This window comes from Crocodylus siamensis, chromosome 2 (assembly GCF_052110815.1).
Source record: "Crocodylus siamensis isolate JL-2025a chromosome 2, ASM5211081v1, whole genome shotgun sequence".
Taxonomy (NCBI): Eukaryota; Metazoa; Chordata; order Crocodylia; family Crocodylidae; genus Crocodylus; species Crocodylus siamensis.
In genome coordinates, this window is record NC_143396.1 from 271,222,290 (window position 1) to 271,294,378 (window position 72,089).

The window sequence follows — 72,089 nt, forward strand, 5'->3', positions numbered from 1 at the left end:
CTGGCTTGCCTTGCTGTCCAGCCTGCCCAGCGGCAGGACGCACATGGTGCCACACTGCTTTCAAAGCGGTGGCAGCCAGGGACAGAGGCAGGGAGCAGAGACCAGCCTGCAGCTGCAGCCTGCCCTTGCCCCATGTACAGCTAAAAGGAAGTAAATCAAAAGAAACATACCTGCCTGCTAGGCCAGCTGCAATCCTGGCTACACAGGTTATAACTCTCACATAACCAGAATTTTTAGGTAACTAGCACACACACACACCCCTTATGCCACTCATGCCAGATAACTAAGCTTTTACTATACTTCCTTATACAAGTACTAAATAAATGTATTAATGTATTAACAGTAATAACTGTTCAGTTGCATCTAATGTAGACACACCAACTGAGAAATAAAAAATAGATTTGGCTTGTTCTCTTCTGAAGACCCAATTAAAAGTTGAATTAAACATACTGTAATCAAAGAAAGAACATATTAGTTCTCTTATAGGACTAAGTGGAACTTTTTGTTTGGCTTTTCTTAGTTTTTGAAACAGCAAATGAGACTTTTTTTGCTAGTGTAACCCCTTATGTTATGCAAGTTTGGCTATGGTTATGTTCTATAATGGTAACTACGCATTATCTGTACACTTTTACTAATATGCGTGTTTGGAGGTTTGAGAGCAACCCACATCTGTTTTTTACTGATCATGGGCTTGGATTTACCATTTAGTATTAAAGCATGCAACTGTAAAGGGGAGGTGAATCAGAATTGTATCCACCAGTCCTCCCTTCCAAAATTGTGATGTCTGTAGCCTGCAAACTTCAGAAATATTGATAATGCAAAGTTACACAAAGCTCTTGACAAGCCCTTCTTCCCCATGATTCACTGTGAGCTGTCCAGAGACCTACAGTGGGGTGGCCTTCAGGTTTAGTGAAAGCCTCCGTGTCTGCAGGACAGGAAAGGTTGTGGACAGGAGTTATTTTCTGAGTGGCTTTTTGGTTCATCAGATTTTTCAAAGGGAAAGTGTGTATGAGTGCAAGTCCCAATCGTGGTTTTTTGTAGAAATATAATGCTTACTTACTGCTGAAATACTTGAAAATCCTTGAGCCTGTTTTTCAAGTTGGTGAGAGTCTAAAAGAGCTGGGATTGCACAGACAACTTGAAAAGTTAGCTGTGGTAGCAGAGTAGTAGCAGCCCAGTGGTGGTGGTGATCCCTGCTAGTACAGAGGCCATGATCCCTAGTGGAAGCTGCAGTGACCCCTGTCAGCAGTAGAGGAGCATCAACGAGCACTGGAAGTGGCAGCCAAAGCAGCAATCTCTAGCAACGCTCCCCAGAGGCCCAAGCAATGGTTCCCAGCATCATACCTTACAGTGCACCCCAGTTGCAGAATGGCAGCAACTCCCATGTGGGCCTTCCTACTCAGAACCTGCTACTTTGACTGGCATAGCTAGTAGAGCATGCAGATGGCAGCCCTGGGTGAGTCTTCCTTCCCAAAAAAATGGGCTATGTAGTATCTTCCTGCGTTGGTTTGCCAGTGACCAAGACTTATCAGTTTCAGGTTTCAGTTAAGGCTTAATAATTGAAGTTCTATATTTGTTCCCTTCTCCTCTCCCTCCCCCCCCCCCCCCCCCCCCCGCCCACCTCTTCCCTCCATAATAAACTTGGTCTACCAGTGCTTGTGAGTGGGGGAAGTTTGTTCAATTAAGAAAAGCCAGTTAAAATTTGTTCTCCCAGGTTTCTGGGGGAGGGCTTGAGTCAGATTTTAAAAGGTTGCTTTTAAACCCCTAAATTTGAGCCTGGCCCTTGTTATTGCTGTCCAGTGCCTGGCAAAAGGGTTACACTAGGTTAAAAAAAAAGGTGGGGGGACAGGATTCTCATATGTCCTAAGTTAGCCTACCTTCATTAAATCAGTGGAGTCAGATTGATTTATACCAGGTAAAGATATATCCCAATATAGGTGCACTTTAACTGGGAAACCTTCATGAATTTATAAATTATTCAGCCTTACATCCAACGTCTTTCATGATTAACAGAGTTGTCTCATACTGTAAATGTTGCTGTTTTTCTTGTCTAAGGAGATATTGGTTAAAGTCATCACATGGAAAAAACCAATATCTTGATATAAAGGAGTTCACTTTATTTCCTTCATAGCTATTACAGAATCCAGCAGTGATAAGGTATTCAGAAACCACACAGCCCAAATAATATTAATATGCAGAGGTGGGAAATAAACATCAAGTTACTACAAAATCAGCACTGTCCAGGCAGAAACTTGCATCTCACAAAATAAATTACTTGTAAAACTAAATGTCTATATGAAATATTAAAGTTTAAAACCATTCTGTATTACCCATTTTAAATACAGTCACCCAACTTATGCTGCTTCTTCTCCAACCATATCTGAAAGTGAGCAGGCACACTGCATCAATCAAAAGAAGACTGCAGTGAGAAAAATAATCCCCCATCAAAGCAAAATACATAAATACATAAATATGGGCAGTGTTACATAAAATATCAGCAGTACTGGAAAGTATTTAAATGAGTATTTAAAAAAATTGAGGGTGTTCCCCCCACCCCCTCCCCAACCTGTGCTTGTTTTATTTGGCAATTTAAGAGTCTGGTTTATTAGGCAAATATTTATGGACTTGACTTTAACCAAAAGCCTGTCCACAGCTGCACCTGAGAGTTACTCCAGCCTCAGATTGAAAAAACTCTTGGGGATCAGCAAATTGTTTGCACAGCCACGGAGTGGGAATTAAAAATCTTGTTGAATCAGGATTAGCAGTCCACCGGAGGAGGAGACCTCATTTCCATAAGCTCTTCATCTCCCAGGCTGCTTCTCAACTCTCTGTGGCCTGCAGACATGTGCGACCCAAAAAGAAAAAAAGAGAAAAAGGGAGAAAAAAAAAAGAAGGGAAACAAATTAAGCAAGACTCCAATTCCTACAGATACCCATTCTTTCTTTTCCTTTGGGATGGGGCACCCTCCCTGGTGCACACTTCTGAGCATAGAAGGTGGCAAGTAATTTCAACAAGACAGGCTGTCATTGCAGCTAAACCTTTGTCTGCCTTATATCAGCATCATCAAGCAAGCTCAGTATCCCCAAGAAAATGAGCCATGGCTATTTCTTCTTCCTGATTAAATCAAAGTATTAAACTATGTAACTCCATCGAGTTACTGATCTTCTAGTCTCCTGGTCTAAGCAAGCCATCACAACAGGCCAGACAAATATTGTAACTTCAAGAAATCTGTAGCTAAGGATGATCCTACCTTGAGCAGGGGGTTAAACTAGATGAGCTCTTGAGGTCCTGTCTGTGCTATCTCGTAGGTCAGAAAAAGGCAGGGAGACTTCTTGTTCTCAATAGCTCTTTATTGCTACTGTTAACACATACACACCAAAGATGGCTGACAACTTCCTGTTGACATCCTTATGTCAGCCCTCAGGATGGAAGTTAACTTTTACTACTACATCCCCCTTTCTCAGAAGACACTTAAAGGATTTCTAAAGAACTCCAAAATTATCCTGGGAGGACAGGTTACAAACACATAACTTTTTTGTGAGTCTTTACCATCAATAAGCCTTTTCACTTGAAGTGGATAGGTTTACCAATTGAATGAATTTGGTGGAACTGACGCACTTCCTGCTTTAGTACAGTAATATGGAATATGCCGGCAATGCTCTCAATTCTTATGGAGAAGAGGTGTCTCCACCCAATGTGAACAAAGGTTATCCACCCTAGTCTGGACAGTGCTTTGTACTCCTGCATCTGGAATTCAAACTTCCTGCTGTGGGGAAAGAGTAAGTACATTTCTTGAGGCATTCCTGGTGTTATAATTCCTTTATCAGTTTATCTTTCTCACAAAATTCCTGTGAATCAACAAGTTTTGGAACCAAACTCTGTTCTAGTTGCTAGAATTGTATGGAATTGGTGACTCATAAGCAACAAAGCTGGACTCCATTCAGGCTCTAATGGTATTGAATGGTATATCAGGAGAGCCTTATAGCGATCTTCATTCTTCTGAAGCAAATTCTTCACAGTCCGAACTGCATGTTCTGCTTCCCCATGGGAAATGTGGACTGCTGGTGATATGCTGAAAGTCATACTGGGCTGCAAACTGCTTAAATGCAACTCCAGAAAATTGTGCATCATTATCTATTCTTAAAACGGTCATATGTATATACTCTTCAACACTATTATAACTGTCCCAGTTGTGGTGTTTTGTAACTGTACCATCTTCAAGTAATGGGAGTAATAGTTGATAACAACAGTGAGGTAAACAGAACACTTCCAGGTCAGTAAATCAGCTCCCAGTATCTGCCTTGGATAATCTGGTAATTTATTCATAAGACATGGCTCTACAGGGACTGGTAGGTGTTCATCATAAACCTTACAAGAGCCACTGAGTTCTGTATGTTATCACTGACCGAGGGCCACCAAACTGTGTTAGGAGACCTGGATTGACATCCTAATGAGCTTCATGAATCTTCTCTAGGATCTCATGGCAAAGAGCAGAAGGTATCAGTACTCTGTTGCGGAATGTAATCCCTGACAACATGGAGATTGAGTTTGCCTTGTTGGTACCTTGCCAGCTCACAGTCTTTGACTCTTACTTGAGGCCAGCTTCTTGAGTTTCCTGGATCCTTGTCTGTAATGAAACAGATATGAGTACCCCCTCTGCAAGAAGATCCATGCAAATGGTGACATCTAACTCTTGGAGGAGTTTTTCCAGAGACAGTGGTGTCTGTAATGATGCCCAAGAAAGAGTATCAGCTGTATGTAACTTTTCCAGAACTGTGTACAATATTGTAAGTGAATTTCAGCATCCTGAGATGAAATCTCTGGATTCTCAGTGGAAGCTCATCAAAAGGTTTGTCTCCTAACAGGGACATAAGTGGCTTGTGATCTGTTTGTAACGTCAAAGTCAGGCCAACAAGGAAAGTTCTGAGTCACTCACATTCCCATGTAACTGCTAGTGCTTCTTTTCCTATTTCTACATATCAAGTTTCACCTGGAGGAAGTGCTCTTGACACAAAGGCAATAGGGGCCCAATAGCCAGCCTCTTGATGTTGTTGTAACACTCTTTTAAGTCCATAGGATAACATTTCTGCTGCAATATGTGTTTCTCTTGCTGGATCATATTAGGCTAGTGTCAGAGATAAGCTGAGTATTGATTTTATCTCATTGAAGGCCAATTGTTGTAGTGGAGCCCAGAACCATATGATCTTGTCACTTAAATGGTCTCTTAAAGATTTTGTTATTGTTGCCAGGTATGGCCCAAATATGTGGCCATTCCTAAAAAGCTGCAGAATTCTGGGACATCCTTGAGTTCTGGTAACCTCTGAATAGTTACAACTTTGCTGGATCTGGTTGGATTCCTTGTGGTATGATCTGATGTCCAACAAACATGGGCTGAAAGGTAGCAAAAGTGCATTTTTCATTAAGTAGACAAAGTTCTTTGGGTGAATCTGATATCTTTTATTAGACCAACTAAATAGTTGGAGAACAATTTTTAAGCAAGCTCCATTTCATCAACCTCCTGGATACTAAAAATCATGGACTAAATAATGACATTGGATTTATGACACATTATAACCTGCCTGACAGCTGACTTCCCAGGTATCTCTCCACTATTCATCCCCCTTCTCTCCCCCCTACCTGCCCCCACCCAGCCTGTCTCTCACCCATTGACTCCTCAATCTATATTTTCACTGACAGCCTGTCTTGTATGCAGACCAGACTAGCCTCTGGCTTCTTTACTTTTCATTCCACCCAGGAAGAGCATGCATCAACTGCTGAAACTTCCTTTGCCTAACTAAGGGTTTTTGAACCCGAAAACTTGCTTAAAAATTGTTCTCCAACTATTTAGTTGGTCTAATAGAAGACATCAGATTCACCCAAAGAACCTTGTCTGCACTCTGGCGTTGTGCGCCTCAGTGGTCGCAAAAGCAAAAATGTCATTGACATGACAAAGAACACCTTCTAGGTCATTCAGTATCTATGATATCTGAAACTGAAAGAATTCAGGAGCTGATGAGATCCTGAAAGATAACCATTTAATCAGTATCATTCAAATGGAGTGATAAAAGTTGTCAGCTTGGATGATTCAACAGCTAAAAGAATCTGCCAGAATCCTGCCCTAGCATCCAATTTTGTGAACACCTGCAAGTTGAGCTAAGGTGCATTCCACTGAAGGAAGAATGTCTTTCTTAGCACACAATTGTTCAACTCTGTGAAGTCAACACATATCCTAATCTTACCACTGGTTTTTGATACAACCACCTTCCCAGAACACTAAGACGTAGGTTCTTCACTCTTTGTAATTACTCCATTTCTTCCATTTGTGCTAGTTCTTCTTTTACTTTGTCTGTTAGTGGCAAGGGTACTCATCTTGATGTAGTTAATGCATATAGAACTGCATCAGCTCTTAGGCATATCTTATATTCACCTGACATTTTTCCAAGACCTGAAAACATGGATGTGTATTTGGTTCTGTAGTGCTGCTCCCAGGATTTCTGGTCTGCTATTTCACCCAGCCGACAGACACGTTGTAGTGCCTGTATGGCCAGTAAGCCAAGCAAAGTCACAGTAAGATTACAGATAACAAACTTTCTGGTCTATAGTTCTTTGCTTCACTGTAATTTTTGTATTGAAAGATCCCAGTGCTTTGAGGGTAATGTCACCTTGTCCCGGTAACCTTTCAGTAGGAGGAAGGAGTATCCCATCCCTATGTTGGCCATACTAAATATAAGGTGTAGCTGGCACTGCCACTCCTGTATCAATTTTTAATGGAATTGACTGTCATCCAAACTCCTGGATCTGATGAAGACTCAGTTCTTCTAATAACACAGTACAATCCTCTGAGTCCTGTTCTGTGACTTCATGGACTCTTGTTGTTGAGCAAAAAAACTAAAGCATAGTGACCTTTTTTTTTACATCATCAACATATCTCTTCTTTAGCAGGACATGTAGCATAACCATGTCCAGGGATTTTACCACACCAGCAATAAGGTATTTTCCACTTGGTTGTTGCTGTGGGTGCCAGTGGGAGAACTCTTTTGTTCATTGTGCCTTTCAATTTTATTTATTTTTGGTTCTAGTTTCTTGGCAATGTGCATTGTGTCCATATTAGCTAATGCCTGATAGGGCTTAGAATCACTTCTGATTTCCTTTTGTTGCTGCTTAACTAACTCCGATTGGTGGGCTTATGTGACAGCCTTCTGGAGATTTAAATCAGGGTCCAACTGTAGTCTTTGTGTGAGCTCTTCATTGTGAAGACCCACAACTAAGTGGTCCCTAATTAGTTTTTCCTTGAGCTCTTCATATGGGCAAGATTCAGCCAATATATGCAAAGGTGTAATAAAGCTGTCCACCAGTTCTGAAGGCTTCTGTTTACGGAGACTGAATCTAGCTCATTCCTAAATCACATTTCTTTTGCCCAAAACCTGTTTAGTATATGCCTCTACCACATCAGCATATTGCTTTTTCTCTGCATTTGTAAGAGGCAGTGACATCAGAATTTCTTCAGCCTGATCCACCTTTGAGTAGATGAAAGGACTTCCTTTTTATCCAGTGTCAGACTTTTTATCCAGACTGGACACTTCCCTGAAGCAGTTAAAACATCTCATCCATCTAGGCCAGATTCCAGAGGACTGGAAATCAAACTGTCCTGGAGGTATAACTCTAACTACCCGCTTTGTCTCTGTGGCCAGCTTCTGCCCTAGCTGAACTGAGCTGCTGCTGGAGCTTGGCCTGTCATTTGGGAATCACCCAATTTATGACTGACCACTGCTGACACCATGTACTATCTCATAACTCAGGAAAAGGCAGCGAGACTTCTTGCTCTCAAAAGACCTTTACTGCAACTGCTCACATGCTCACACATGCATGCACATGCACACAGCTGACATCTTCCCATGTCATCATATCAGTCCTCAGGAGAGGAGTTAACCCTTACTACTACATTGTCCCCTAACTTCCGCATGATTCTAGGCTTCTAAGTCACTCATAGCCTGTTAACCACAGCACATTTGCATATATACAGACATAATTATTTAAATCCAAAACAAGTTACATAGCTATAATGCAACCTGCTGTCTTTTGCATTAGATGGGCAGACAGAATTGGTTGGGTTCAGCTGCAAAGAAACCCTTTAATTAACAGAGTCTTAATTCAGAAGTTGCATGGTCCTTGTAGCTACATTAGCTTTACCAGAAACATCCTCCCCACTCATGGTGAAGGGCTCCAGAGCAGCTGCAGCTGGCCTAAAAGAGAGATTCACTGGCAAGAGGAAAGTAAGCCTCCAGTAGATCCCCAGGAACCTTGCTAAATTTCTGGGAGAGAGGCTCAGGGTAGCCCCATCCTCTCCTGAAGGCTCCTTCTCCAACCAAACTGAACTTTACTTCTATTTATGATGAATCAACACCCAGATAAATATAAGCTGATCATGCCCAATATGGACCCTAACTCCAGAATGTTTTATTCTAGACTTAAATTGGAACTGCCCGCTCATGCTGACCAGGGGCTTTCATCTAAGTCTTACTGATTTCAAAGGAACTGCTCCTGAAGCACGTATTGCTCACTCAGCACAGATAAGCAGAACAGAATCAGGCCCTTAATGAGTATGAATGTGTCTGGGAACCCAAGAGATAAAAGACTTATAAATTAACATTTTTCACTGGTTACAGTCTCCAGGGAACCAGGACAACACAACACCCTTCAGCATTAATTGGAGGTTAAACTGCTAAATCTGTACAGTACAGTGTGTCCCAAACTATATCCAATACTGTACTTCTCTGTGTTAATTTTAGCTGTTATAAAATCTGTCATTGGATGAAGTAAGTAGAATCAAAAGTAGAAATCAATGTTTGAAAGGCTCAAAAGATGAGAAAAATCCCACATGTCTAAGCAATGTGGTCACCTCATTTAACCATCCTTTTAAGACACAAACTCTGAGACTTCACTAAAGCTTAGCAGTTTGGGGATTATTCATGTACAACTCCATGACATATTTTCAATAAATAGTGCAAATGAAAATTTGGCCCATTTTCAAAGTTGGTTATTGTGTATTTTTAACAACAACAACAAAAAAACCCTTATTTATTTCTTTGCTATTTGATGGAAAAAATAATTTAGAAAAATAGTTCCCTGAAGTCTTTTTGAGAAAGAGTTGCTTTTGTCATTGCCAATTTTAGTTGATCATCTAAATCATATGGACATCAATCCTGCCAACATGCATACACTTGCTGAACTTTAAGAATCTGTGTAGTCTATTTAAGTTCCTTGGGTGTGATTCTGTGCATTACCTCAGAGTCTTTAAATTACATTGCCTCCTTCCTGAGCTTGAATTTTTCTGGGGGCTTGAGAACTGCTTGGCATAATGTAGATAACCCTCAGGTCCTACCTAAATTACAGCAACACTCCCTGGATAACAGTGTTGCCAATCGCCCTCCTGCTGCAACTCCATTTGTGATGCATTTCTTCCACTACACCTTGCCCACTGTACCCACTACACCATAACTCCTGAGTTGGCCCTATGACAGCCTTGCAGCTACTTTTCCCAATGTCTGCACTGAAAGAATACTGACCTAACTGCATCTAGGATTTTAAAGGTCTCCTAATGCTGCTCTGGAACTACTATTTGGAATTAAGTGGCTAGATTTCACCCTTTGTATTTTACTGTACCTCTCCTCCAAGTACATATCCTCCTTTAATTCTTTTCTCAAAGCATACCTTTTATCAAGGTCCATCCATTCTGGTGGAAGATTATTAACAACTGCATTTGTCCTGCCCACACCTTTACGTTGCCCTTTGCAGTGAGAAGGAGAATGGAAGAATTCACACAACTCCCAAAAATTCTTGTAGCAACTCGTCTCACTCCCTGTCTCATTGCCTGGTACTGCTCAAGTTGCTTCCACAGAGTGGACATTTCTGATGAAAAAAGGGTGCACTGTGCACCCTCTCTACACTATTTCTGCTTCCCACCCCTTGAAACAAATGCATCAGGAACAGCTGTGTGATGTGCCTGGCCTCTGTGAATGCACAAAATCATGTAAGCCCCCAAATCATTCCAGAGCCTACATTACCTTCCTATTAAGATACCAGAGTGATTGGTGCTCTTTACCTACCTAAAATAGATAAATTGATAGGTTATATTTTGTAGGTTACATGTACTTCACAAAGCCAATCTTTAGTATGTGTTTTCAGATCGTTCTTTTGTTGTCTTTAGAAACTGTGCAGTGGCATATTACATTAAGTACAAACTGGTGTTGATACTCGGAGGCTGTGCCCACTGTGTCAGGATTCGAAATATTACCACAATCAGCAAGTAAGGAATAAGATATGACAAGGAGTGTGATACTGTAACATAACAATGTACCTCGAGGGACACCTGTGAGGGAGGAGGTGAAACTAGTGTTTTCAACTGCCCAAGGTGTGATTTTTATCTCAAACTATAATGTAATAAGATGTGATAATAAAAAGGCATAGGACTGAAACAAGCCATGTCTTTTTTTAAATGTCAACCTGTTTATGCTGCATGCTGTAAAAAATGGTATGCAGTTTCCTGCCTTCTAGAATACTTTTAAGAGTTAGTGGCTGTAATGTATCATCAATAACTTTCTTAAGAAATCCATTAGCAGTGGATTATATTTTCCTCATCTGGGGTCTAATCCAATTGCCTTTGTGCACCACAAACTGCCTTATTGACATAAAAGGGTTCAGAAGTCGGTCCAGTTTTACTTTGTTTGTTTCTTTGTTTTTCTTTTATACAGTAATCAAACCAAAATGTTTTAAAAAGGAAGTCTATCGCACTTGTTACATATTCTTCTCTGACACTCTACCACAAGTATGTCCCTATATCAATTATTAACAAATCCCCAACTATTCAAACTATTCAGACCACGCAGATTATTTTTAAAACATTCTAAACAAAATAAAATAGAAACAAAATACAAAAGCTGAGGAAATTAAAAGCATAATAAATAAAGCATGGATAGAACAGAGAAGTGGCCAAAGGCTTATAGAGCATGAAGATTTGAACCATCAAACAGTAGAATGCATACAGAAATAGATGACTGAAAACTCTTTGAGGGCAGATATAGGGCCTGATTCCCTAAATTAGGGCTTCTTTGTATACCAAAACAGAAACAAGATCCAAAAATAACTTTAAAAGATGAACAAACCACAAAGATATTTTAAATTATATTTAAACACCCACTATGGGTATGTCCAGATGATCACACACATGCAGTTTGGGCTGCCACAGGCTCATCTGTGGTGCTGCAAACTGCATGCCCAGTACATGCAGGCATTCATTATGCTGCTAAATTTGCAGTGTGACAGGCTTTTTTGACACCAGGATATCCCTGTACTAGAAAAAAGCAGGGTGGTGCACATGACAGCAGCACATGTCACCTGAAACCAGAGCCTGACCGGCCAGAGCCATGCTCTGGCTAATGGCCAGGCTCTGCCTATCCAGATTGCCACTGCTAGAGCCTCAGCCTCCTGTACCCTACCCAGGGCAACTTGCCAAAGGCCAGAGTGTGCATGCAGGGTCTTCCCCCAGGGACAACTAGCAGTGGCACAAATATGCGCTGTTTCTAGTTGTCCCCAGGTGACACACATCAGGACACACCCCATAACTCTTTAAGATACTGAGCACTTTAGCTCCCGGTGAAACTTCCCTTCTAAAATGGCTTTCCCAGTAAATCTCATGTTTCTGTTTATTTTCATATTTTAATTCAAGAGCTTTCCATGTTTTATAAAAGGTATTTGAATAATATGAACATACATAAAAGGAACATTGTCACAAATGGCTCAAAAAGAACATGTCTAGTTCCAGTGTTCACCTTTGGTAGGATCTGGGAACCTTCTCTTTCATTTTTATTAATATAAAAACAGGATGGGCCCTGATTCTTATTTTCCTCTGGACTATGTCATAAGTGTCTTGTAGGTCTTGCAGGCAGGATAACATATCTTAACAATTTTGGCAAATATAGTCCAATTAGCACAAATGAAAAAACTGAGGCAAGAGGACAGAAGGCTGTGGAAACAAACAAATGCTATATGCCATCCTTTGAGTAAAGAATGTTTCGTTTAACTGTTTACATCCCATTGAGATTAGACATCTCTCTCCAAAGGTATCCTGTTATTGACATTGACGGTGATTTGGAAAGGCTCTTTTAGGCACATTCTGAACTAACTATGTGAATAGTTCCACATACATGTAATTTAAGGGTACTTTCAGACCTGGGACCATAGTAATTTTAGTCTTCAAGCTTTAGATTTAATCCTTCTTGTTTATTTTCGCTTTTAATGAACTGTTCATCCTGTTCAACATGCTGCATTCTTCTACCCTTCAGTGACATTTAGTTGCATCTTTGCTCTTTATAATTCAGCTTACTTTTCTTGCTCTTTCTTCCACACTGGGTTGTCATATTTCCTGTTGGCCTATGTAAGATTCATTTTGCCTAATTTTGCAAGGTTTTATTTCTCTTCCATCTGTACTACTTACTACACATGAAGCTAGACAAAGTTGGGTTCACTCAAGTACTTAAATGAAAGACTTCCATGGGAAAAAAAAGAGTAAGCAATATTTGCAACTCAGCTGGTGGTACTGTTCCTTTTGAATCAATATTAAGGTAGTACTCTAACATGATATTTTGAGACAACTGTGCTTATGGGGCTATTATGTTTTGGACAGAGAATACAATGGAGTTCTTGATTTACAAGCCTTCATTAAAGACCTTATAATCTTTCACAATGAAAAGAATATTATTCCATTGTTATGTCTGTATTCAAAGTTATATAATTTTATTGTGTCTACCAGAATATCTCTTGTAGTTTCATTTGGATACATTATCCGTTTTTGCTTTCTGACTTAAAAATTAGTACAATGAGTACTGCGACAATGCATAGCATACGTATAAATAAATTTCAGTTTCAGAGCGAAGAGATTCCTACACACACACACCCTTCAAGATGAGAGGCAGTATTTAAATGTAAAACATTGCAATATTATTATGCTTTGTATGAAGGACGCTATATAAAATATTAATGCATTTCATTAAAATGACTCAATGTCAATATGTAGTGTGACTGCTTCATGATTTCTTATGTTAGTAGGTGCTTTACTTGAAGTTATAACTTTACATTATTCAACCACAATATTCTCTGTAGTAAATGTATTGTCTCTGTTATCAACTTACTTATATCCCATGAAAAACCATTGCTATGGTGATGAGTATTTTATAGTACAGGTTTCACCTAATTATAAAACTGTTCCCAGGAAGATGAACTAACATTACTTTCAATTGCAAAATTCATTTTTGAAATTAAAATAGATGCAAATAAGTGTGCCATAACCCATTCTCAACTGACACTATTTCTGATTGATAATTATTTTGGAGTATTAAAAATGTCTGAGGTAAATTTAAAAGTTATTGCAGTTGATATTTAAGAGGGCTTATTTTTATAACTCTAAGGTAATGTGTACCTTTGTTATATGCTGATGGACTGTATGCTGTTAAAATGCAAAAGTTACAATGGAAATAAAATGGTTCTATTTCTAGACTGAGCATAAGATCATGCAGAAGAAAGATGCAAGATCTGGGTTTATTAAGCATTTATTTGTAAATAGCATCATCCTTGGAAAAATGACATATTTAGTTCTCTGACTTTATTGCCACTTCCACAGAGCTCAATGTTTTTCTTCAAATCATTATGATTATTATACTCAGTCTGAGCATTTGACACCTGCTGTTTCAAAACTTGATCACAAATGTTTCTGAATATATATCAGATAGTACAGATGAGAGAGAAATACTCCTACTACAATAATGTAAGGAGATTATTAAAAAAATGCTATTTCCAAGTAAGCAAAATCAGTCAAAACAGGTATCTGGAATCTGGAAAGAATATGGTATGTGCATTCAAAGTCACCTGGAAATTATACTGGTACAGTAAAAAAATCCTGCTAGCAGAGAAAATGATATTCTTTGAATCCCCTAACTAACTGTCTTCAGGAAAAGTGATGAGACTAACAATAATACAACTGATAGCAAGGTGGTAGAGTGGACAATATCAGAAATACTGACTGAAAAAGAATGGGATATCATTAAATAATAATGGGTAAGAACAATTGGTGTAATCTAGTTATGCTATTAGATCTGTAACTCGGAAAAATAAAAGACAGTAATAATGATTGTTATAACAAGCGCAGCTTGGTATTTAAGGTAATCTGAAAGGCTTTCCCTCTCCTTCCCATTAATCTGTTTCTTCTTTTTCCTTTTATTTATGAATGGGTGATGCAGTGTTTTACCTGTAAAGCACTGTAAAATACTTGTTTATGAAAGATACATCAGTTTATAAAGCAAAATAATAAAGTGTACCATCTTGATTACCTGTTAGAATACAGTGCCATCTTTTTATACTCTGGGTTTTCTATAAATTAACTGGGAACTCAAGTCAGCAAGTATTTAAATATTTAGCCCTTCCCAGCTCAGTGAATCATTTAATTATATGTGTCAAAGTATTATGTGTGTCAATAAATCCATATTTAAACAAGTGCTTTGGTGGATCAGCACACAGATCCCAACACTATGGACCTAATCTTGCAAAATCTTGTCATTAGACCAAAATTGCATAAATTAATGATATGTAAAGCTAGCTGTGGGGGTTCAGGTAAAGTCCCTAAAATTAGTACCTACTCATTGAGCTAGATGGAACAAAATCAAGATCTTAAATCTGACGTATCTGTGGAGAGATGAGGAGGTGGTCAAGTTTGCAAAGTCTGGACTGGATCATTCTGATCCATTAGTCACCCAATCACCAATTTCTGGTCCACCTCCAATTTATGGAGAGTGGCTAAATGCGTGTAGTGCATATAATGAGGATTTTTATTACATATTCATATGTAATGTTGCTTTGTAGGAGGATAATATATTTTTGTGGTTTATATGCATTTCTTCAATTAATGGACCCTCAAAATCAAGGATGACATCCATCAGGCTAGATGGGTCCTTAGGTGACTGAGGAGCCTGATTCTAGATGCATATATCCTTTGGCAATGGGAACATGTTGTTGCGTGGGGGAGTGAGATTTGCAGCCCTGGGTTGGTCTCCTTCTCCTTCCTCTGCTGCCACAGTTCCACCTTGGTACTGAGTCACTGGGCCTCCAAGTAGCATGCACCTTGCTGGACCAGGTGGCACCACATCAAACAGTCAGCAGCTTGCTCCTCCCAGAAGTTGCTGTCAATGCCTCCATGCTTAGGGCAACCTTGAGCATGTCTTTGTACCATTCCCTTTAGCTACCCTTTGAGCTTTGGCCAACGGAGAGCTTGGAGAGGAGAATATGGCAAGGGAGGCAGTTCTCAGACATCCTGGCTGGGAAATCACACCCAGCAGGATCACCATTTCTGCATTACAAATCCTGGGTTTTGCTTTTTTTGTTTGAGGAATGTAGGACTAGAATAGAACCTCTGGGCTCTCAATCCCAGTTCCCTGCTATAATGTTCTTCCACTCAAAAAAAAGTATTAAGCTCTGTTTTAAAAGCCGCCCCCCCACTCCTCTTGAAACTCCACTTCTCAAATAGTTAGAAACTTTTTAATTTCTATCTTAAATCCATGTCCAGTTTATATTTGTTTGAACGTTTGGGGAATAAAATAAAAGACTATTCTACCACCACCAGCAAAAAAAAGAAGATTAGAGGAAAAAGTGGGGGGGTTACCTTACCCAAAATCTGCTTCAGGGAGAGAGGGGACATTTGGAAAATATAAAATATACTGAGAACCTGTTCTGTTATATGGCCTTTTTAATGCACTACGGCAGGAAAGGAGCATGATGGTATAATTTAAAATTAGATTGCATTATTGGTTATAAGATTGTTTATTGGTTATTAATTAAATCACTAAACCAAACAAATATTTTGCCATCCTTTGAAAAAAAATCAACGTACTATGAGCTACCTCTTTCCACAGGATAAATAGGCATAACTCCATTGAGGAAAGGAATTTATACTAGTTGAGAATATGCTCCTAGAACTGATCAAGCTTTAACCGATACTAACATTTCACGGCACCTCTAGCCTTGATTAGAGGGTGTTCTGCAAAATAACTGCCCAAATACCTCTCCGTGGGAACAAAATGTTCTTCCTTCTCAAAACAAAGTGGGAATCCAGCCTTAAAAGTCCCGCAGCTTCCTAGGATGGAGCAGATGAAAGGCTATCCTGAAAAGGTCCCAGGTCTCTCTGCGTTCCTGTGACCAGACAGTTCTGTTTTCCAGCACAGAGTAAATCTACCCCAACAATTAATACCGACTGTTTTCCTCTGTCTGTCCTCAATATTTCCTCAACAGTCCTCAACATTGGCCCTACCTGCTGGGTTCGCCAACATTTCCTACTCACAGATCCCTGGCCCCCAAAAAGCAAGTGCATGTTCTGAGAGAAAAGAGAATCCAAAAAGAGAAGGAGATAGGCTTCCTGCAAAGGCCCTGTCCAGATACACATGCTTCCTAAAGAAAAATAAAGCCAAAGGACTTTTGTTTTCCTAAAAAATATTTTAAATGTATTATACTGTTTTAAAGCTTCAACTGAAACTCATACAATTCTTTAAGTTTTCCAGTAGATGAAAATGCTCATTAAATTTTTCATGGCATTCAACCTATAAGGCAGCAGTGACCTGTGGCACAGCCTGTCTCTGTGTTTGGCACAGAGCAGATGGAGGAAAGGGTAGGGCTCTGGATCAGAGCAGCAGATCCAGGAGGGTACAGGGACTCGGGGTTGGTGCTGGCTCAAAGGTTTGGCCAGCTGGAGCTGTGGTGACACCAGATTTAGTGTTCTCATTTCACAGTGGCGACAGGATTTAGCAGCACTGGCCAATGAGAGTGGCTGATTATTAGAGTGGCACTTCAGACTTAATTTGTGCTATGCTTGCCCAAAGGCTAGCAACCATGGCCATCAGATAGGCTTAACACCAAGTAAATTTTAACTCCTACTTATTTACAAATTCAAATTAAAGGAACATCTTTCTTTTTTAATAAAAATAATTATCTAAAGATTGTATAAAATTTGAACACTGTAGAATGCAGGTGATATTAAAATTAAAATGCTGCATTTTCACTGCGATAGTCCTGAAAACATAACACAGGTCATAAAAAAAATGTGCAATGAATCAACTTGAAACACTCACTAGGAACTTAACGCACAGGTGTACTGATACCATGGCTTCCTATAAGAGCGGACTGCATGCTGAAAAAATATCTGTATCCAACTTTGTTCAAGGGAAGATCATAGAAATACATAAATATTATAAATATCTATGGCCCCTGATAGGATGCTCCCAATCTTTAAGGATATCTGCCAGATAAATAAGCTTGTCACACTGAACTCTTATCTTTTTTTTTCAGGCTGACAGTGAATACTGAAGAGTTCCTTTGACTTTCTAAGCCTAGGGAGGGAGAAAAGAATCCCATAAATAATAAGAATTAAAAATGTCAGCACCCAATCCTATTGATTTCAGTTGGAGTTGAGGGCACTCAGCACCTGGCAGGAGGCTCTTGGAACATCAGACGATCAGGCCCTTATGCAGAAGGAAATCTTTCATTGATTGCTCTTAACTGCAAATGGTGTCATTTCAGAGGAAGTAGCGCAGAATGTCAAATGCGTTACACTCTAGGCCCCACTCTTGCAAACACTTACGCATAAAGTAAATCTGCGCAGGTGAGCAAGCTTCCTGAAGGCAGTAAGCCCATGTGTGAGTAAGGTTACTCTTACATGGAGCTGGTTATAGGAAAGGACCTTCAGTGGGAAGTTTTCCCCACCCCTCCTCTGCCTGCACTAGCCACTTTCAGGCATCTGAACTACATGCGCACACATATTCCCCTCACAAACACTCCTGCAAACGTTCCATCCTCATTCCTTTCTAAATCATTTTCACATTATTTCCTTTTAGTAGCATGAACTTTCCAGTACGCCCAGCACCTGTCCCTTTAATATAGCACACAGGGTTCTTTCCTCCATACTGTACATTATCCTCATTAACACATATCAGTCAAAAGCACTGTTAATTAAACTGGCAAGATGATTACACACGCCTCCATGTGCCCCCTCAGAGCATCCGCTTGCCAAGATTTTTTTTCTCCCTCATCGAAAGTGGGTGGAGAAGGCCCTGAGTAAAGCAGATCCCAATGTTTAAAAAATATCCAAGTATATTGTTTTCTTTGAGCAAAATGCCCTACACATCATTACCACTGCCCCAAATAAATAAATGCAACACTGACACCAATCTGTAAAACTAACACATACATATTTGATCTGTACAAACACTGCATATAATGACATATCCTTGCAAAACTCCCTTACAGATACAAAATTCAAATTAGAACATACTACCCTTGGACTCGGCTAATGAGCGAGTCATAAATAATTGATTAAAGCTAGGCAAAACCCTATTGGTTTTTTGCTACACAATTTTTTCCTGGCAAAAAACTCCATTATTGCCCAAATTTTCTCCTCATTTCCCTTTCATTGTGAAATATTGGCTGGAAATGTCATTGGCTTCCATCAAATTTTCCATTGGTTTCCAAAACATCAACAATTTTCCACATAAAAATTCAAGAAACTTTTTTGAAAGGGTTTGGATCAGGCTCTTGGTAAAGAAAAGGGGGCGGGGGGTTGGGGAAAGGCAATGGATTGAACATTTCAGCATTGGAAAATACATGCAGGCACCAGTGAACCCTAAAGCAATGATAACTTGTTTTCCTAGTACATGCATAAAGGTCTGATAGCTACAAGGTAAGAAATCCAACAATCTAGCAGAACACAGTTGCAGGATACTATGGGAAAACACTGTCTTCTGGGGGAGGCAACAAATTTACAGAAATCCACTACTGAAATTAAAACTATGTTTGTGCACTTCATGTAAACATTCATCCTTAAACTCACAGAAAACCATTTCAGTATTTACCTAGCTGTCCATTGTCCTACCGTCACCCAAAACAGACCTCTTTTACACAGACCAGATGGATCAGGAGCAAATTCCTCCTGAGAACTAGAGCTGAGTGGGGAAAATGCTTTTGCACTCCATGTGAAGTTTTACATACAAGATATTTTCCCCATCTCAAATCAGGCCAAGAAGTCAGGAACATTTTTGTTCCCAATCCATCCTCAAATGTATAAGTTAGGATTGAATAAGTCAAAACTTTTATTTCAATCATTTTGAAACACTTTCTTGCAAGGTGACTTTTTAAAATGCTTTTCAACTTAAGTTAGCTAGATTTTCAAACCCCATAATCATTTTCAAAACAAATTGGACCAACAACTGAAATTTTCTCTTCTTGTTTTGTTTTTTTTTAATTGGGAAGTTCATAAAAACTAACCCCGCCCCCCCAAGGACAGTGTCTGTTTTGATGAATCAACATTTTTCCAATGGGAAAAATATCCTGAATCATTCCACTGAAAGTGGTTAAAAGAGCTATCAGTGTATTATGGAAAATTGCTTTCAGCCCACTACAAAATAGAACCAATTTCAGAATGACGGAGCTACTCTGGCAGAATGAAAAGCATCCCTCTATCCTTAAAGTCTCTAAATCTGACCCTTTTGTGCAGGTTTGTAACTGTTCACTTCTGGTTTTTGAACTTCAGAAAGGTTCAGTGCTAAGAATGAGTATCTCTCTTTTCCTATTAAATGAGCCAGATTCTCTGTCCTTTGTGCCAAAACAGACTGCTCAGAGGCAGAGCCATCAATCCCATTTTGTACACATTGCTTGAAAATATGTAGCAAAAGCTACATCTTTGCATCTATGGACAAACAGAGGCTGATCCTCAGCTCCAGGTAAATCACTAATTTTCAGTTTACACTTTTGAGGATATGAGCCTTTCACGTATTTATTTATTTATGGTATTTTAGCATTGCTTTACATAATAAGGCAACACTAAGACACAGGAGTTATTTTTTATAATGGTAATAAAAAATCCTCTCAATTTCATTTGAAACTTGTTTAAGATCAACATTTGCTTACTATGCTTTAACTGAAATGTAGCTAGGTTATGTGCAATCTGTGTGGAGATGAGAGAAAAAAAACCTATGTGGACACAAATATACACATATAAATGTGCATGCACTAGCATGCACCCAAATATTAAAAGGCATTATCATAAGTAATGAAGAGACTGAAAACCACCTGCAAAGTGGATTGCAGTTTTGCATCAGTGCAGAATTTATTACTTGACTTTTGCACTGCTTTAAACTATATGCCTGGCTTAAAGGATAGACTGTACTGGGGACACCTTCTCAAGGTGATCTTGGATTATTTTTGTAGCAAAGTCAGAGGACGCTAACCATCCCTTTCAGTTTTGTCCTTGATTTTTTCTATCTTGATGTTTTCAATGTATTTGCAAGCCATGAGTATGCACTAAAAATACAAAGCCAAAACTGCATGGTCTCCCATTTCCAGTCCATAGTCATTTTGGCATCGACTTCAATAGGAGCAGGCTGTGCTGCACCCAGTAACAAATTCAGGGCTTAGATATGTATTCACCCACCAACTTGAATAGGGTGCCTCTTATGCCCATTACATTGCAGATACTGTAAATTAATTGAAAATTATAAAGCAGCAATATGGTAATGACAACAACAATGATTGCTACCTGACCTTTTAAAGCCCACTGAGAATTTGGATGAAAAACACAGTTAAACAATAGTGGACCAATTGATACTGTATTAGTGAAAAAAAATTAAGTTCAGCCATACTAACCCAGTCAAGAAACACTTTGTTACTTGGAAGAGTATGTTCAATCTTAACCTGACATGTAGAATTCTTTTCCACCGTGAACTGGATATTGTTCATATTTTTTACAAGCAATTTTTATCTAGGTAAGACAATAAAATGTTCAGGGGAAAATCCCATTTCAGTATTGCAGCTTCTCTGTATTTGCCCATTTGAGACTTATAGAAATGAACCTTTTATATTAAAATGCATACTAACTATAGTGTACAGTATTACAATGTGCACTGTATATATTAAAATCATACCAAGAATAAAGGAAATAGGTAAGATTTTCAAATTTGGGCCCATCCATTGCTTTACATAGGCTTATTGGTGTTAGAGTGGATACATGTCCATGCATGCACTCATTAGTTAAGTACATGGGAAGATAATTCCGTTCACATGTACTGTGTATCTGATGATATTTTTTAAAATGAGATCAGCTGTTCTTACCTAACTTTAAAAATGAATTATTATTACTTTGCTCTTGCAAGTAGGTATGCCACACCATAGAGACAGACAGAAATGCATACCCAAGGGAAACTTAGAAAAAAAAAAGACATTCAGTGCAGTCTTGTATTTGTACACTTCAAGGGCAAAAAAAAAAATTATCCTGCAGAAATATTTTTATGAGCAAGAATAAAGTCATCCCTAGTAGGGATATTTTAGCAGTAGCCAGAGAAAGTGGGGACTTTCAGAGGTAAAGTAATGCCTCCGCCTTTGCCACTGCTTTAATTTAAACACTGGAAATCTGGCTCAGACAATTCTTGGAGTGACGTTGTGATGTTTGCCTGTGTCTATTCCTTTTTTAAAAGCAGCTTTATTCCAAGTTACAAACTAGAAGGAAGCAGTGAGAATTATCAATCCACTCTGAATCGAATACACTTCCAATCAATGAACAGAATAGCTTTAAAAACTTAGATCCAAATGCCATGATTATAGCCTTTGTCTATAAATACTCAAGATCACCCCTGAAACTGAATCTGTCTCATTCTAGAAATGTTTTAAGTCTGGATGGGAACACAGATCTGAATTACACAACTGAGAAAAATAATGACTTTTTGGTAAAAAGTACTGGGCACTAAACAACATCTGTTTTTCTTCATTGTTTTAAGTCAGCTGAAAATTCAGGGGGGCCTTCATTGTCATAAGTCACAACAGCATGTATATATATGTACTGTAACTTTCCTTTAGGTGTTTATTCTTAAGTACCTTTGGTACAGTCATTTGTTATACTATTAAACATGAACTAAATTTATTTTCCCAGGTAATTGGGCAGGGAATTTGCCAAGGGGAAAAAAAGAGTTAGCACAATCAAATTTCTTTGGCCTATCTACATGATACAAAGGGGGTGAATCATGGGTATAATATAACCAGAAGCAAGTTCTGTCTACCGAGGGTAACCCCATGCTCACATGCTAGGGCCAGGCCAGCCAGATAGGCCCAAATGCCTTACTGTTAGCTCCACTCCATATCATCATAAGTGATAAATGGGCTTCATACAAAAAAATGACCCTGCAAAATATGAATGAGGGAGGGTCATTCTGATTACTTCTAGTGGGTGAGAATGAATGAATTATGGTTTTAAGCAGTAATGTAACTAGGGGTGGGTGACCAGGGTACCCACCCTGGGCACCAAGTTAGAGGGAGCACAAGAACAGCAGCTGCCCCCACTGCCAACCCAGCCTCCTCAGCTGCTAGTCGAGCCAGCACTACTGACCCTGCTGCTGCTGCCTCCCAGGGCACAGAACCTCCTAGCTGTAAGGCCCATTACAACACAGCCCTTAAGACTAGTTATCTTCTTAAGGGCTGTGTGTTAAAACATTGTGAAAGTGCCCAAAAGTTTTTTTTTTTAAAAAGTCCAACACTACCAACTAAACTCTGTAGCACCACCCTATAGAAAGAGTGGAATCTGTAGGTTTGATAAGCCCCAACAACACTGAAAGTGATTTATAATTCTCTGAAGTGCGCTGCGAGGGATACAAGTCTTAGCCTGACCAATTTTTCTTCCTTTGAAACCTACTATAAATATATGTTTATGCAGCGAGAAAAAACCTCTTAATTTCACAGAATTACAACTCAGAAAAAACTAGGCTGGAGAAAAGTGTAACAAGCCAACTGAACAGGAATTTTCCAGCGAATTACAAGGGAAAGTACATTTCAAAGGTACCGATAGAAAACAGAGCCGAACGACATGAAGGGACTTCAGGCATGTAGGCCATATCTGCCATCTGTTAGATTTTCCATTTTTACAGGGCTTGAAAAAGGCACTCGCCCACTTGCCAGGAGTGAGTGGGAAACGTTCTCTAAGGAGAAGAGGCAGGAGTGGCAGCAGAGCGAAGTTTATAAGAATGCAATCCATTTCCCTGGGAAATGCTGCTGAGGAAGAGGAGCAGAGGCTAACGTGGTGCAGAAGAAAAAAGAGTATTTTCTCTCACCACTGCTGAAAGGTGGATGTCATATTAGTAGTAAGAGACTGACTGTGGCTATGTAAATAAGCCAACAGATGGGGTTTAAGAAAAAATTCTCCTTTGTCTCAGACATCTGAGCCTGGGCATTGCCAGCCGTAGAACGGTCAGTTTGCTGGACAACTGTTCTGATCTAATATGGCAATCCCTTCCCTCTTATATTCCAAATGATTTAAAGTGTTATGAATGCGGGAATGACTATACTAAGATTCTGTTCAGGCTTTGAGCATGTTGGGTGTGAGTGGAAGGTTTCCAGAAAACTAAGCTGACTCAGACTCAGTCGAGTCCTTTTGCAGTTTAAAAAATGCTGTTCTTTTTCTTTGACAAACCTGGCTCTTGATCATTTAATGAACAATTTCCCCACAAGGTTGAACACGGAATACTTAAGACAAAGTATAGAGAGGCAATTGTAACAAAGCAAAACTTTGTTAGATTTGTGCGAAATGTTTCAACTTTCCTGCTCAAACAAAAAGCTAGAAAAAAACCTGATTTATACACGGTGAAATATTTTGTTCAAGTAAAAAAAGTTGCTTTGTTTATGCGTTTGTAAACTAAATTCAGGTTACTAATTGAAACATTGCATTAAAATACTTTTTATTCCCCCAACTGAGACAGTTTGATAAATCGTACACAAATTTTCAGATTATTTTGGCCAAGCTTAATGTGCATTTTTCAATAGAAAAAAAATGTGCTAAAAACATTGCTTACAGTTATTCACAATGGCTCTCAATACTATTCCAGGAAAAACTTATGGTTCTATTTTAGTTTTCTGATTCCTCAGTGGCTTCAAATCTACCTTCCTCTGGAATTGCTCTACTTGGTACTCCTCCGAAATGGGATATTATTACTAACAGGACCAAGGATAAAGCACATTCTCAGTTGAAAAGCCATGAGAGGGAAACCCCTTATCACTTGAAACCAAACTGAATCCAAATTTTATTATCTTGCAGCACAGTACAAGACTCATCTCTTTATACAGACCTTATCCTGAGTCTGTGACAATGGGTACAATAGAAATGAATATACATTCTGTACACAGGCAATTCCAAAGTGGAAGAAGACTAAAGTCCAGTATGTGGAGTGTCAGCAGCCAGATGGGTCAGAAAGAGAAGAGAGTGATGCCTCAGGGCTGACTTTTTATTTAGACATTGGTCCAACATTGGTGGCATCCTCTCTATTATCTCTGTTGTAGGGAAGGTTGTAGAGTTTGGGGAGGCAGGGGGTTTAACTTGTTTCTAACATACATAGTGAACATGAAGCACCAAGTCAATGTGTTTGTGAAGATTTGTGGCAAATAAAACTACAGAAAAGTCACTTCTTGTCCTTTGTTCTCATGATCCACACTGTGATATGGTAGCTTGTTGGCAGAAAATATGTGGCAGCTGCAGCTTTGTTCGAGAAGAATAAAGTGGAAGGGGCACTCAGTGAGATATACAGCCTCCTGAGAAATATGTTGGATTCTCCATCATACAAAGTTTTTAAATCAACATCATTTTTTAACAGATACATTCTTAAACAACCAGAAATAATGGGCGTCATGCAGAAATTATTGGGAAAAATGATATGACCTAACGATTGCTTCTGACCTGAAAACACATCTCCTTTTAGTTTGACCCACCTGTCCCGTACATGTTGGGATCCACCCGGAGGTCAGTCCTGGAGGAACTGGAGGATGGAATGCTTGCGTATGACCTGTGGCAAACCACACATGCTACCAAAAACACTGAGAAGGAAAAGTGCATCACTGTACCTCACCCTCCCCATGAAAGAATATGGCACATTGCAATATATTTTTGTGGGTAAACAGAATGGAAATCCCTGAAAACATACCAGGAAAAGTTACTATGGTGAAATGTCCAGCCTGACCCTGAATGCTCACAAAGTTGAGAAAAGCTTGTGAATATTGATCTCAATGGCATTTGAGTTTAGACTCAGATAAAGGCCCAGGAAATATTGCAAAGCACCCAGGTGGTCTAAGAAGCTAAAATCATTGCCATTTCTGTAGACCTTCAGCTTCAGAATTTTAACACCCCCTCCCCCCCAAAATTAAAAATAATGGGCTGGGATATCATTGCTTTGAATTAATTTCTATATCCTAAGCTATTTAAGTGGCTGAACCACATCTGGTGCTTCGGTTAGATACATTCATTCCTTACAAAAACTGCCAAGTTTCAATCTTATACAATTATCTGTTATAAAGATAGAGGCACCTATAGACGCAGATTTTTTCCAATGTACGCACACAGCCAATTTTACTGTAGAGTGACTAATATCTCTGGATCATTAAAATATTTTTCACTCAGTATATTCATAACTATAACTAAATGTGTGCATTAAATTACATTGGGTTGTTCCAGAAAGCAGCCTAGCAGTTTTCATGACAGACAGAAATAAAAGGCAATGAAATTATGCTGATTTTTAAACATAATTTTCCAGTAGTTTAAGAAGAATAAGTTTTTCATTTAAAAAAGCCAGCAGGATCAGCAGGCAACTAAGTTCTGTTTTAGCTGAAAATCAGTGGGAGGGAATATAAAGCCATATTTTTTTTTCCTAAACGGAACTGGAGCAGCAGCAAAGCTAACAAGTTGTAATCAGCCAAGATTTTTTTTTAAACATATCGCAAAAGAAGTACTTTTTAAAAATCCATATAGCAACATGGCAATTGCAAAGCACATTTGTTTCAAGTGTTTCTTCCTGTGGTACAAAGAAGGCCATATCCCAGCAAAGGTAAAAGGGAGATTTTCATAGCCATTTGCAAGTATAATTTGGTTTATTCAGTTATAATTTAGAAAAAAAAAACCCTCAAGAGGCATCTGTCTTGTTGCACCCATCCCAAAATAAAAGCACAAAGTACAAATTACTCATCCCTCCTTGACAACAGATATCCATCGTCTAACATGAGGATTATAAACCTGAATTCTTCGACCCCTCAGTCCAACCCTTTGCAAACTGAGGGTGTGGCTAGTGGGATTACAATTGCCTTTACTGCCCACTATGAAGGTTAACAAATCTAAGCAGTCACAATCCACATGAGAGAGTACCAAATTCAACAACCTGCCATTAAAGAATGCTCTGTCAGCTCCTTTCTTCCATTTGCAGGGCCTGGACACATCCCATTGCCGATTGCAATATTTCCATTGACTTCAATGGGCTTTGGATCTGGCCCCCAATGACATGGTTCCCATCTTCCTCATCTTGAATGAGGGGGAGAAGCAATCCCTTTGGTAGGCAAATCACCAGCCATTTAGGGCTTTATAAGCTAACACTGACATCTTAAAATCTCTCCAGAAACTTCCTGGCAGTAGGGCATATCCCAAAGTCATGAAACGTTATTTATTAGGCAAATATAATTTTGTGCACAATCCTCAGTTTGCAAATAGCCTCAAGAGTACAAGCACCTTTTCTCTGTTTAGGAAGCAGAAAGACCTGCCAACTTGCACAAGGTCTATGAGCAAAAGTCAGTGGCAAAGCATGAATGAGAATTCAGGAGTTCCTATTTCCTACCCACTCGACTACATTGCCTGCCTAAAATACAAAATGTGTGCATGCAAACCAGAGGTACACAAATCTGCAGGCACAAAACTGGAAGCTTCTTCTGAAACACTCTTTCTATGCTGTTTATATTAAATTTCTGTCTTTAAAAGTGAATGATGATGATATCACAAAAATGAATGATAATTTTTCTGTTTTATTACTAGCACGCTACTTGGCTCAGGCTTTTGACAAAATACATTGGACCACCAAAACTCTCAAAAAGGAGAAACAAGGAACATGAGGGGAAGGTTAAGGGGGTGAGGGGTGGATACTTCACATTTAAAAAAACAAATTAAAGGGACATTTATCTCAAATATTCATAAGGATGTAAGGGAAGTAACATGCTTATTTGAGGTTCTTTTATAACTGTCATGGACATTTTATTAATAGATTCATTATCCACAAGGCTTAATTTTAGGTAATTTTATCTGTTGCTTGAGGCAGTCTTTACCCTACTGATGCTGGGAAACATAAGGTGTCTGGAAGTTTAACACTACCACATGTTTACTTAATGTATGGAAGATTTGAAATCTGGCGTACAAAAGTGCTCAGCCTTGTGATAATATTAGACTGAAGTTATACAAGAACCTGAACTTGGATTCACCATCGCCACTATTCTGCTCAAATTTTAATCCAGGCTTAAATGTTACATCTTCTATTTTAACAAGAATTCAGATTTGCAAGTAGCTCTAATCCGGGTTTAAATCTGCAGCCCAGGTCCAGGTCTAATTTAAATTGAGCTTAAAGAAAAAACACTTAATAAGCTAAGGCCTGGAAAATCACTGAGAAACTTCAGAGTCACTGTTTTCTTACCTTATGCTGATCTTATCTCCAACAAGAACATCCATGGCTTTGGGAAGGAATCTATTGTTTTTCATCCATCATTTCTGTCATGGTGATCGAAGACAGTGAGCATGATACTTCACAAAAATAATTCCTGTTGTTAGGATTTAGTCACAGAAAGGTCAAGAAAGAGGCAGATGATCTCCAGATTTGATATTTAATTGACTGCAGCTGTTCTATAGTCCAGGGAATAATTGCCATGTAAAAGAGCATTAAACTATAGGCTTTCTGATTCCCTTATTCTGACAACAGTATTTGACATCATTAAGGTGCACATCTGACCTGCATGGCTGACCAAACCAAGCCTCAGGTCACTTTAATTATTAAAAAGATGGGTAAAATCAATATCATCAAGCTGTAGCAGTTTATAGGACAATAACCAGTTACACATAGTATAAATGTAGATAACAGCTTTATATTTATTACAGCTGAGTTAAATTCATGGGGGAGGAAGAGTGAAATTGCATAAAAGTTTGTTTTTAAGCCTTCAATATTCAACTTTTTTATGAAATTTTGATAACCTTTATAACCCTTGTGAAACCACTTTTCTTCTGAAATGTCATGGCAGTCAGCTTTAGCAGTTTCTATCTTGTAAAGAAAAGACAGAGAGGGACATATCAACCAACAAGCAGTTTACTCTACCGACATGTCAGTAATAGTACTACATAAACCGACACACCAGCTCAGGTACAATTAGGGACAGACATGCATTCCACTTCCACACCTCAAAGTGATATATATAGGGATCTAGGAACATTCAAAAAAGTACACATAAATCTAATGAATGAAAAAGGTTCAAAGCATAACTATAAAGCTCTCCTTGCTGTTCAGTCTGGCAACTAGAAACTGCTATATGACATGCCAGACCACTTGAAATAAAAAAACAACTCTTTTCAATATTCAAGGGGCGCATCTACACATGAGCATTTACTATGCAGTAACCAAAGTTAACGCACAGTACGAGCACATCTATATGTGCACACCCACCCTGCACAGTAAATATGGTGGCTTATGCCAACTTAAGTGTAAATTTGATACCTGCATCATGCAGGTATCAAATTTACACCCAATTATTTACTGTGCAGTAACGCACATATAGACACCTTACTACACAGTAGCTCTGTGTGTGGACTGACTTGGGACTAACTTTAGTTCCAAGTCAGCTCTCACACAGTGTTAATGCTCTTTAGTGCCTGTACATGTAGACGCCAGCTTATTCCCAGTTACTGCACAGTAAATTTAAACCAGTAGATATGCACATGTAGACATGCCCAAAGTGAATGAACATGAAGATTTTCCTCAGATTCTTCCCCATCAGTCTCCTAGAAGATGAAAATGTGTCATCATAAAACTCAGTTTAAAATTCTCTGTTTCATTTTACTAGTTTGGAAGAGTGGTGCCTCGAATTCAGGCATGGAAACTGAAAAAAAAATTTTAAAAGCCCTTACAGGTTTCCCCTCACTTTATGTGGGTTCTGTATATGTGAATTCGCTATTATGTAATGACCCTTTTACCCTGAAAATTCTTTATATGCAAGGTAAATTTGTTATATGCAAGGTAAGTTTTCAGGAGAAGGGGGAGGGGGAGGGGTGTGGTGCAGCCCAGTGGCTGCAGGCAGGTGGCGTTGGCCATTCTTGGGGCTGCAGCAGGAAGCAAAGCAAAGCAGAGGGAACTATCAGTGGGTGCAGGGCCCAGGGGGCTGCTGCTACCTGCACCGCCGGAAGGTTGTGAGCTGGGGGACTGTGCTGGACTCTTCCGGGGGGGGGGTACCCCCAGATCTGCACGCAGGATGAGAACAGGCTGCTGTTGCAAGCTGGAGCCAGTGGCAGCACCGGACTCTTCCCGGCACTTAGGGCAGGCACTGGCTGTGCTGGAAGGGGGGCTGCCGCAACCCCAAAATTTGATGTAGCCTCCCCAATCTGCCCTCCCATCACTACTGCCACACACCCCAATTGCCAGGAAGAGTCTGGTGCTGCCACTGACACTAGCCCACAGCGGCAGCCTGCTATCATCCTGTGTGCAGATCTGGGGGCATGCACCCCCCAGGAGGAGCCTGGTGCAGCCCCTCAGCCTCCAGCCCTCCCAGGGTGTACATAATAGCAAGAGCCATGCCCCCATCCCCCCTGCACCCACTCATAGTACCCTCCACTTTGTTCCCTGCAGCTCCAGGAGCGCCCAACACCACCCGCCTGCAGCTGATGGGCTGCACCACACCCCTCCCCTGCCTCTTCCCTAGCCCCAGCCTCACTCCCTCCCTCCTTCACTGCGTGGGAACCTATCTCTATTCATTGCCTTATAAACTGTGTTCTCTTTATGCAAATCGAGTTACACAGAGTTTTCTGGGAACGCATGTATGACATAAAGCAAGGGAAACCTGTACTTAAGTTAGCTTCATCACCTCTGACATGTACATTTTGGGGAGTGCATCATATCCTAACATGGCATTAGCAGCAAACTGACTTAGCTGTCTCTCTGCTTGGCTAAACTTTCAGCTCTATATGATTTGGCAAAAGTTGCATCAGCATCAATAGACAGGCACTGATTTAAGACACCTGAAATCCTGGCCCTACACTTCACATTCATAAAAGGTCAATACCAAGGGCAAAATCCTTTGGTCACTAAGACAGGCAACAGCCTAACTGTTTTTGGTGATTTCTGCCTGATATACCATTTTCACAGCTCATGTTCAACCTGTTGAAGTTGTTATGACAGTAACCTTTTGCCATCAATTTAAACTGGGCTTTATAGTTGCTTGTTGTTGAGTAAAGAATCATTGTAGGTCTGTAAGTGATACCCCTCAAACACAAGCTTTTCTTTGCTCATAGACCTCTTGAAATATAGTACACAGCAAACTGCATCAAGATTAGAGAACCTAACTGTTGATAACTTACAATGATACCATCTTAATAAACTTTCCATACTGATTAGCCTGGGTATACAAGATAGAGATCAGTCCTGATAGCTGGGACATTGTAGATAAGCTGGTCATCATTCTAAGTTAAAATGCCCATCTGTTTAAAGATTCTCCACTGATACCTAGTCCATTCTTATATGGCCTCCAGCTAATTACATATTAAGATTAAATTCAGTGTTGATACTCTCACATTTTATGTTATTCCTATATACTTGTTTTGTGCATTGCAAACACTGCAGAGTATGATGGTGCACCAATAGCCTTGACATCCCATAATCAGCAAGGGTAGATGGCAGCTGAGTTCCAAATTGCATGGTAACATTTGGTGAAAACTAGAGCTATAACTGGGACATGAATCTGAATTCAAGATTCTCCATGTTTCAGAAAGTTAGGCTGGTTCTGAAATGTAGATCTACCCTCTTCCAATATTTCACTGATGCTTTCGGCTTCTGTTCCTGTCCCCACTTCCCACTCCTCCTCTTTCACCCCTGCCCTCCAAACTGGAGAAGCAGTATAACTAACAAACCATACCCAAAAGTGAAAATGAATTAGTATTAGGAAGAGAAAGGATTTGATGGGAGGGTGATTCTTGTCTTACTTATAAAGATATAATTTAATGCATTATGAAAAAACATATTGAAAGCTGCTGGAAGTGCTGCTAGACTCTGCATTGCTCCTCCTTAATTCTTCTGTCATGGAGTTACTTCTGGAATATTCCTAAATAACTGCTTTTATTATTTCCTCTGATTTTCTTACACACAAATACACTACCTGTCTATCTAGAGTAACCTTAGAGTTTGCAGAATGTAGATTTTAAAACACTCCAGTTCTCACTGTGCATCTTTGTCTCATTGGTTAATATAAATATTGCCTGATTTGAACTTAGATGCTAAAATAAATGTTTTATTATTACATCAGGTAGCCTCAGAGTTCCTTTCAATATTACTGTTTCATACATTTCCCTTATGTTGCCTTTTTAACCACATACCAGTGATTGCCTTACACGCAATTCCTACTTTTTAAAACTTTAACAGTTGGTCCACAAACCATTCGAAAATTAATACCATTTCAAACCATGGAAAAAACAGTCTGTACCAGAAAATAGCTAAGGTGAAACAAGGTCTTTGCTTTTTCCAGAAAAATCTTTCACTCCAAAATATACTATTACTGATACACTAACACAAGTATAATAGTACTGGTCTTTTGTTCAAAGCACCAGACTGGGAGTAGGTGCATTTTGAGATTCAGCCATAAACTTCCTGTGTAGGTCAGACAAGTTGTTGCATTTCTGTGCTACAGCTTCCAGTTTTGTACAATGGGAAAAATATTTCCTCTATTCAGAGAATGGGATTTCCTATTATTCTGCTTCTGAGAAACTATGCTATGCTGTCGCTTCAAGACCAAAAGGAGTCTGTCTTCTTGACATTTCAGATCACATTGTAGCTTCTCTTTATGAGTTACTGTTTCCTGCCCTTTTGCTTGTTTTAGAAACTTGACAGAACTTGACTCTGTAGTAACTTTGTATCTGTGTTCTCTTACCCCACGGTAGTTGAAAGCTCAGCCAACAAAAGCTACCTCTCTTTCACCAAAAGGATATAGTATTCATTTACCAGCAAATCAGAGCATGCACATGGACAGTTTCCATGGAGTAGCCAATGCACTGCCAATCCCACCCTCTTCTATTTTGTGGAAATTTGTTCGTGTTCCCATGCCCCAAGAATCCTTGGCACTACAGTGTGCAATCATTTATTCCTGCTCCATCCTTATTGTGTGTCCTTCCCCCACAGTAATCCATTCTAATAATTTATGACCTCATAGTTATCCTACAAATGGAAGTATTTGCTCTGTTAGGCTTACAACCAATAGCATCACTATCCAGGAGTTTTAGATACCATTATCACTAATTTATTTCAATCCCATATCATGTTTGTTCTTATATCTATCAAACACCTGGCTCTGCCACATATCCCACTCATGGGACTAAGAGCCTTTAGCTGTGCTTTACTAAATGCTCTCTTTTCCAGTCCCTGTGGTTTCTCTTTATCTCATTCCATACTATACCAGGTGTTCCACCCACACTAGCTCCAAACCTTCCAGGTATAAAAGTTTTTGTGTCCCCAACTTCCTTTAGGAAAAAATCATTTCCATGCAGTCCTTTAAACCCTACTTATCTTAGCCCTGGAGGCAAGCAGACTTCTGTGTAGCTCCAGGAGCTTCATGAATACACCTTGTTTCTCCCTCAGTCCCTCAGCAGTCAACCCAAGTCCAAGTTTCACTCTCTTCCTCTTCTATCCTGATTTCCTCCAAAAAGTATTTTCTGCATGCCATTGTCATCTCTTACGAAGTTTGTTTCAAATTCCAACCTGCTGTCTCAAGCTTGCCACCAACAAATTTCAGGCAGTACTCCTGATTAATTTATTAGCATCTGCGTGAGACCATGGTAATAGAAATTAATCTTAAAAACTTCAAAATGACTGTCTGTTCCAAATCTTTGTCGCTTCAAAGTTCTTTGTCACATACAGTATTTATTATGACATCATTTATGAGGTTTATCTTGACAGAAGGAAAAAAATGAAGCAATAACCATGTATCATTTTAAATTGCTTCAGTTTGGTGGTTCTACTTTTTTATGAATATCAAGAAATGTACACACTAATGGAAATCTGTCCTGAATATGAAAGTATTTTGACTGGCAAAAGGTGATGAAAGAATTGCATTACTAGAAATGTCCAGTTGCCACTTAGCAACTCAGCTCATCTATTTCAAGCAGGCATGTTTGTCAGAAACTAGACTTCTTGAGACAAATTAAATGTGTCACAGTTGTCCCTTCAAGTTACACATATTGTTATTTGGGGTTTGGCATAGAAATACTCCTTGATGGACTTAAATGCTAGAATAAGGGCCAAAGGGCATCCCTATATAATATAATACAGGTTTATCCTTTTGCCTGACAAAATCTATTGTTGACACCAATACTGGACATTTTTTTAAAAACTCCACCTTGACAGACTATATCTGTTCAAGACCGTGGATCTGATTTTTATATGCAGTGTTTTTGTCATTACACCTGAATGTGTCATGATCTTCAATATTAGAGAAGATAGACATACATTCACTAAATCTTAGGGCTGTGTGAGTCTTCGGATAGAGCTTTGGATCCAGAGAAGCTTTGAACACTTCAGGGTCCAAAGCAGCACATCCGGGTCAAAGTGCTGCCTTGTTCGGCTTCCCGAAGCACTTTGGAGCCGCCTCGGGAATCCGGCCATAGGGTATAATGGGGAAACAATAAAATTTCTATAACTTTGTTGTTTTTTGTCCTATTTGGATGAAATTTTCAGGGATGGTAGATCCTGCAAAGAGAATGAAGCCTGCCAAGTTTTAAGAAGATCAGTGCAGGGGTTTGGGTGGAACAGCATCCCAAATTCTTAAAAGCTAAACTCATGTGATGTCTAGGTGTTACAACATAGCAGGGTGAAAACTGGAGGGATGGTACCTCTTGCTGAGGCCACAAAGCCTGCCAAGTTTCAAGAAGATCGGTGCAGGGGTTTCAGGGAAACTGCTCCTCAAGCTGCAGATAAGCAAAACTGGTGCCATGGGTGCTGTGGGACTGACTGTCTCTGTCTTGGGTTGGGGAGGGGACACACTGCTGCAGGTCTGGCTGCTAAACTGCTGTGCTCCCAGCTACCAGTCAATCAATCATGATTCACTCAGGGACCAGGGACTCAGAGACCAGCTCAATACACAGGACCTAGCTACTACATAACAACTTAACAAGCATCAATTGGCACCTACAAAACTAGGCTAAGGAGAGGAGAGAATCAATACAGACAATCAACTGCCCAAAGACAGACACAGTCTTGGCAGGAGTTTTGTCCATCAGCAGCTAGGGGTGCAGGGCCCCAGAGCCCCCCTGCTCTAATCTCCTCGACAGCTGGCAAGTATCATGGCCACAACAGGGGCCACCATCCCTGCAGCTGTCACCCTGCTGCACCTTAACACGCAGTGTCACCCATGGCATGAGTTTTGCTTGTCCGCAGCTTGGGATGCGGTTCCCCCCAAACCCCTTCACCAATCTTCTTGAAACTTGGCAGGCTTTGTAGCCTCAGTAAGAGCTACCAACCCTGCAATTTTGAACCCCCTGTGTTGTAACACACAGCCATGACATGAGTTTGGCTTTCAAGAATTTAGGGTACAGTTCCCCCCAAACTGGTGCACCTATCTTCTTGAAGCTTGGCAGGTTTAATGCTCACAGCAAGTTTCATCCAAATCTGACAAAAAACAACAACGTTATAGATATTTCATTGATTCCCCATTATACCCTATGGCCAGATGGCCAAGGCAGCTCTGAAGCTTCAGAGCTGCTTTGGCCGAATCAAGGCGGAAACCTGGTCCAGAGCTCCGGATGGGATCGTGGCCATCCGAAGCAGCCGGATCCAAAGCTGGATCAGATCGCTGCTGACTCACACAGGCCTACTAAGTCTCCTCCAAAGCAGATTTAAACAACTTCCATAACTTGACCATTTGAAAAAAGGCCTCTCAACCTACAGTTTGGATGCAGAGGAAAAAATGTGGTTGTTCTTTGTGAACAAAGTTCCCACAAAGTCGTTCAAATGCACTGGAGAAAAATGAAGGTGACAGGCCATATTCTTTTTAGGACAGACTGTATAAATCCTGGTGGTGTGATCCATCCCAGACTGTCCTGATGTTCTCAGAGTTTGCAAGCTTCACAATGGGTTCTGCCTTTTCCTTGTGGCCTTGTGCACTCATTGACATGCAGATGCATATCTTCTGCATCTGCATCGCAAACTAGACAGGACCTTGAAGAGGCTGTTTGAGGAAAGACACTTATTCATCACAATTTGGACCATAATTTAAGTTTTGTGACGGAATATGAAAGACTTGACTGACCAGAGAAGGGACTAGCATTTCAAAACTAGGAGACAGCATACAAAATGGCACATAGATACTGGTGGAGGAAAAGCATAAAGGAGATATTGAGCATGGTACCACTGACAGAACAGAAGGGACAAAGTGAAAAAGCATGACTGGCAAGCACAGATAGGTAGGCAGGATTTTCATCTCATCAAAGTATTTAAACATCATAATGTGGAAGTTTATCATACAAGAGTATATAAGATCTTCCATATTTGTTTAAACTGATTTCCAATCAAGGCAACTCTCATGTATCTGCCACTGACTCCAGGAGGGCAGTGAACCCCTCCATTACTGCTTGCTTAGCTGCTGAGCAAATGGTGGAAAAGAGTAAAATTTGTTCCTGATTACTGCAGAGGATGCAATCAAACTTAGGTCATGAAACATATAATATCAATGGTATGCCCATACCTTGAATATAGCTTGAACTTCTGGTCTTCCCATCTCCAAGATCTAGAACTAGAAAAGGTACAGACGGGTAGCAGGGATGATTCAGGGACATGAAGAGAGACTAAATAGGCTAGGACTTTCCCGCTCAGAGAAAAGATGAGTGAGGGAGAAAATGATAGAGGTCCATAAAACAATCAAATAGCATGGAGAAAGTAGAGGTTTATTATTTTACCATCTCCCACAATACTAGACCTAGGGGACATAAGTAAATTATTAGGAAGCAAGTTGAAAACGAACAAAAAAAAGTTATTTTTCACTGTGTCCAATTCATTTGTGGAACTCATTACCTTAAGGTTCATAGATTGTAAGGCTGGAAAGGACCTCATAAGATTGAGTCCAGCCTCCTGCACCAAGCAGGAATGACAACTGGGGGCAAGTGACCCCAGCAAGGTGATCATCCAGTCTTCTCTAAAGATGTTGATTAAACAAATTCACGCAGGATTGGTCCCTCGGTAGGTATTAAACATGGTAAATCCTCCGAATTAGAACTTGCTGGGCCTCTAAGTCGTGACGTGCTCGAAGCTGTAAGGGAAGAGGAGCAAGACAGAGAGATCAATCTTGATAGGCCCTGCATAAAATACTCTCCCGTTGACATCTACTCTGTGCCCTTATGGGATACAGAGCTCTACTGTGCTAGATCTGTAGCCCAACCCTGTTTAGCATTTCTTATGATTTATCTGGATTAACTTAGTTTTAATTTCTGTAAAATAGTGTTTGTGAACATAAGAGTATCTACTCCATTTTACTTGAACCAAATTGCTTCTCTTGCTGACATTGTGTGGTAATGCATGCTGTAGATTGTATATCACAAGCTCATTCAAATTTTAACACTACAAAAAGGAGGTTTAAAATTTCACAGATCTTATAGAAAGAAGGCTTCTTGGTGATCTAGTTAGTATTTCCTGCTTGCCTTAGCTGAAAGAACTGACTACTTTTGTGGTATTTCTGTTTTTCCACTGCCAGCCCTGAATGAAACTGTGCAATGCAGATGATGTATTTGCGTGAAAATTAAAATATACTGAACACACAAAAAGTAGTAAGCCTCATCTATAATGATCAAAATTATGCTCTTTATTTCCACAGACCTGTAGATCTCAAAGCTCCCATCATTCTATAGGAAAGGTAACTGATGTGAAGCCAAATTTTCGGTAACAATCTCTGATTTTTTGCATGCAAAGAGAGACACCCTGGGACTGATGTTCCTAAAGGCTGTGCACTTGTAGCTCTCTTTGACTTCAGAAAGACAGGCTCAGCAAAAGTGTCATCCAATCTTCTCTTGATTAGGGGAGTATGGATCTTGATTAGGGGAGTATGGACTTCCTTCAGAAACATGAATGTCAAAAATCAATTACCAATTCAAATTCTCAGGTTGAAACAATATTTTCAAAGCATTTGAGTTACAAATGAAGCAGCACACTGGTTGACAATGAAAGAGTTAACCATAGCTTCAGAGTAGAATTAATGGTCAGTGTCAAAGGTCAGAAACAGAGAGACAGCATCCTGGAGACCAATACCCTGCTGGGCATAAACTTGACCTCCTGCTGACCTGCAGCTGTCATAGAGTCCTAAGAGTCATGGTCAGGTCCAAAGTGAAGCAATCTGACCCAAGAGCACAGAGTTACCATGACAATGACCTCCAGCTATTATTTATTGACTGGCTTCTCTATATGCTTGACTAGGCCTCTGGTCACTGGTGAAAGATGTATTGATTATACATTAGTCTGCTAGGACTGGCCGGCATCATAACCTTTTAGGAAACGCATACCAACTCTCACACATTATTAGGTTTGGCATAATTCTAAAAGGACACATAGAATAGTTTTATTTCACCTGGCAGCCATGACATTCACTGATCTGAAGGATATAATCACAGAAACCGAGTAAGATAGCAATGTGAAATTTTGCACAATAACTGAGCGCTCCACTCTGAAAATATACACGCTTCTTTCTAACATGTCTTCATCAAATTTAGCATCCAACACACACTATCTATACATATTTTCTCAATTTATGTCAGCCAAAACCCTGAAAGAAGGGCATTTAAAAATGAGGGCAACCAATAACGAAAACCAAAGTAAAAGTAGGATTTCTTTTTAACTCCTTAATTGCTTTCATATCATATTTATGCAACCAAAGAGTTAAAAGAAGAGGATATGTTGCCTCACATTTGTTTGTTTCTTTTCAATTTTCAATTTTTTTAATGCAGTATTGCATTATGGTTCTTTTGTTGTTTACTGGGTATTTACAGATAGCCCCATATTTGTAAACCATTGGCTGAAAAAGATTTAGTACAATAATAAAAAATTGAATATAAACAAACCTAAAAATGTATCAGTTTTGTATATACATGTAGAACTTGAATAAATGTGGCTTTTGGCTTCTCTAAAAAAAAAAATCAGATCAGAAACTTCTCTATATTAATTTAGACCTAAATACCAATCTGAATTCTACATGAAAAGCAAGTTTAGAGAAATACCAATTAAGTCAAAATTACAATCATCCCTTTAAAAAAAAGCTATTACTTTTTGAAAATAACAATATGCATTAGTTATCTCGATTTGCTTTGTCACTAAAATTCTAAATTCTGAATAAAATTTAAATTTCTAAATGATAAATTCTGAATAGGATTTGTAAATTCTATACCAGTTAAGGAAAACATCCAGTTTACAAAAAAAGGAGTCAAATTTTGACTCACTGATAACACCCATATAAATAGCACAAAATCTCATTTGGGGAATACTACATCATCCAAGGACATTTGTGAGATGATGGAGAGAGTATTGATATAATTTGCCTCAGGGGAATCCATTTGATTCTCTTAACCAGTTAATAAGATAATACATAAATGCATATACAGGATATACAGGGTGAAGGAGAGATATAGAAAGATGGAGATTTAAGTGTTCTTATTTCAGCTTGTCCCACCTTAGTGTATCCTACACTGATTTAGTAGGAACAGTTAAAGAAGGACACACTTTACAGAAAGTTTAAATTATAGTTAATTGTGTTAATTTTAGCCCTATTGAGCTCATAGCACATTTATTGATTGTAAACAGAGTAAATTTAAAAAGCTAAACCATAAAGGCCTCAGGCCTACAGCAAGAAACATAATATATCTATTTAGTAGCAGCATATCATTAATTCTAATTAAAACCAAAAACTATACTAATAGTATACGGGGCCTAAAAAGGTGTTGCTTAGAACCAGGTGTTTGGATCCTGGTTGAATGGCATGTCTGAACCACAGCAGTGGTAAAAATGTTAAGAAAATCTGTGTTTGTTGGGAAAGACATCTTTAATATGAAAAGCCCTGCATGAGGGCTGCACTGTGGCCCAGAGGTATTCAAGCCAGGGCAGAGAAAATAATCTCTGCCTGAATGATACTCCCTCAAAAACACCTAATGCCTTAGGGCTTGAGGGAGAGGAGGAAAGCTCTCCTTTGCTACATGAGACACCATTCAGCATCTCTGTCAACACACAGAAGAGATAAGGCTCTCTCTCCCCAAAAAGCCCCCTCTGGGTGCTGGCACAATAAAAAGATTTGAGAGGGGCAAAAAGGTAGAGCATTAGTTCTGCAATTGCATGGTGGAAAACATGACTTCCACTGTGGTTATTAGCTCTCCAGCCGTATTAGCAGGCCCTCCCAAGTAACTTACTAGGAAGTCAGAGGGGGATAATGAGCTAGTGGAGAAACAGTTCCCAACAAGCTATTCCCTTCTAGTAAACCAAACGCATGAATAAGAGATAACATTGCGCCATATACTCTGACCTCTAGGAGGATGTCCACTTCCAGCTCATACATTCCCAGATTTCTATCACATTTCAAAATATAAATTTACTATCATTTCACAGCTGGAAAATCCAGCCCATTAAAACAATGGGAGTGTGAGAGAGTGAACACTCCTATGAGTATAGGAATAATCAATTTATCTGGTATGAAACCTAGTGGGCATATCTACACATATATTTATGCACACCTAAACTTAATGAGTATTTATACATGTACCTTTGTCTCCTCCAGTGCTCTGGAAATCCATTAATTGATTAACTGAATCTGCAGAGCAATTAATTTCAATTGATTAATTGAGTCTTGATTAATTGAGTCTGCAGGACACGTGAGCTGACGCACCTGGTGCTGCATTGCAAGCATTTGTAGAAACAGTGAAATGTGCATCAGCATGCAAAAAATGGTGGCGGTGCGCTTTTGAACTAAAATACCTTTGATGTCTGAACACACGCAATGGGAGCAGCCTGGTACAGGGTTGCTCTGCTCCCCTGCACCAGCCAGAGGGAGCCCCAGGCTCCCCTCCATGCTAGTGTCGGGGCTGGCAGAGAGAACAGGGCTGGTCCCCATGCACACAGTGCCAGGAGAGCTCTGGTGGCTGCAGCAGCAGCTGTCTCCTGGCCCTGAACAAATCAGGAGGGGTCCTGATGTGCACAGGGCCAAGAAACAGCTGCAGAGATCTCTTGCCCCATACACATGGGTGCAAGCCCTGGGTTCAGCCTGGGGCTGGCTGGGACCTGTCCCAATTGGGGGCAGGTCCCAGTCAACTCCAGACCGCAAGGAGAGTGCTCCACATAGCCCAAGACTGGCTGGGAACTGTCCCAGTTTGGGGCAAGACCCACCCACCCCTGGACTGTGTGGAGGATTCTCCATGTAGCCCAGATCTGGTTGGGACCTGCCCCAGATTGGGACAGGTTCCAGCCAGCTCCAGGCTCCGTGGGGAAGCAGGGAGCTCCCAAGTCTTGGTGCTGCTTGGTTCCCAGCTCCTGTGGGAAGTCAGGAGCTGAGCAGCTGAGCAGAACAGGAATATGGGGCAGGGAGCTACCCTGTCTTGGTACTGAGTAGTGTCAGCACTGGGGGAGTTCCCCATCCCCTGTGGCCCCCTAGTATAGGGGCTGACCTGGAGAAAGTCTGCTCCCAGCCAACATCTACACATGTGCTAGTTAGTTAGTTACTATCCATAAATACAAGTAATAAACAGCCCAGTAGACTAATTTACTGTGCAGCAAAAGTGTGCATGTATAGACAGTGATGCTTTACTGTGCAGTGGATTAGCCTACTGTGCAGTAGAGCATCTTGTGTACACACCCACTGTGAACAGTTACAGTTAATGCTGTTTCTTGCCTGCACAGCACTCTGTCTTGCCACTACAGGTCTGGTGATCAGGGCCATGGCTAGGAGGCAGGACACCTGAACTCTATCCCCGCTGGGCAGGGTGGAGGAGGATGAGAGGCTAGGAGTGGTGCATCCTGGGATGCTGAAGGACTGCAAACTGCTCGTTTTGTCTCTGTAAAGCAGACTAAAGTTACTAGAGTTAACCCTCACCTGAGGTGGCATAACTTTAAGATGAGCAGAGGCCACTTAGTATGATTTAGTGACCCTTAACATGCAGGTACTCACATTTTAAGTGCCCTTAGTATGGTCTAAGTGTAATGTGCAACTTCACCCTAATTTAGCTTTCTGTGAAGCACCAAGTGTGGAGCGCCTCTGTGACTAGACAGCGTATGTTCACTGAACTAGCAGTGTGCAGTGTAGACATGAGTGGTATATGACATCTTCACACCTCACTCATGTGAGATAAGTACTGCCAATATGGCATCTTGAGCTTTGTATACGCTAGGAAGAGCAGCCTAGAAAAAAATGTATTTATTCATATAAGATCTCTCACCATAAAAAAGCCCAATCAACATTTTGTGGATACAAACAGAAATTGATTAAACCACTAAAGATTGGTAAAACACAGCCCAGATGTAAATCAGAGCAGAGTCTGAATATTTCTGCTGTTTCATTAAAAAAAAAAATCAAAGCACAAGGCATTAGGGGAACTCGCAGTTTGTTCCAAAGTAAAGTCTGGGCACTTAACTAGGATGTTCTAGAATTCCCTTAACACTGGGCTACAAGCTATGACATTTAATCATTAACGGTCATGGTCTATCACATTAAATAAATGGAAGTGTACAGTATATATATCATGAAGGATAAAATGCACTGAACGTCACAGTTTATATTAAATGTTGCTTTTATACTACAAGTGATATTACTGGACTAGGTGGGAAATATGAACTAATCTAAATATATTTTACTAAGCCATAATTATAACATAACTTGATTATAATGTCATATAAGTTTTACACAAATTACCAACAAACAAGTTAAAAGCCTCAGAAGTTGGGCGTGGGAGAGCAAGCAGAGAGGACAGAGACAGGCAAACTGTCTCCAGGAGTTCTCAGGGAAGCAGCTACTTTTTAAATTAGAGCCATGCAAAGAACTGACTTTTTTCTTCTTTTGCAGTTCCAAAAGGATTTTAAAAAAAAGTCAACACAAGTGAATACTTTAAAAAGTATTAACCCATCAAAAGACAAAAAAAGCCACTTTGGATCAGCCAAAATATTTCTGGTTTGGGAATTTTTAAAACATTTTAATAATTTAGTGAAAGGGTTAGATACATGTTTAAACAAAGGGTAATTTGGCAACTACCTTTTGTTTAAACATGTATCTAACCCTTATCTGAAAACCTCCAGAAGGATCTGGGCTTTTTCATGTTTTTATAACTACAAGTATTTGGCTAAATCACCATGACATTGTAAAATGTTCTAGTGGACATAAATCTGCAGTTTTTAGGGGAAAAACTGTTTTGGCCAATAAATAAATAAATAAATAAAGCTACGCAGTATACTTGAAATAGCCCTTTTGAAGAACAAGTATCAGTCTTTCAGACCTAGGCCTTGCATTCTTATTTATTTGTTTCTCAGATTTATATTGTGGCCTGCCCAACGAAAGCTCAGGGCAGATTACAGGAGAGCAAAATAATTTACAAAAGAACAAGCAAACAAGAAAACAAAGTAGGAGAAGTAAAATAACTTTTGCATTCTTGCTCTGTATCCCCTTACTTTTGCCTCCTTACTTTGAGGCTCTCCCATCCCCCCTTCAAGCTCCTTGTTGTTGCTTCCCCTTCTACATAGGGAAATCCACTATCCCTACTTGTCCTATGAATAGAGAAAGATAGATAGCTACATTGTTCTGAAGTTATGCAGGGCAGGACAGCATGGCTTAAAGATTTAGAGGTGCCTCTCTGAACAAGATAATCTCTATGCATACATACATTCATATCATCCAGGACAACTTTCTCAAGTTTGTTTTCCTGAAAAAAAAACAAAAACAAAACTGACTTGTCCAAAAGTTCAAACAAAAAAGCAAAGAGCCTGCATTGTAAATGCTGGGTAGCTGAGGGACCTTACAGCAGGCAGCCCAGCAGAAAACTTTGCAGGTTTTATTTTTTTAATATTATTATTATTTTAAGTGAATGTAGGCAGGGAACATCGGGGAAGTGGGGGCAGGATTTGTGCCATGTACAGAAGAGACCTCAAAAAACATCTTGACACCCATCTTGTTGGGGTTATCTAATCCCAGCAGCCTTTCCTGCCCAAGTGTAGCGGGGCTGGACCCAGTGATCTGTAAGGTCCCTTCCAGCCCCTGACAACTATGAAACTATGAAACTTATAAAAGCCAATAACCCATAAAGCAACACAACCATTTGAACAGTAGCTTTGCCTGCTAAGCACATGTTCAAATAGGAAGGTCTTACAGCACTTCCAGAAGATGTCCAGGTCCGGACTTTGACAAGCATCAAGGGAGAAGTAGTTCTGGAACTGAGGGACATCTAGCTGAGCAGGCCCTCATGGGTTTTTGCCAACCAACCTGGTCACATTGATGATACTTCCAGGAGGTTGTTCTTGGAAAATGTATATGATCTTGGTGGGGCATAAGGGAGAAGGCAGTCCTTTGTATCTGTAGGGTCCAGGCAATTTAGGGCCTTAGAGATCTAAATCAAAACCTTGAAATGTACCTGCAAAACTATTGGGAGTCAGTGTACTCTGGAGCATGGGAATTAAATACTCCTGGCAACCCACCCTCATCAGGATAATGGCTCATTAGGATAACAGCTGCGAAGTCTGGACAGTTATCCAGGGCAGCCCCACATAAAGTACACTGAGAGCCTGCAGTAGCCCAAATCATGGACTGAAACTCAAAATTTGTCTGCATTGTGTCCAGAGGCAGTCCAGTACAACACTGAACATCTCTGGAGACTTGCTCAAAATAGTCAAGAGGTTACTGATCAGGGCACTCATGTGGGACCTGAGAGATCAAGGCTAAGTTCTTCGTCTGTCTAATGTATGCCACAGATTGGTCCCCATTCCACATGAGATTCTTGATCACCGGATTATCAGCAATGCTCTGGTGCAGTTTTCTCCAGAAATTCTGGAACCAAGAAATCTTTTATAACAAAACTGTTTTTTGTAATACACCAATTTCTATGAAAAACTCCCAAACAATTTTAATGGCCATTCATTTTGAATACTGGTACAAAAGCTCTCTAGCAGGAAGATAGTTGTTTGTGGGTGCATCTACACATGGTATTAGCACAGAGCCATAATATCCAGAATGTATTGCTCCAAAATGCCATGTCTTCATATGTGCCCAGGACTGCAGCATGTTGAGCTGAGTCGGAGCAGCTCCGCAGGACAGCCTGCCAGCCTGGGGTTACTCTGACCCATCTTAATGTGTTGTGGAGGGGTGGGCCAGAGCATAAGGGTGCTCTCATGCCCCAGCCAGCCCCAGTGTCTACACATGCATTGCTACACACTAAAGAATGCAGCCGTAGTCTAGTACTTGTATTTACAAGTACTAACCTGCAGCAGAGTTAATTAGCTTCCTGCAGCCTAATAGGGCTGCACATGTAGATGTTGAGACTTTACTGCGGAGCCAATTAAGCAGTTCTGCAGTAAACATTTCATACAGAAGCACCCAGCAAGGAACAACTGCCTAGCTTATTTTTAAAGTCAACAGTAACTTAAAAGGAAATAGTTACAGATCATGCTCCTAATGGAATGCATAGTAAACCTCACCCCTGACTTTAATGGAAGCAAGATCAAACTCATATTTAAATAAAAGCTGAATGATTTCAAAAAGCTAAATCAGATAAATTACATTCTTAGAATAGATTACCCCCCTGCCCACCTAGCACTGCAGTGCAACCCACATTATTTCTAAATAAGTGTATACTCTTCTTTGTACCCAGATGCTAAGATTCAAATAAAATTGGGGCCTATATATATATATATATATCAGTATAGTAAATAACTACACACTCTACTGAAATTTCAAGTTACACTGCTAAAACTTTTTATTAGGCTGTAATTAGGGTTGCATTTAACTTTTTCAGATGTTAAGTGCCGCTCACATCATTTAAAATATAAATGCTACTAGCTAACCTGAAGGTTTGCTATAAATCAAACCTGCACTGTATAAAATCTGTTATTTGTATCCGAATGGGTCAAACAGAAGAGATGCCCTCTCTAAAAGAGCTGGACACCAGGTTCCCCTTTCATTGATCGAGGTTTCAACTCTGGGTGCTTGAGTTTATGACAAAGGAGTTCACAACACCACTGTCAGGAAGTCGATAGTTTGATAGATACCCTATGCAGTTGGTCCTGTCTCTAGCACTTTAACCACACTTTCACTCTGACAGTTATTACTGCGGCAATAAATTCTTCAGTAAAACAAATAGGCTCTCTCTGTAAATGTATTAGTCCAGGCACACTATTTTACTTAATAAAACTGCAAGTCTTAAACAGGTAACTACCCTAGTAAATAGACCAATATATTAGAAAGAATCAGGTGTATAGAATTGTGTGTGTGTGTGCGCGCACGCGCGCATGTGAGTTTTTACAATAAGAAATCTAAAATTCCTTTCAGATCAAAGTGCTCACTGTTATCACCTCTTTCAGTTACACTTATAAAATAGACAAATAACCAACAGCCATAACTTCAAAACTACCTATTCTATACAATGGTATAAAAAGTCTCCTGTACACCAAGGAACTTTTGAATATGCCTTAGGGAGTTTAGATCCTAAATCTCATGCATTTACACTGGGACTTTGACTCCTACATCATGTTGATGCTTTTGAAGAAAACTTATCATTTTAAACAGTTTTTACTTTATCCCCAGAACCTCCCAAAACAAGTAACTTCTCCATTGATGTCTAATCAATCATTACTGCATTTCTGTATGTGTCAGCCCTGATGCTGCAGGATATGGCATATTCTGGTTTGTTGTCTCAGAGATACTGTCTCCCTGTATGAAGACATTCGGTGCTGCTTACAGCAAGTCACAAGTAAAAGTGCAGACTCAGCCTCTGTTTCTCAGTCACAGGCTACTGTGGAGAGCTGGGTCTAAATAAAAACCCAAGAACTGAACATACCAGTAGTCTGGATCCATATGGCTTCTAGTTCATCTTAATTTAAATCCTTTGTGAGTGAATTTGTCCAATGATATATTTCCAATGATAACAATATAAATGAAAAAAAAAGGAGTCTCTTTTCTTCTAGTATTTTTGTTGGACATGGCATTTTTTCTGTTTGCATACAATACACCATCATTAAAATATTAGATATAGATTTATGCCTAAGCTAATAAACTAGAACCCCAAATCTTCTGTCTTATCCTCACCATTACAGAGAAAACAATGTACACAAAGAGCCCTTCAGTAATGCTTCCAAAGCCCTTGTGTCATTTAGTCAAGATGTCTTGAGACATCTATCCTTCAAAATTAAATGCATACCTTCTGAGTGGCAGTTGCCACAATTGAAGTGAGCATTTACTGCTCATGCTCAGCCATGCAGCTAACTGCTCTGTAGCTGGCTGTGGCCTCTTGAGGTGCAGGACAGTCACAGGAGAACACTGATAATTTTGTTTTACCCTGCAGGCATGCAATTTCTGGCTACATTGTGAGGAAATGTTGTGGAGTCCATGCTGAGATTGCTCTGTCTGTTACTCAGAGCTCCGCTGAAAGGAACTAAAAGGGCAAGGGCTCTTCTGAACTTCACAAGTCCCCCTGTCTTGCATGGTGGATCTTCAAACAGTTGCAAAATGAAGTCTATTAAGCCAGCAAGCGCAGAAAGAGGCTGTTAAACAAGCTTAAAATGCTTGCAGCATTAGACAATAAGAAAGCCTGTGTTTTAGCACAGGCAGCGCAATTGACACAGCTGCTAAAGTAAATGTCACATTCAACTCCATGTCCATGTTAGGAATGGAGATGCTCTTGTCTCATTGTCTCCCTACTTATGTTCTATCTCTTCCTCCAAACGGTATCATCAGTCTTCTCTTCATCCAGACATCTGTAATATAGGTATTCCATAGTCACTAGTCTTTCCTCCTTACACACATAAGGAATTAAACATGCCATAGCATTTGTTTAACTAGTTGTAAATTTGGGGAATGATGCAATCGAAACAAAGGCATAGATGTACTTTATTAACATTTTCCTCAAGTGACAATCCTTTATAACTTAGAAATCAAATAAAGTTACCACTGGCAAAACAAAACTATATAGAAGTAGATATAGAAGTGCTGCTTAAAAGCGTGTTTATGGAGTATATGTGCTAAAACTTACAGCAATTTCAAAAAAGGTAAAATGCATCAATTCTGGATGAACTATCGGTACCTGTAGTAATCTGCATATAGGCAAATTGTGTTTCAGTATGTTTATTTCAAGGTCAGTGTTTTCAAATTTGCCCCTCGCTTCCATGGGGAAGAAGGGTGGGGCAAGGGGAAAAAAGTTTAGAGGGACGGAGGGCAAGGGTACTATCTATCCCCCAGGTTTATTTTTCCCGCTGTAATAGGGGAAGGGGGACAAATTCAAGGCAAATCTCCAATAATTAGATTCTATATTTAGAAAATTATAGCCAATTTATCATTTTTACCTATATAGAATCTAATTATTGGGAGGTAGTCTTACATTCAAGTAACTATGGTAGGGCTTAAAGGGGCCCTCACGAGGTCACCTTGGTCAGTCCTCTACTCAAGGCAAGATCATCCCTGACTAAACCATTCCAGTCAAGTGTTTATCTAACCTGCTCTTGACAATTTCCAAGGATGGAAATGTCTCACTGGGCAGGTTTTTACAATGCTTAACTATCCTCATAGTGAGAAAACTCTTCCTAATATACAACCTAAATTTCCAATGCTGCAATTTTAGGTCATTGCTCCTAATCCTGTCCTGTATGGTCACAGAGAATACTCTATTTCCATCTTTCTTATAACTTTCCTTCAGATATTTGAAGACTGTTATCAAATCCCCTCCTCAGTCTTCTCTTTTCCAAACTAAATAATCATAGTTTTTTTGGCCTGTCCATACAAGTCATGTTTCCCAAACTGCAATTCATTTTTTATTTTTGTTGTTCTAATCATTTTTGTTGCTCTTCTGGACTATTTCTGATCTGTCCACATCTTTCTTAAAGTGTGGAGCCCAAAACTGAACGTGGTACTCCTTACTGAATTGTATTTGATCAATTTTGGACCGTTTCTCTAGTTTGTTCAGATCATTCTGAATCTAGCACTACCCTCCAGCATGTCTGCAAACCCACCCAGCTTGGTGTAATCTGAAAATTTGAAAAGTGAAGCTATTGGACAATACTGAACCCAAGATAGATCTTGGGAAACCCAAATGTGATGCATTCTCCCGAATAGATACCAAGCCTTTGAGAAGAAAGAGCCGATCAGTTATATATCCTTTCAGCTAGACTGTATTTCCTTAGCTAATTAATGAGATTGTCATGGGAGACAGTGAAAAGCCTTGATAAAAATCAAGGTATAGCATAGCCACTGCTCTCTCCCCCATCTACAGAGGATGTCACCTTATTATAGAGGGAAATCAGGTTGGTCAGGCATATTTTGCTGTAACTGGTCATGTTGTTCTTTTCTAGATGCTTTAAAATAGATTCCTTGAATACCTGCTCCTTTTTGAGCAGAAAATCAAGAACAGCTTCCCTACTAACTGGCCTCTCCACTACCTGTGCCATATTGGCCACAACAAAAGCGAGAAAAATGTTAACAGAGCTTTGCAACGTTTGTTTTTTTTGCAAAATTTCTTCCTTGTAAATTCATGCAAATACTTTTTGTTGTTTTTGATAGCATCCAAAGCATGCATTTCAAATGGAATAACAGGCCTAAGTGCTGTCCAGTATGTACCAGGCAGGGGGAAAACATCTTAGGGTTGCCATGCTCTCCCCTAGTACCCCCTACCATGCCAAGTTTGGGTTAAAGCATCCTCGTTCTCGCTCACCATGTCTTGGTCTTGTAAAAATTAAAAGGGAGGTTACCTCTTGTCCTCCTGGTCACAGTTCCTGCTACCCCAAGCCTTGTTTATATAATGAGGGTCCGAACACCCCAGCCTTATGGGCTATGCATGGCTCCAACCACCCCTGTACCATGCCCCAAGCCCCACAGAGCTACCGGACATTGTTCGGTCTTAGCCGCAGCCCTTGTCACTCTCGGCACCCTCCGGCACTAGGGCTCTTCTGTGGCCCTCGCCACTCTTGGCGCCCTCTGGTGCTCAGGCTCTTCTGTGGCCCTCGCCACTCTCGGCGCCCTCCAGTGCTTGGGCTCTTCTGCGGCCCTCATCATTCTCGGTGCCCCCTTTGCTCTGGGACTTCTCATGCTGCCCATGCTTGGGGCTTTTTGCTGCCCATGCTGAGGGCTGGGTCTCCCACTCTATCGTGGTTCCCATATGAGGCCTCCTCCATCCCAGCCTTATGGGCACACTGGAAGGATGCAACAGGCTACAATCAGACCTAGACAGGTTACAAGGGTGGGCGGATGAGAATAGGATGGGTTTCAGCACAGATAAGTGCAAGGTAATACACCTCGGGAGGAACAACCAGCACCATACCTACAAGTTAGGGAACTCCCCTCTTGTCAGCACAGAGGTGGAAAAGGATCTTGGGGTCATCACTGACTCCAAGATGAACATGGGCCGGCAGTGTAGGGAGGCAGTTAGGAAGGCCAACTGTACCTTGTCATGCATCCACAGATGCATCTTGAGCAGGTCCAAAGAGGTGATCCTCCCCCTCTGTGTGGCACTGGTCAGGCCGCAGCTGGAATATTGCGTCCAGTTCTGGGCGCCACATTTCAGGAGGGATGTCGACAGCATGGAGAGGGTCCAGAGGAGGGCCACTTGTATGATCAGGGGACAGCAGGGCAAGCCCTATGAGGAGAGGCTATGGGACCTGAACCTGTTCAGCCTCCAAAAGAGAAGGTTGAGGGGGGATCTTGTGGCCTGTTATAAACTAGTCAGGGGGGATCAGCAGGCATTGGGGGAGTCACTGTTCCCCCAAGCGCCGCCAGGAGTGACCAGGAACAATGGTCACAAGCTGGCAGAGGGTAGATTTAGGTTAGATATCAGGAGGCGCTACTTCACGGTCAGGGCGGCTAGGGTCTGGAACCAACTTCCAAGAGAAGTGGTGCAGGCTCCTACCCTGGGGGCCTTTAAGAGGAGGTTAGATGAACACCTTGCTGGGGTCGTTTGACCCCAGTATTCTTTCCTGCCATAGCAGGGGATCGGACTAGATGATCTGCTCAGGTCCCTTCCAACCCTAGAAACTATGAAACTATCCCCTTCTAGCCTCACCCAGTCCTCCTGTCAAACAGTAAACAAAACAGAAGCCCCTTGGCTATAACATAACTCTAAGCCATCTGGCTCCAATCTTTCTGGGGCCACATCAGAGATGTTCCATCCATCCCCAATCTCGGGCCGTACCTGCTGTTTGGCCTCTGCTCATCCTTCACTCCGGCAGAGTTCCTTCCCCTGGGCTGCCAGCAGGGAACTGCCTGTGGCCTCAGCCTGCCAGTTAGGTAAGAGCCAGGCCCTGCCCCTTCTGGTCAGCTGACTTCCCCTGGTTACCCTGGCAACCAGCAGCTGGGCTCCCTACTTATTGATTCACCTAGCAGGCACCTCAGTGCCTTGCTACACAGTAATATCCTCAGTTTTTTTTAAAAAGCTGAGCAAGTTGAGAGGAGTGGAATGAGTAAATGAAGAGTTAATGATACATTTATGGCATGGAGCATATCAGTATTTCAAATTCAAAAGCTCCTATGTGATGTGGGGTAACTGACTTAGTCTTTCCATGCCTCAGTTCTTCATCAGAGAGGGATAATAATTCTTCCTTTCTCCAAGACTTTGCCAGTCGTGTCATTTTAGGCCTGCATCCTATAAAACATTCATGTGTTTAACTTTCTGCATTGAAATCAATTGGAGGCATCTTTAATAATTAAACACATTCAGGATCAGGACCTTTGATTGTAAACTCTTTTGGAAAGAGACTGTCATGTTTGTTTATTTACATATTTGATCTCTGCTAGCACAAGAGGGCCCAGCCCCCAGCCAGACTATCTTAAATTAACTTGAAATGTACTTGAACACAAAAACAAACCATCCATTTAGCAGTCACACCCAAGAGCGACAAGGAGCCACATGCACCTAAATCCTCTCCTTTAGCACAAACCACATGAACAAGCGCATTCTTCTTCCAAGTGGCAATGGTTTCCTTAAATATTTAGGAAACCACTTCACAACACAAAGTAATGCCTCGGAGTCTCCCGTCTTTTCATAATAATGCTCTCTGTTTAGGGTGTGAACTTGAAACTGTTTTGGATGAATTACCTCTTAGGATTTTATATAGAGATTTAGTAATTTTCTGCTTCAAGTGCTCCTTATTCACAGAAAGAAAAAACATAGCTGGAATGAAACAAGAGGACAGAGATACTAATTTTCTTCTGCTACTGACATTTGCACTGCCTCCATTCCTTTTGCTTGTCCTACAAGAAGCCAGCAACCCCCTTAATCCATTTGTAGGGCCCCTTCTAGCTCCCAGAAGCACAGGAGCTTTGTAGTTTGCATCAAACATTTAGCTCACTGATTTCTATTTATGACCCTTCAGAAACTTCTATATTCATGCTGCAGCCATCACTGCAGAAAACTGGACCTTAGCTCCTTTTCAGCCACACTGGACACATATTTGCTGACATGTCTTTTCAATTAGACTAACACCGAGCTGCACAGAAACAGGAAACCACTTTCAACCTCAAACCAACCCAGACACAGGAAACCAGGGATAGACAGAAGCAAGCTGCAGCTTCACCAAAAACACTCAGGGCAGCAAAAAGCACTACTTGCTGAAGGACAACAGACCTCCTGTTGCTTCTCAGTAGAGCACACAGCACAAGCCCATCAGACACATTTCTCACAGTTTGTGATGCCTCTGCTTCACCAAGGCACTTTTTCCTGAGTAACACTACCCATGGCCATTGGCATCGGGGTGGTGTAGAGATATCTGAAACTAGGTTGCTAGTAATGATACCTAGAAACTAGAGGTACTTGAACTAGGCTGGGTATCAATCTAACTGTAGCAGTAAAGAGCTCAGCACAGATTAATTAACCATGCTTTTCAGAAGGGTAAATTAGCCCATTCTGAGTTCTGTGCTTTTATTGCTACCAGGACCCAAGACAGCTAGTTTAAAGCTAACTTGGTCATTCTAAACCACACAGTGTAGCCTAACCTTAAGGGACAATGGGCGCAGCTATATGAGACAATACGTTGCCCTAGCGACAAGCTACATGAACTGTGATGCCAACACTACTATACAGTAGCATGGCAAAAACCTGTGAGGCACTGGGACTGCTCGGTAATGCTTAAGCCAGTGTTAAATGACTGCAGTAATAACTGAGCAGTCTGGCACACGTGTAGACGCACCCAATAACCAGCTTTCAGATGTAAATGGAATTTCCTAGCTCCCCTGCTCCTGGACTTCAGACAGCTCCCCAGCCTTGCATCATCAGATGCAAACTCTCCACTGATCAAGAAGCACGTTATGGGAACCAGCCTTGCCTCAACAAAAAATGCAAGATCTGTCAACCCATCTCTTCCACCACAATGATTAACACCCCCTCCAACAAAACCATCAGAATTCACAGATCATACACATGTCTATTCTAGAATGTGGTATACCTCATCCAGTGCACCAGATGCCCTCATAGTAACTATGTGGGTCAAATCAGACAAAAAACTATTCACAAGAATGCACAAATGATCAATAAAAAAAGACAGAGATGCTCAAACATTTTTCACAGAATAACCACACTCCCTATTTGACTTCATAGCTCTCATGCTCAAGGAAAATGTACAAAAGACCTGCAAGAAAATCAGCCTAGGAACAAGAAAAAAATGCAGAAGATTACTGGACACTAAGAAGCAGGAACTTCAAGACAAATGATTTTATAGTCCATTATAATCTACTTGATACACAGCAAACTCTGCATTTTGTAGGTGACGATCTCCCTCCTGAATGACCTTGCTCTCCACTCATCAGGTTCTTACCACATCCCTTTTGCCTGGTGGCAACCCAGTAATTTCTCTTATATCCTGTTTTTATTTACACATGGAGTATTACACAAGTTTTTGTACCATCTGCTATTTACCTCTGCTGTACCTGCTTCTCTCCCAAAAACCTCAGGAAAGGTAAATGATACCAAAAAGCTTGCCTAAATCTATCCCAATCATGAGGTTGATCCAAGAAAAAAAGTATCACCCACCCACTAAATCTCTGACTTTTCCCAAAGGAATCTTCATCATTCTTATGAAGTTAGCCATGGTACTCACAGTTTCCCACAAAATAAAATTGGAAAAATGAGCCATTTTCATCTGTGTTTCCCTCTGTCCATTTAAGGAAGTCCACCTTGAACCTAAGAAACATTCTTCCATCAAAATGAATAAGTTTCTACAAATCCTTTTGGCTTCTCTGAAGTAGCATTTTTCAAAGAAAAGCACTGTTAATTACAGACATAGATGTCATAGGTAGTACCCACATCTTCAAACACCCAAACAAGTGCCCTGGACACCAGGCTACTGTTGTATGAGGTGGGGATGGAAGAAGGCTGTCATTAATCCCTGCTGTTAAAGCTGTTTCACTTTATGTGGAATATGTATTGATTCATTTAAGCAGAGGGAGAAAGCTTGCATGAGCCTAACAGTTAAGGCAGTTATCAGGAGGCAGGAGTCCTGGGTCTTAGTCACTAATATAATGAATGCTCTGATGCAGATGCAGCTGTTCAGTGGAATAGGGACAGGAACCCATCTGGCGTGAGTAGCCTACATCCCAGATTATAGCTGTGCTCTATCTGGTCCAATGACCCTTTGATGATGCTATTCAAAGTGAAGCAGTCTCACCAAGATAGATAAAGAAAGCATCTCACCACCATCAGAAAATATCCTGTAGGATGATGCTTAAGACAGTGTCATAGAAGGTGGTGGAAGCCATTCGTATTCTACTAGGCAGAATTAAAAACCCAGCCTAACATTCTCACACCATGAGAAAATGTTCTAATTACTAATCTACTGAATACAGATTAAAGGCCATATTTGCTTCTTCCTCTGTTTTAAAAGAAGAGCTGTTTTAAAAGAAAGTGCTGACCTCTCAGTCTTAAAAGAAAAGGCCTAGGCACCTAATTGGAGAAGAGTGGGAGAGACCTTGTGGTTGTGAATTCTAAGTAGGATATAACACCCCCTGTTAGCCCAGTGTAATGCATCAGGGCCCAAGAGAGTGACACACCCATGTGATCAGTATTTCCCCTTGGCTACCCACTCAGCAAATTGGTCATCCCATTTTTGACACAACCAACTTACCCCATGTCTTGTAGAGGGAGCCTAGGCAACTGACTCAGTTCTGCTAATTTCACTATTGTGGCCATGCACCCACAAACTAGGAGCTACAACATGAAGAGCTGCAATACTTACATCCATTTTTAATAAGGATTTACAGAAAATGGTAAGGGTTTAAACATGGTAAAAGGGATCAAAATGCAAGCTGTATGAGGAAGGGTTGAAGGAACTGTGTCTGTTCATCTTGGAGAAGACAAGATGAAGGAAGACAGTAGCCATTTTCAAATATCTGAAGGCTTCCATAAAGACAATAGAAAAATTGTCCTAACTTACCACAAAAAGTAATCTATAAGGTCATAGGTTTGAACTACATTAAGACAGGAAAATATTCGTAAGGCCTCCTCTATACATGCAGGATAAGGCTCAATGGGATCTAATGCATGATTCATCCAATCGTGTATTAGGTCCCATCGTACCTTATTGCCAGTGCAGGGGAGTCCAATCCCCCTGCAACAGCAAGAAGCAAACTCTCACAGCTGGGATCCCCCTCAGCTGAGGAGATCCTAGCTGTGGGGGCACCCCATGCAACCCCCATGGCTGGGAAATGCAGCTGCTGTGATCCCCCAGGCCCAGGGGTACATGAAACACTCGGGGTGGGGACAGCACTACAGCAGTGATATCCCAGCCCCCAGAGGTTTCACACACCCTCAGCAATGGGAGGTGCGCTGTGGGCACCCAGTATCTGCAGCTGTGAGACTCTGGGTTCTGGCAGCTGTGGGGTGTTGGCAGTACCCAGAGTCCACAGCTGCAATCCCCATCAGTTGCAGGACTTGTAGCCCTGGCTATGCATGGTGCACCCCTGTGGTTGGCAGCCCACATCTTGCAGCTGCAGGGGAGACCCTGCTGCATGTGCAAATTGAAGTTTGATAGCAATCAGCTAGAAAGTTAGTATACATTTTCAAGGTTTAACTTTAAAGCTGGTTGGAGCTTTTTAGGATGTGATCGCTTCTTTGCACATGTGGCTTATCTAACTTTAAGCCTAGTGGAACAATACGGTAGTTTGGGAATTTTCTCCATTGATGATTTTTAAGAAGTGTGTTGACAGACAGTGGTATGGGATGATTCAGGAAGGCTGCATTGTGCACCTGTGTGGGGCTGGACAAGATGACCCTTGAGATCCTTTCCAACCCTGTGATTATTAAAATCTATGGATCAGTTAACTTTGAGGTATATCCAAAAAAAATTCTCCTCATCCCTGTCCCCCCACACAGTTTTTGGCCCATCCCTGTGTGTGGTGATGTAATGATCACAAAGAATAATTGATGTTATTAATGGGAAAACAAAAATAAAATATATTCATTGCCAAAAATCAATTACTAATCCATAAAAAATTAGGCTATCAGACATTTTTTTGCTTCCACAAAATAAAACTCAACTTGGGAATGTATCAAGAAGTCTTTCAGACTTTGTGAACAATCCTGAAATGCAAACCTTTATGTTAAAATCTGTGCCTTTTCTTGTTCACAAATCATAAGACTGATGTTCTTAAAATTCCCTTCAGCTGTTTAAAATTTGAAACTTGAGGGTCTCCCGTACAGTACAATGGATCCACTCACACCATAGTTGACCCAAATGTGAAGTGAAGATAGGAATTAAACATATGTTAAAGTATGAGATAACCATGCTTTAAAAAGTTATGGCTACAGATGATTGGTGGTTTTGTCACCTTGTTTATACACTACAGATTTTTAAATCTTGTAACTAGGCTGCCTGACAAGGTTATATTTGTAGTCCAAATGCTAGTACAGATGTCAATAACTATACTGAAGGGGCAGAGCATGGGGAACAAGGTTCCAAGTATTGCTTAGGAAGCTAAAAGCTATGATAGGAGCAGTGTCATCATTAACATCATCATCCCATCTGACAATGTTCACACCCCCAGCAGAATAATGTTATTTATCAAGATGTCAGGACAGAGAGTACACCGACTGCCACAGCCACTGGCTCTTGCCTCTTTCTAACTCCATATTTCTGAGCGCTAGTTGTATGGTCTTTTCTAGATGCAACCTTATAAATAAGTGTGAAAACACCTTAATCAAATAACTAAAGAGCTTTGCTTTGGGCAGCCAATTTGTGGTAGTTATTGTGTTACTAGATGATCTGGAAATAAACTTCTGATGGATAGATTGGTCGCAGTCATTTCTGAAGATACCGAATGTTAGGGTGTCTATCATTTACAGAATATAAAAAATGGAAGTGGCCATAGCTACACTGTCTGGATTTGGGTCCACCATATTCCACAGACAAAAGACCAGATCTAAAAAAAATATTTAGTTACATAATATCATGGTACTTTGGGACCAGCCACAGATCCGCATTTTTAGGTGACCTCTCTTAGCTTGGTGTCAGCTTTGGAGTCAGGGATATTAAAATCTACAAGTATGATTCTGGTCTCTCTCTAGTTGTAAAATGCTGTGAAGTGCATTTTGAAAAGAGGTATTATTGCAGCTAGATGTAGCATCTGAATGGGATGAAAGCATGAGACGAATATAAAAGGAACTGTTTTTTAGGGATTGGAATAATAGTCAAAATATTTTTAAACAAGTGCAGTTGGTTAGACAGTTTGCTATGAGCCTATTAGCAGCTAATACAAGGGATGATGTGTGTTTTATCCTTTGGGGGTATAGCACCTCAGTGACATAAGAACGCTGAATGCTTTTGGTTATCTGACATTTGAATGATAATTTCTAGAAAGACTTTTATTGAGATGACCCATGTCAAAAAATGACACTAACACCTATTGGCCATCACTGCCCCTCAGTGAAGACTTAGCCTGGGGGTGTGTCTGGATTATTGAGTTAGGTAAAAGTGTTGGGTATTTCTATGGTGGTTTATCTCTACCTGCCAATCAAACGTGAATGAGGGTGTACGTTCCATAGCTAGTAGGTTGACATGGGTACACCATATCTTGTATGTGAAATGTGTTCAGATATGTATCTGTTTTCATTTTATTCTCTTCATTCCCAGATCTTCCAAGTCCTGAATTCAGTTATACATCCTTCAGTTACCAAGAGCTTCCTTCCTTCTTTATGAGTTCCTTCATAAACTGCTTATGTCTAGAAATAAAATAAGCCAGAGAGCTTTTGTTTTATTGTATTTTTATTAGTATCATTTTAAAACTGTATTATAAAAAGTTGTTTTTGATTAAAAACTTAGTTCAGTGGCATATTTCTTTTATAAAATATCAGTGTGTGTTTGTATCTCTCAATGTGGGATGTTATATTAAATTATTCATTTTTACAGAATGGAAATTAATTATTGTGTATGAAATCCCAAACACATATGGTCACAGTGCTGGTTAAATCTGCCTCCTGCTATGCTTTAGAGATTCAAATTTGGAGGTAGTATGTTATTTTCCATGCCAAGACCACCTATGGTTTTCAAGATATAAGTATCTGAAAATTAGCATTTTCAGACTGAGCACTTGTTCCAGTTTCAGTATATATTGACGACTACCATCTTGTAACTGCATGCACTGGAATGGATGTTAGCAGCCTATAAGTGAAATTTAAGCTCTTCAGAAATTCACTGACTGACTGCCTTTTTCTACATTTACCTTTAGTACTGTGTAACATCAATCTCTTCCTTTGGAATCCCTCAAAATGTCTCTTGACTGATAGCAATGATTGGCATTAATTAATTTCAAGGGTCAGTTGTGAATGATTGGTTTGTCATGGTCAAGGACTGAATTATATATGACCAGGAAAGCGTGCTGAAATGGTCAGTCATTCAGTAAAAATCGAAGAAAGAAGTTTAGATGAGAGAGAATTCATAGCTCTGTTTATGAATGCATCCAAGCCACTTTACATCTAAAATTAAGGGTCTCTGGTCATGAAAGTGCTCTAAGGAAACACCCTAATTGTAAACTGTATCTTTTTGCTATTGCCTGTATAAATAGAAACCCATTTCTTTTTACAGTTGTAAGAGAAAAACCTGCTCTGAAACAAGTAAAGCCAGCCACTAAAGTGAGTCTTTCTGTGAAGAGTTTCATTCCTGATGTACATGTATTTCTTAAAACTAAATTAATACATCTATATGATATTTCATAAACAAATTAGCAGAAAAGAGACAAATTCTGGATTAATCATCAAAGACTCATCTCTGTTTCATATTCTGTTTGCTTTTATATTGATTCAACTTAGTGTCCTGTTGTGTTTCCCCTACAATGTGTTACTGAAAAGAGTGAAGGAAGAAAAATAAAGGAGCATGCTCCAAGGAACAATTCTTTCTTCCAAGAAAGTAGTAGCTCATGATTTTTATATCAATATGTACATTGATAAAGATTTGGGTTGAAAGTATTTTAATCAAACACATCAATGAACATTCGTTGAGTAAGTCTTTTATATTGCTTTGGTGAATATATAAACTCAGTTAAGTCAGTGCCGACAGGAAAAAATGTAGCAGCTATATCTAGGAACATTTACTATAGGAAATCTTTAAAAACTTGCTTACTGCCAAGAGCCAAAATACTACTCAGGTTACTCACTCAAGTAGCTCCATTAGTATTGTCTGAGGTTGGCAACCAGGTTCAGTCAAAGAAGATACATTTAAAAATATATCCAGTTACTCATGGACTTGTTTCATTTCTCTTACTCATTTGACATTTAAAAATAATAATACAATACACATGACCCACCATCAGAAAGATTTGACCCTCAACAGGATAAAAGTTAACATGTGACACTATTATATATGGTTTAGGCATAATGCCAAAAAAGGAGTTCTGTTAGCTTTGATCTTCCATGTTAGCCTTACTGCAGTTCTTCTTTGTATGAAAAAAATAGAATCATAGTTGTTTTAAGAAAGCTAAAAGAGGACACAATGAGGAGTCCCAGCATTCTTATAATCACAGGAATAATTAGTGCTATATCCCACATCCTCTTCAGTATGAGATACAACAGCGAGTAGAGAGCAGTGTAAAATATGTATTTCAAGGGATGAAGTCAAGCCTGTGGGCAATCAATATCAGACTAGCATGCAGTCACCTAGCCAGGAAAAATGTTTAGCCTATCTCAGAGTAGAACAGCAGCCAATCCAACTAGAAAGGTCCACTTAAGTGATTATGGATTTAACAGTAAACTAGGGAGTAATTTGTACATCTGCTTTTGCCAGCCAATCCATTGAAACATTAATAAGTAGGTTGAAATGAAGAAAAAAAAACAAAACAAATGTAGATCTGTAACAAGAACACACCATGCATGGCTATTGACAGTTCTATTAAATATGCTACTCGTGTTACAGAGTATAAATTAACATGTTCCAGCTTCATGGATTTATCAACAGGACTTTAAAAGACTAGCTGATCAAGAAATAATTATGTTCTTTTGAATACACAATTTTACCTGCAGGAAAGGTAACACCCCAGTTCATGCAATCCAAAAAAAAAGAGAGAGAGAAATAGTATTATTGTACACATATAGTTCAAAAACTACAGAGGGAGAACAGACTATTTTGAATCTGAAAGGTGTCGCTTTATCAATCAGAAAAATAGATCCACAGAATCAGCCTAGATCATGCCTGACCAGTGACTGTCCACCTTCTTCTCAAACACCTCAAGTGATGGAAAGTCCACATCTTCCCTAAGCAATGTACTGGTCCACCCAAAATATACAGACAACTGCCTGACAGTCACAGCAGCCTTTCTTTATTTAGGCAGCAGTGAGGAAGTCACTTGACTTCATTACTACCTGATTCCCCCTCAAGTCTTCATTCCAAAAGTGTTAGCAGCCCTCTCTCCTTTTTTAATGAACTTGATGTTCTTCTACTAATTAAGCCATCTTTTCTTCTGCAGTTCTGCTGCCTGCTAGCTGCTTCTGGCAATGTAGCTCCTATTTCACAGCCCTGCAGACTTTTTGTTATCTCCAGCAGAAAACATTAATTCAGGTGTGGAAACCTAAGCTCAGGTGAACTTCAACTAAGGGGTGGAAATGACTTTCAGTGAAGCATTAGATGAATTGTCAAGATGTTCAAGACAGCTTGATTTTGTTTTATTAATATAAAAGATGTGTACAATTACTTCTAATGACAACAGAACTAAAGAAACTTCTTTTGATTTTTTTGCCTAGTTTGTTGTTTTTATACATAATATATGATATAGCAAATTAATTCACATTCTAATAAAGTTATATTTGCTTTTGTTCACCATATGATTCATGAATCAAAGCTCCTAGTTTATTTTTACCTAGAGAAAAAAGCAGGTTGTGCTATGTGATGATGCATCTCACCACCTGCACCCACCTTTTCAAAGTCCTAAATCCACCTTTGTGAATGTCCTAAAGCTGGGCTTTCTTACCAGGGCATTTCATAAAGAGTTGTGCATGTACAATAATAAGTGATAGTCAGTCCCTGCCCCATGATATTTAAAGTCTGGTTATAGAAGCTATATTATTCCTTATCCAAGAATCTCACATTTACTTTAAATTGTTCAGTGAACACGGTTTTTCAGTCATTGAAAATCCTAAATGCTAGCAAATATAGAATAGGTAGGAAAGTCAGGATTGCAAACCTTCCTGGAGAAGTTGGCTACTAAACTGATGAATGAAGTGGAGATTGATTTGATAGATTCAAATTACTGGGTGAAATCCTGTTGCCACAGAAGTCAGTGACAAACTTTCTAGTATCTTTAAAAGAATCAGGATATCATCCATTGTGCACAGCTAATGTCCTTGAGTTCAGACCACGATTTCGTATTGCATCTTCACAATAGCACAAAACTACCACAACTCAGTTGTAAGCTCATTACACAGTCAAATGGACAGACCCAAAGCTCCTTAAAATTCATCAAAAGACCCATTTGCTTCAGTGGATTTTGGATCAGGCCCTAAAGCTGGAAAGAGTTAATTAAACAGACAAAACCAGGCTTAGCAAACAGTTAAAGGCTAAGCATAGAGGAGTATGAGACACCAAGGTGATGGACACGTTAAAAATACCCGAGACAGACAGAGAAACAGAAGTAATGCGATAGATGAGTAACAGGGTAATGTGGCATGTGTACAGGTGACATGTGCTAGAAGACAGCTACTAGAAGCATTGCAATACATTGATACATTTTGTTTGTCAGGGTAATTGGTATAGTTCCAAACTCTTAGTGAAAAGTACAAAGAGCAATAGTAGGCCAAGCTCCTATGGTTCACATCTGATCCATAAGAACAGGATTTAAAATGCTGCCTGTAAACACCCATTTATTTATTATTAACATGTATACTGTTTATAACTTGTTTAACCAAAATAGTTACACATCATAATCCTTGCTTTATTATCTGGATATGAAATGATAGGACAATAGTTTGCCTAGCAGAGCACAAGTTTGGGGGAAGTCCAGATTTTTTTCTGTTTTTCTTTTCCTGAGAGAAAATAATCAGCCTTAGGGTCAAAGTATCAGTGAACCAGTTTATTCAAACAGCAGGCCCAGCAGGGAGAATGATCAGGCATTAGGTAGTGACCAACCTAATGACCACACAGCACAGGTAAGCGGAGAACTATCAGTACACCTCTGACACTAGAGTTGTAAAGAGCCATGCCTATTCACTTTCACACTATTTATTTAAAACTCTGTTAGACACAGTGCTGGCCAGTGCCACCATATCAGCAAACTTGGGGGGATGACAACCCATGTTGAAAAATGAAATAACCTGTAATTTGCTCTGTTAGTACTTTGTCAGCCAAATAGAGAGCTGGGTGTGCAGACTGTTTCTTATTCCAATACCAGCAGGTTATGGCTAGCAATCAGTCAGGAAAAGAAAAGGGCCATGTGTCTACCTGCATTTACCCAGATTGTTATGCTCCAGAGGGGAAAAATATGAACTAGGAACAGAAGTTATTTGTGTAGAATGTTGTTCCTTCACTGCCTTTGGTATATTCCATTTATAAAACTGTGCTCTCTTCCCAGAGCCAGATCCTAAAACAGTATAATCTGGTGACATCAGGAGAGTTCCTATAAATTACACCAAATAGGGATCTGCCCCACAGCAAATATTTCACTCTAATTTTTAATGGGATTACCAGTATATTTCTTTAAATATTTTGTGCATCTACAAATTAAGCTGTATAAATCAAGCTTGAGTTATACCAATTTTTGATACATAGATTTAAAACTGTAGATGTCCAGTTCTAAAAACTTTATAGTGCATAACTCGTAACATAGCTTATCAACATGAAAAAGATTGCCTCTCTTGTAAGACTAAGTGGACCTTGACCCATCCGTAACCAAGAAGTTATAATGGCAGTATTTCATTCAGCATATTGCAAAGCCACAACACAAGTAAAATTGAATAGGCAAGCATATTCTCCAGTCATAAGCCATTAGAGTATTTTGTAGTAAGTTCTGTCAGTGCTACTGCTTGTATCCAAGAAACAGTTTTGATATTAGCCCTGCTTTAAAGAAAGAAGCACTGACAGTAGATACCAGATGTCACTGTAAAACATATGGCTTAAGCCAGAATGATCTGTAGTTCTAGCTATGCTAGTTCTCTTATATCCAAAATCCAAGGAAACCTGTAAAAGCCCAAAGAAGTGAAAAAAAACCCCAAACAAACAAACAAAGCAAGAGATTAATGGATGATTTTAGGCATCTAATGAGGATGAAGGTGCATCTTGGACACAGGTCATAAAACTGGCTTAAGAATGACAACAATGCATAATGACTGTGTAAAGGAGTCCCCATTATCAACTTAATAGTCAGGAAAAGATAGATTAGGATGGTAAAGGATTCACTTGCAGACCCTTGTGTATCATTTTGAAAATTAATTCTTAAAACACAAAGCTGTAAAAGACAATTTGTTGAGATTTGAGACTGATTTCTTCCTTAAATGCTTCAATGTTTTCAATATGGCTGATATGGTTCTTCTTAACATATGTACCCAGCAAACAGACACAGTAAAACAGTTTCTAATGAAATAAATAAGCTTCCTGTTGCATACCAGTAAGTTTCAACAAACTAAACATCTTGTATGATATTGGTTTGGCCTCATAGTCATTAAAGGGTGTATCTAGACATGTGCATTTACTGTGCAGTAACCAAAATTACTGCACAACACTGGTGCACACCTACACATGCACGCCTGTACTGTGCAATAAATATGGCAACTTACTCCAACCTGAGCATAAATTTGATATCTGTATCATGCACGTGTCAAATTTACGCCCAATTACTTACTGTGCAGTAATGCACATGTAGATGTGTTACTCTGCAGGAACCTAGGGGGCCTCCCTGCTGGGTCTGCCCTGCCACTAGGCAGCCGGCCTGAACCCAGCCCCAGGGCTCCTGTTTGGCCACTTCCCTTGGCTTCAATTTGGGATTAAAATTAGTCCCAAGTGCTGGCAGCCATGTAGCCAGAGGCTGGAGCTCCACCTCCAGATAGCCACAGGGGCACATGGCAGGCTGCTCGTGTACACACCAGCCTATTCCAGTAAATTTAACCTGGCATAAATGCACATGTAGCCATGCCCACATTGAACAATATATGTTGTAATAAAAATACACATAGAAGTATTGAGAATGTTGTTTTTTCCTGGACCTCAGTCATCCCACATAAGTCAGAATTACAAAATGCAGCTCTAGTCAAAGCCAGATCACCACTGACAGCAACAGTTATGGTTATATATGCAAGAATCCTTAATTTGCTTTGTCTTGTATGTAAGGAAATAAATAAATGGACACTGTGTACAGAGAACAGGTGGAGACTGTACCTGAATAGCGCAGATTTGAAGCTGCCTAGTCCAAAAGAAAATGTTGGCATTCATTGAGCTATAGCTTCCAGCACCCTGGTGGTTATTGCTACAGTGGCACAAAAAGACATAAAACCAAGACTTGTGATAATTACCCCATCATGAGAAAGTCCTTAGCAGCTGAAAGACATTGGCTTTATGTCACTTTTTCTACTGCAGAAAGGAGCATAGAGACTTCAATTCTCTCTTGTTCCTTCATGTAGTTTAAAGAGTGAGTGAAATCTTCTTGTGTGCTCCCTTTCTCCTCAGAAAAGTTGACGACTATGTGGCCTGTTATTCAAGGATGTAATTTGAAATGTGGGTGCCCTGGAGAGCATATGGAGTGTAGAGAGTGAGTACTTTTATTCACTGTGCAGGGGCTGCCACAGTTGTGGTGGTGACACAGGCTGTTGCTGTCATAGCACAAGGTCCCCAAATGGGTTGGTGTGGCTGTGGCAGCCTGGGTTCCCTGGAGGCTGCCATTACAGCAACCCCTATGAAACAGCACCTGGGGTTGGTGTCTCACCTGCCCTTCGCAATTATGCTACTGCCATGGTTTGCTCATTTAACTGAAATATTTGCAGTCAGTTTGGTTTTTGAATCTAACATGTCCCTTTAATTAGAGAAATGGGACAGGGCAGAGGGAACCTCCATCACATACACAATCCATACTAGGAGTGCAATCTTTCTTGCTTGTCCTCAGTTAAGTGGGAGAAGCCACAGATGTGAGCAGAACTTAGCAGGACCATAGATCTGGGCCCAATCCAGAGCCCACTAAAGTTAGAAGTGGGGAGCAGAGGGCTTCCACTGTCTTCTAACAGGCTTTGGACCAGGCTCATTCCACTGTTAAGAACAAAGCAGAAGTAATTTGTTTTCATTCTAATTTATGTGAATAATTGAATAAAAATGTAGGAACAATGTAAATAACTTCAGAAACGTCACTTGGCTAGCCTGACCAGGAAATGAAATTTTAAAACCTTTGAATAAAGGTTTGAACCAACATATACTTTGAAGATGTCAGGCCATTTTGTCATTGTAGGCTCTTTTATTCATAATCACCCTTCATAGCACACATTGGGGGAAAATGTTCCTGCCTCTTTCATTCACTGAATACTGTGTGTCAGCATGGGTGGGGTGGGAGAGGAAGGATTCTTCATTTTTAATGTAGCAATCAATCAGTACAGATACCCCATTGTTTTCTTCCCACTATTGATTTATATTCAAAATTCCCATTTACTTTTATATGGGATCTTACATATATTCTTCTAAGGATTGCAACCTTGCTGTGGTGAAAAGGCTTGTGTGCTACCAATGATCAAGATCAATGTTGTCTAGAGTTTTGTACTCCTTGTAGGGTCACCCATGGTGGCAAGGTCAAGAGTCAGGTTTCCAGACTAACAGCTGGAAGAATAAAAATGCAAAGTCCTAAATGGCAACAAAACAAAAGAAGGAATCTGTTATAAAGTCAACCAAGTCCTGTTATCTGTCCCATCGAAGATTCCTGTTAATTTCAGTACTACAGTGGACAGGGACTCTGAACTACTGACAAGAAACATTTAGTCATACATTAATAAAAAATTAGGATTGAAAGGGACCCTCAAGAGGTCATCTAGTCCAACCCTGTGCTCAAAGCAGGCCCAGGCCTAACAAGATCATCCCGGCCAAGGTTTTGTCTAACTGGGTCTTAGAGATGGAAACCTCTAAAGATGGAGATTCCACAGCCTCACTGGGTAACATGTTCCAATGTCTTACTACCCTCCTAGTGAGAAAGTTTTCCCTAATATCTCACTTAAATCTTCTCTTGCTTCAACCTGAGACCACTGCTCCTTGTTCTGTCATCTGCCATCACTGAGAACAGTCCAGCTCCATCCTCCTTGGAACCCTGTCCCCTTCAGGTAGTTGAAGGCTCCTATTAAATCCCCTCTCAGTCTTCTCTTCTCTAGACCAGTGTTTCTCAACCCATGGATCATGACCCAAAAGCAGGTCACTGGAATATATGAAAGGGTTGTGAACAAACTTTAAAAATGGATCAACAGACTTTGAAAATGGGTTCTCCTTTAAAGGAGAAAAATGTGGGAAATTGTGGCTTTTCCCTTGCAGGTTGGCAGAGTTCCAGCCTGCAAGGAGCTGCTTGGAGCCTACCATGTCCCACATGCACTTCTCCCCCACCCCACACACTGAAGGCTGGCACCTGGGAGCAAGGGGCAGTGGGTCAGGAGTGAGGGGCACTGGGTCAGGATTGGCTACCAATGTTTACAAATGGGTCCTGATACAAATAATTTGAGAACCACTGCTCTAGACTAAATAAGCCCAGTTCCTTCATGCCTCTCCTCATAAGTCATGTGCCCCAGCCCCTGAACCATTTTTGTTGCCCTCTGTTGGATGCTTTCTGATTTTTCCACATCCTTTCTGTAGTGGGGGGGCCCAAAACTGGACACAGTACTCCAGATGTGTCCTCACCAGTGCCTCACCACTTGGAAAAGAAGGGGTGGGAAAAGTCAATTCGAATGGAATTCTCCTGAGCACATGTTCTGAATATGGTCTCATCACTACAAACACCTGACTCTGCCAAAGCAACAAACTGAAGACATCGTGAATGCATTCCCCACTCAAAAAAATGGCACCTGATTGTGTCATAGTGCATACCTTGGAATGTCACAGTGTCCATGTCATTTGATATGTTCTGTCATGCCCATTCATGTTACAACCAAAAAGGTTCAACCAACCTTCCTGACAACCTGGACACCAGTGATCACTGGGGCAATCTTAAGAGAGACATTTATGAGGCATGCAAATAATCTCTAGGATTTTCTACAAAGAAACTTCAGAACAGGACTGGTTCAATGAGAATGGCAGGGAACTAAAATCTCTCATTGACAGGAAAAGGAGAAAGCTTGGCAGAATGACATCAACTCAAAACAGCAGGACACTTAACACCACATTGGAGTAGATACCCAAAGGAAAATTTGAGAACAAAAGAACAAGTAGTGGGAAGAAAAAGCAGAGATTTAAAGGTTTGCTGACATGCATAGTTTCTTCAGCACAACCAAAACTCTACAGGCCAAGTACACAAGGACCTATTCCTCTGAGGTCCAGGGATAGAAACAGTGGCAATATGTAGGGGGTGCACAGCGGTGTACGTGCACCCCCTGAAAATGCTAGTGCACCCCCTGACAGCCAGCATCCCCTGCTTAGGCAAAGGACAGGGGGGGCAGGCAGGAGCGCTGGTGGCCCCCCTGTGAACACCAGCCAGTGAGTGGGGCACCAGGATAAGTGCCTCTGGCCCTTCCAGGCATGCCCCTAGCCTTTCTGGGTGCACCCCTGGCCCTTCCAGGTTGGTGAACATGACTGGTGCCCCCCCCAGTCGGTATGATCAGCTACAAGGGGACCCCCCCATTCACTGACTGGCCACTGGGGGGGGCAACTGCCTCCCTGGCTCAGGAGGCACCAGTTGTCCATGGATGGAACAATACTCCTTAAAGGCAGCTTCAACGCATAGTAAGAGAAGCATTTTAAAGAGCTCCTGAACTGAGATTCTAATGTTGAAGACAATACTATCAAAGGTATTCCACAACACCCCATTAAAGACTTGAAGATCCTTGAAGATCTACAACTTCTCAAGAGACCTTGAAAACCATTAAGCAGATGGAGAACAACAAAGCAAGTGGTCCTGATGGAATACCAGCTGAAATTTATCAGCAAGGGGAAAAAAATGCCCTTTCACCACCTACACATTGTTATTATGAAAATCTGGAAACAAACAGATTCCCAGTGACTTGAGAGATGCCAGAATCATTATGATCTTCAAGAAAGAAGATAGATCATATTGCAGCAATTACCATGGTACTGCACTCCTGTTTATAAGCTGGGAAGATTCAGTTTGTCCCCAGCTCCTTTGTGAGATGCACAGGCAGAAGCCCATTGTGCTCCCATGAGCCCTGGGACCCTCAAGACCCCCAAGAGTACCCCAGCAGACCCCGATCCCCATGTAGCTGAGAGGTAGGTGGGGCCTATTGTTGGAGGGGAGTAGAAGAGCTGTGGGGCAACTGAGAGGAGCCAAGGAGGGTTACACCTCCCCCCAGCTTCTACTTCACCCATCCCCCCAGGGAGCTACACAACCAGAGCCTTGCAAACAAAGCACGCAAACAAGTGTGCTTCTAGCCCTGGCATACAAGTTAGCATGGGAATTTGCACAGGAGGGCACACAGGAAGGGCCCAAGGCCCCAGGCAGGAAGCCTAAAGGCAAGGGTCTGCACAGTAATAGCCCAGACTACTATGAGGACCATGATGGGAGGGACACATCACACCCCGAAGCTCCCCCCCCTGCACCTGGACCCCCCTGCTCTGGTACCATCGGGGTGTCAGCCCAGACAGAGCCCATGGTTCTAGCCTCTACCCAAACAGAGCCTGTGATCCCTCCCCACACCTGGGCAGGACCCATGGCCCCAGCCTCCACTCAGACAGGGCCTGTGGCTTCCTGTGGAGGCTGCCTGGCATGGACTCAGGCATCTGGGTCTAGGAGCACTGACACCTCCCCTTGTGGGATGTGCTCAATGGTGGAGGCCCTGGAGTGCCAGATAAGGGAACTCCAGGCAACAGTTCAATGGCTGTGTGCCATTAGAGATGCAGAGCAGGAACTGAACACTTACTTCCATGTCCTCCACCCTACAGTTGATGATGCCTTGGCAGAAATAAATAGCCTCCATGAGGTCCAGCCAGGGGTTGCCTGGACAGAGGTAGTCTCCAGTCCTAGGAGGCACTGCACCAGGAAGACCATTCCTCTGGAGCTGCACAACAGCTTCAAACCCCTCCCACTAGCTGAACCTTCTGAACTCACAGCCCCAGCATGTGAGGAAGGAGAGCCACCAGCAACTGCACCCAGAGGAAGACGTAGAGTAATCGTGGTGAGCGACTCCCTCCTGAGGGGGACAAAGCGCCCAATCTGGTGCCCTGACCCTGCAGCCAGTGAGGTAGCCACCTGCCTCGGGCTCGTGTCCATGATGTGACTCAGAGGATCCCTAAACTCTGGCCCTCAGACCATAATCTCATGCTACTCATCCCCATGGGCATGAATGACATGGCTTGGAGCAATCCTGGCCAGGTCACACATGACTACAAGACTCTGGGGGCTGGGCTCAGGGTCCTGGGTGCTCAGGTGGTTTTTTCCTTGATCTTCCTTGTCACAGGTCACAGGCCCCAGAGGCATAGGTGCATCAGCGAGGTGAACAGAAGACCCCAGCAATGGTGACATCGCAAGAGGTCTGGCTTCTTTGACCACACTCCACACTTCAATAAGAAAGGTTGCAGACTGCTGGGAAGGGATGGCCTCCACCTCACCTGGAAAGGGAAGAAGCTCTTCTCAGCCAGAATGGCTGGTCTACTCAACAGGGCTTTAAAGATCACTGGAAGACAGGCAGCCAACTAACAGTTCTAGCTGAGGTCATGCCAATCACACCAGTAACAGCTTAGGTTGCCCAAGGGAACACACTCCAGTGAGAGCCCAAGGAAAGGTTACATCCCATCATATCCCTTTCTTAAGCTTAGGACTTCCCATGGCAGACTCAACTGCCTGTACATAAATGCCAGGAGCTTGGGTAACAAGCAAGAGGAGCTTGCCCTTCTCTTGACAGATAATTATTATGATCTCATAGAAATAATGGAGACCTGGTGGGCCTCCTCCTATAACTGGTCAGCAGGTATAGAAGGCTATACCCTCTACAGGACAGATTGTGTTGGGAAGAGGGGTAGGGTGTAGCTCTCTCTATCTAGGAGCAGTACACATCCCTTCAAACTGAATTCATTAACCATGGAGGGCATCTTGAGACCCTCTGGGTTAAAATGTGGGGGGGAACATGGGGAAAGGGATATATTCATAGGAGTCTATTACAGACCTCCCAATGAAGAAGAAGAACTGAATCTCAAATTCAATAGGGAACTGGCCAAAGCCATATGTTCCTGATGTATGATCATTATGGGAGACTTCAATCTCCCTGATATCTTGTGGGATGAGCACACAGCCAGGTCTGACCGGTTGCATAACTTCCTCATCTGCATTGACAGCCTGTACCTAACGCAAGAGGTCTACAGGCCAACTTGGGGAAAGGCACTGCTGGATCTGGTTCTGGACAAAGGAGATGACCTAGTGAGTGATCTAAGGATTGAGGGCTAGCTTGGTGACAACAACCATGATCTGATTACTTTCTCTGCCCAAAGCAGGGTGAGCAAATCCCTCAGTAAAAGAGTAATTCTCAACTTTGGGAAGGCTGACTTCCACAAACTCAGGAGTGAGTCAGTCAGGCACTAAAGGATCATGGCCCCCTAGGAAGGGGAGTCCATGAGGAATGGTTGTTCCTAAAGAGCTCAATTCTCAAAGTTCAAGGGAAGTCCATCCCATCCTACAGGAAATGCAGTCATTGCCTGCTGGAATTCACCATCCAGCGCAAGGTGGCAAAGGCCTGCAGCAAGGCAGCAACCCTAGATTTCAGGAGGGTGGACTTCAATGAGCTAAGGATAATAGTCGGGGAGGCACTGAGGTCCCAGAGGGGAGGGGAGTCGTGTGTCCAAGAAGAGCAGTCACTCCTTAAGGAGATGATCCTCCAAGCCCAAAGGGAAGTAATCCCAACATGGATCAAATGGGTCAGGAGGGCGCAAAAGCCCCCATGGCTCACCAAAAGCATCCGGGAATGTCTCCTAGCTAAAAGGGAGGCACGCACTCAATGGAAGGGAGGGGCCATCACCAGGGAGGACTATACTGTGGTTGCAAAAAGAAGGTTCTGGGTGATGTGGGGCCCCTGCAAGACACGCTAGGAAATTCAGTTGTCACACCAGGTGACTTCTTTGCCTCCATTTTCCTGAGCAGGGACCAGAACAGCCACCCCACTCTGGGCCCAGGAAACTATGGGGAAAGGCAGACATGCTGGAAGATGGGCTGGAGATACAGGCCAAACCGGACATGCTTGCAAAGTTGTCAGAGCTAAACCTAATGGCATTCAATGTAGAAAAATGCAGGGTACTCCACCTTGGGAGAAAAGCCAGCATCATACTTGTAGACTCGGCAGTGCTACACTTACTAGCACTGGAACCAAAAGGGACTTGGAAGTCTTGATTGACCACAAGATGTACATAAGCCTCCATTGCAATGCCGTGGCCAGCACAGCAAATCAAACTCTGTCATGTACGCACCAATGCATCTTGAACAAAACCAGGGATATCATCCTCCCACTTTACTCCGCCTTAGTGAGGCCACAGCTGGAGTACTGCATCCAGTTTTGGGCCCCCCCCCCCCACTTCAGGAGAAGATTGAGAGGGTCCAGAGGAGAGCCACATATGAGCAAAGGCCAAGAGAGCAAGCCTTATAAGGAGAGGCTGAGGGTCATGGGACTCTCAGCCTGGTGAAGAGAAGGCTCTGGAGGGAATTAGTGGATGCCTATAAATATATAAGGGCAGTGCATCAGGATCTGAGAGAACAGTGTTCACCAGGGCACCCCAAGCTATAACTAGGTCTAAGGGCCACAAACTTCTAGAAGGCTGATTCAGACTCGATATAGGGAAAAATTTATTTACAATGCTCATGTCCAAGTTCTGGAACAGACTCCCCCCAGAGGTGGTGCAAGCACTCATTCAAAAGACATTTGGATGTTTATCTTGCTGGGATCATCTGATCCCTGCAAACTTCCTGTTTCTGGCAGCAGGGGCTGCATTTGATGATCTCCCTTCCAGCCCCTAATGTCTATGAAATCTATGAAGATCCTCACCTTCATTTTTCTCAGGAGATTCACTTTCCTCACTGACTAGTTCCTATAAGAGTCACAGTGCAGTTCAGACCACTTACAGGTACAACAGATATGACCTTTGTTGCTAGTCAGCTTAAGAAGGGTCATAAGCAATACAGAGATCTTTACATGGCCTCCATTACATGGCCCGGATGAGCTCCATCCGAGG